A 72,089-nucleotide genomic window follows, 5' to 3' on the forward strand; every position below is an offset into this window, starting at 1 on the left:
ACCTCTCACCCGCCCCCACGTTCCTGCTCTGCTTGGTTTTACTATTGAAGAAAAAAACCAATGCATTGAAACCTAATTCAATATGTGGATAAAAGCTGCATGAACTTTTCTGACCCGAGTGTCTAATAAATCATTGTCTCGGTAAAGAGCAGATGACTTAACCTGGGAGATGGGAAGGTGGGGAGCAAGTCAAGGATATAGAGTACTTTCACAGTTTATTCAGACTTTATGCTGATTAAGGCCATCTAGTTCCATCTAGAGGTCAAGTGTCCAGCTGCCACTTCACCATCGTGTAGCAATTCAGCTCCTGCAATAGCCCTTCTACCAAAACACACTGCTATGGATTGGTCCCTTAAAATGAATTACATCCTGCAGAGTGGATGCTGGTCTGCAGCTACCATGAGGGAGAAATCCTTGTCACTAGGTTTCTTGATTTGCACACCAGAGGAAAATGTTTTATTTTATGCAGTAAACAGTTTCTTGTAAATTATTAGTTAATATGTTTTAGAAAGGTGCAGCTGATTATAGATATGTCTTTCTGCAGAAAATAAGGTCACCACTCTCATTACACTGCTATTAATGGAGTTTTGACTCAGCTGTTGTCAGCAGTTGATTCCAGATAGGTTCAAAACTATCTTTGCCTCATTGTTAGTGCTCAAGATAATCAATCAATAGGAGCAGCTTTATGAACAGCTAAGATAGCAGTTTATGTAAACATTGTAAGACACAGAAGACTATGGTCATAGAAAAATGTCTCTGACCAGTCTCTGTGCCAGTACTTTGGGGTATTTGTAAGGGTGTTTCTTTTTAAGATGACAAATGAAGTGGACAGGTAAGAAGCTTTCCTCTTGGTGTACCTATGCATAATCTATTTAAGTCCAGTCTCTGCATTTTCCAGAGGACATGAGGATGAGGGTGTTTTGCTGACTCAGAAGAAATTATTCTGTTATGCATTATGTGTTACAGAAAGGTAGGTGAAAGGGGTTGAAAGATAAAAGAGACAGTAATGAAGTTGCAAAGGGAAAAATGCAGAGGGGATATATTTTCCCCTTCCTTCACAGTATTATAACAGAAGGACAGATAATAGTCCCAGCTAAAGGATGTAGAACATGGAAAAAATCATCACAGCCAGGTCTGAGGAAAAGGTAATAAATACAAGCTTGAAAACACCCAGTAAAGAAAAGGGCAAATTTCTTTTTGAATTGTAGTATATGGTCCACTGGGGTTTTCTTCTTTATTTTTTTTTTCCTTGAGCTTATGAATGGTATGATAAATGTGATATCTAGTGAAACATCAAGCAAAGTTTAACCAATTTTCCTTTTCTCTGCTTTTATCTTGGTAGAAGCAATTATTTTTAAAAGGCTTCAAACTTCTGTTTTGTAAGACTTGTTTGCATAAGTTCAGCAAAACATTTTATAAAGAGCTAAGCATGACTGAAGTCCTTTGTAGAAAGCTAGATGCACTTCATGAAAACCAGTGAATTGTGATGATTGTGCCCTCACCAGTGACTCCAAGCAAGATAATACAGTTTTACCTGTTTTATCAGATTTGTACTTGTGTTAGTGATTTAATAGGTGATTTGTTTTCTCTGTTGGTATTGAACCAGTGCTATAGTTTAGTAAAGGAGCATCATGTTGCCAGTCATGCTGTGTTTCACAAGATGTAAATCTGAGGTCTGTCTCTTGCTGTTGTTAAGGATACTACAGCGTGGCTTTTTCCTTGAGTAAAAAATGGGCAGTGTTCATACTGGGACCAAGCTCAAGCATCACACCTGCTAAAGGTAATGAGAGCTGTGATGAACTTCTGCAGGTGCAAGTTTCCTGCATGAAGTTTCTGTGGTTTCAACTAAAGATGGAAAGCTTCTTGAGTTAGGATCCAGTTCAGCTCAGTTCCTAACTGCACAGGACCTGATACATAGATACGAAGCCTTCGACTGTTGGAAGGTAATTCTACATATACTAATAAATGAGGACCATGTGTTCACAAGCCTTCACCTTATCTCTGTCCTAGATAAGTTTTCACTGTATGTTGCAGGCTGGTCTTTCAATGCCTTTCACAGATATGCATCTACTGGAAATTCTCAGATTCCACTGGAACAGGATAGGTTGGATGCATAATAATCAATACACGGGAACCGAAGATGTTTTTGCAGACTCTACAATGGATAATCTTTAGGAGCTTTCTTTTAATATTAGTTACATAAATTAATTACATAAAATTAGTTACAAAAATGTACAAATACAGTCTTTAAAGTTATTTTCATCGGTGTTAATCAAATTAGCATTTCTTTCCAACTGTGTCTTTATTTTGGAGAGGGAGAATTGCAATAAATACAGAAAAATCAGCATTTAGCAGTTGTCATAGATTTTATGCAGAAGTCAATTGCATGCTACATTGATTACTGAGAGCACAAAACCCTAGACAAAGTAGGTAAGATGGAAATACTACATTAATATTTCTTATGACATTGCTTTTTTCCCCAGATAATTTTAATGAAATATGATCATTTGGTTCCTTATTTTTCTATTATTTCTTTCTTGAACTGTTCATGGTGGCTTTTCTTTCAGGAGAAGCTTAATGTCAACAGTATGGGGCACCAGGTGATAATATTTGACTTTTCTCTCATAAGAGGACTGTGGGAAACTCGAGTTAAGAAGAACAAAGAACGTCAGAGAAAAGAGAAGGAAAGATTAGAAAAAAGCTCGTTGGAGAAGTAAGTCAACTTTCCTGCTGTTCATTTTAACTAGGCATATACTAAGCATTATCAGATGATTCGAATCTTATATTTTTGGGTTTAATTTCAACAATTTCACACCTCCTTTCCTCAGATGATTGTAAGAAAAATGCAGTAGATATTGTGCTTCTGTTTCATTAGAGTCCCTACTCTTTCTTATATAAACTATGATTTACTAAGGCTGTATTTTATTGTCTACTGTGTAGACTTAATTTGGAGAAAAAAATATCATATTTTGTACATTTTTATTGCTTATATGCTATATAAAAGTATGACTACTGTAGAATTAATGAAAAATGCTCATAAAATTTAGTACTAAAAATACTTTAAGCCTTTTTGTTGAGTTGACAGGAGAAACATCAATGGGCATATACAATTCCTTCAGAATAGGAAAGAGAGGATAGAATAAAAGAATTATTATAGGATTTTTTTTCTTATTAAAATATTAAAGAAAGCTTTGATTGCAATGTTTACATCCACTAATCATGTTATTTTTTTAATATTTAATTTATGGTTTCTTTAAGGAATATTTTAGTTTCTCTATGTTTGTTCCCATTAGAGACAGTGAAATATTATACTGTGCTGGCAATGTTGGAAACATGGATTTATCATTTTCCCTTCTGAGAAGAGAACAAAGCAATAAAAATAACTTCCTGCTTTAAAAATAAAATGCACAGGGTTAAACACTGCCCTTGTTTAAAAGCATTATTGCATTCGACCTTTGTATGGTGTTTTGGCTGTCTCAGGAGACATCCACTCGTTGATTCTCACTGTCAGTGCAGCTACACTGACAACAGAGCAACTGCACTAAGAGAAGACCAGGGTAATACAAATAGTGACTGCCCTTTCTGCAGACCTTTATCTTCAAAACTTGGTTCACCTGTCCCTACACCAAAGCATACATTAAAAACAAGGGAAAATTGAGCTTGTCCTTCAGATTAAAGGGTAAGCTTTCTTTTCAGTATGAGCTGAGGGACAGAAAAATTTTACTGTTGTGAGGGTTTTTTTATGATGGAAAAAAAAAGTGAAAGGATATAAGATGAAATCTGATCAAATCTTATTTTGTCTCGGATGCAACATTGAAAATGGCTTTGCCCAGTTCTAATGCAGATAAAGCACACAGCTCTCTACTGGTGTCTATGTCCACTAGTGGCTCTTGTGATGTCAGTGCAACCTTCTTCATAAAAAGAATATTATGACTAGGAAGCTACACCTGTAGGTTCTGAGTGTCAGTATCCCTTTGACATGTTTTGCTTTGGTTTTCTGGGTGCAGAAGATAACTTTTGAGTTCACTAGTACAAAAGCAAACTAGAAATGCCAGGCTTTGGCAGTTTTATGGACACAGACCTTGTATGGTCTATGTAGATAATTCCAGCTCCCATGTTTTTTTGTCAGTAGCATATGTTAAGCATTATTTCTTACTGTGACTTGAGTTTTCCATAAAAACAATACATTCTCCATGCCATTTCTGCCTGTGGTTATTTGTCTGTATCTACTCCTCCAGCTGAAAAAGTGGAGCTTGACCACTTCTTTTTTTTTTTTTTTTCCACTAATGAGGTGCAAAGTAGTTCTGTTATTTTCCTGTGCCAACTTAAGATGGTAAATTTGGGATATGACCCAGAGAAAGAAAAAGTTCCAAGTACAATTTCAGCATTCACGAAGGAATTTTATTTTCTTCTTTTAGCTTGCAATTTGCATACAGTACTTTGTCTTGTACATCTTCGTGTAATCAGACTGCTTTCTAGGTAGTCTTATTTCTTTTACTGCTCCTGGAAAAAAGGAGAGAACACATCCAACTTTGTTTCCTGAATGTGAGTGATCAGTATTTCACCCACTGAAATGGATGGCAAAGGTTCAGGTTAATTCTTATAATGCAGGCCCCATAGAATGGAAAAAGCTGGCAGAATAATGATTGAAGTAATAAAAATATTGGTAAGAAAATGCAAAATTCAGTTAAAAGAAAGATTCTCTTTGTTTTATGAGGTGTGTAGTGACCCCCTGGCCTTTAGGTCCTAAAGGTCAGGTCACAGATTATTTCTTCTGTGCTTTTCAGTGCTCCCAAATGTTAGGCCAAAAATACATGAGATTTTGCTTGTTGTTATTGCAAAAGGATAGATAAAATTGTAATTGCAATTAAATGCTTAATAGGAATAATGTTTTCCTGTAGAATACATTTCATTATTTAGGAAGATCTGTGACCAATTTTTGGTATTTTACTCAGAGATTAAAATTTTACCACAGTCAGATAGGTCCACTGAAATCAGTGCTAGTAAAAAACTATTTTGGAATGTCTTGTGACCCAAAATGGTAATTCCAAGATGACATGCAAAGAAGGAAGTTTCCTGAGCTGAGGTCTGCATTCTAGCATTTAACAGTCTAGATATTTATCTTTGCCAGCAGTCAGAGTGAATTCCCAAGTAGGGCTGGAATTAATAGAGTTTCTCTACAAATATACTTGTATAACAGATGAGCTTGGAATCTGTCTTGCTGAGGCTGCTTTTATTTTCATAAAAAACCCCAAACCCCAAACAAACAAAATCCACTTTTTCTCAAGGAGGTTACAGCTCACTAATGCCCTTGAGATTCTGCAGTTCCTTATCAACTGTGTTGCTCTGTAAAACGACCTGATACTATGTAGTGAAATGTAGTATGTATTATTTGAGAGAAAAACTCCCAATTAGCCTCTAGGGAAGTTTGCTCATCCTGGGGTAAGGTAATTTAGTTCACTCAGGGTCAGTAAGCAATCACATATTAGGTATTTCTCTTTGTGACTGAAGATTTTCTAATACGAAGACCTCGAAAATAATTGCAAAACTTGAACTGTGAATTAATGGTAAAGTCTTGTAAAGTTTTTAGGAATTTAGGTCTAGTGCAGATGTTTAAGCAGCTGATCAATGAAAGCTGATTCTTGAGAAAAAGAATATTCTGAAAGGCTCATATCTGTCTTTGAGATATGGGAATCAGAACACATTGTGTGGAGTCTTGTTTCCTGTTTGGATCTGTGGGACTCCGGAAGTACAACAGTTTAAGGGACTCCTGCTTCTGAGGGACATCTATAAACCTGCAACTGAGTACAAAAGAGAAAGATACAGTACAGTGAGGTACAAAGGTAATTTCATTTTACATTATGTCCTTAATCACACTGGACAAGCCCATTCTAAGTCTCCCACAGGATATAAGAGATGGACTCTTACAAACAATGTGCATTGTTCTGTGGTTACCTACATGGTTATGAAAGTCCATATTATAGAAAGAAATTTGTGTTTATAGCACTGTTTTATATTTAATCTTCTATATTCTGTTAGGGGTGAGCAATCTCCTATGCTGCTCTGAAATCTGGAATGATGTCAAACTAACTTGATGTGGTATGATGGCTTTCCTTATAAATTTTCCTTTCTACTATTTTTGTTATTTCAGAAAGGGAATGAAAGTGAAAAGCAGGTAGAAACTGGTGGCTGACTAAACATTCAAGTGAGGAAATGCCAGAGATGTTTGCCCAGATTAGCCATATAAATCTTTGCAGTGAAATGGCAGACACTGGCTTGTCTAACAACCAAACTTGCAGCAAAGATAACAGTTTGTTCAACTATCTCTTCCAGTGTGTCTCTTCTCCAGAATTTTCCTCTCTAGGTCTAGCTAGCTAGCTAAATATGCATGTGTTACTTTTCTTAGAAATCACTTCATGAATGTTGAAAGTCAAAAGAAAACTTTCATTCTATAGGCAGACAATTACTTTTTTCCCTGAGAGGTTATGTGTTTCTTTAATAAAATAGATTTGTCTCTATCTTTCTGATGAACTTCAGTGCCATAACTCTATTTGTACTTGAACTAAGATTTTATTTGCGATGTTTATCTTTATTCTCCCACTCAATACCCAATTCAGAATTTTTCTAAACAAGACTAAAACTCAAACTGGGAGGCCTTAGCCCCAGACACAAATTATAGGCAACAAGTTGGGAATAGATCTGCAGTTCTAATAACCACTTAAGTTATTTGGCTTCATTCTTAGGCACTTGTACATACAGACCTTGCATCTAATGTACTGCATGCAAATGGGTTTAAAGATAAAAGCCATTGTTGAGTCACAATTCTTTACAACTCATGGAAGAGTGTGGCAGAGGGACTGAAATTAAATTAATCCAATGGAATCTGAAGAAAATATTACTCATCCATCAAGAATATTAGTCTGTGCTGAGCTTCAGTTCTACTGTCATGCTCTTATAAATATTCTGTAAAAATATTTAATGATCCTGTGTGGCTGGTGATTCTGACCAAGAGTACTAAACTAGTGTCACCATGTAATGTCCTGGTTATTTTATCCATCCTGATTTAGAGGAAACAATGCCATTTAATGAAACTCCCTTTCTTTACCTAAGAAGCATAGCTTTTCCTCAAGGACAATGAAATAGTGTTTGGGAAATGATTACCTGAAGACAAGTTTAGCTTTAACCAAAGTGGAAATACTTGCTGATCCTCTTTCATATAAAATCATAAAATTGTAGAATAGTTTGGATTGGAAGGAATCCTAAAGCTAATCCAGTTCCAATTCCCCTGCCATAGGCAGGGACACCAGCTTGCTAAAAACCCCTCCCAACCTGACTCTGAACACAGACAAGGTTGGGACAGCCACAGCTTCCCTCGGCAACCTGTTCCAGTGCTTCACGACCCTCACATTCTTTATGCTTTCCTAGTATCTAATCTAAATCTACCTTCTGCCAGTTTAAAGCCATTTCCCCTTGTCCTATATCTATATGCTCTTTTAAAAGTTCCTCTCCAGGTTTCTTGTAGACCTGATTTAGCTATTGGAAGCTGCTCTAAGGTCTCTTGTGAGCCTTCTTTTCTGCAGGCTGAACAATCCCAACTCTCTCAGCCTGTCTCTGTAGGAGAGGTGCTTCACAGGATAAGTGTTGCATGCCTTCTGACCATCTTCATGGCCCTCCTCTGGACTTGCTTGAGCTGGTCCACATCTCTTTTGTGCTGGGAGCACCAGAGCAGAGTAAAGGGGAGGAAACACCTCCCTTGACCTGTTGGCCACACTTCTCTTAATACAGCCAAGAACATTTGTACAACCTTAGCCACCCTATGATCTGATAAGGATTTGTGACTTTGTTTTTCTGGCCTGTGAGCACACATTGCTGGTTCATGTTGAGTTTGTCAGACAGCACCCCCAGATTCCTCCCATCAGGGCTGCTATGAATCCATTTTTTGCTCAATCTGTAGTTTTGCTTGGGATTGCCCTGGCCTATGCGAATGACCTGTATAGTGTGTTGTCCTGAAAGGTTACTGATAAATAGCAATGTATTGGGAAATGTCTTGCCAGAATTAACTTTTTTTTCCATACAGTTTATAGTCTGCTTTGGTAAGAGGTGTGTTTTTGTGTTACAGATATAAAGGTATGAACCATAATTTTTTTTTTTGGACAAATATTAGCAGCATGAAATCAGCCTTTTTAAAATTAGTTGGTTTATTTGCATGATTGAAGTAAAATACTGGAATCCTAGATATCACCTGGCTCCTATGTCCAGAATTTCTTTTTTTTTTTTTCTGTTCATACTCCCTGATAATTAGGCTTTACTTGACTAATACCCACTTTCTGAATATTCAAAATGGTAGCTGTTTCTTTAATCTGACTGCAACTTTGTGATAAGTCTCTAGAGGAAGACAAAATATTTTATTGATGAATAGTAACAAAAAGACATAAACTTTAGGAGGGTTGTGATCTTGTAACCAACTCATTTGTCTGTCATATGTGAAAACATGTTCCTGGAATATCAGGAGATTTAAAAAAGCTAAGACCAGAAATTTTATTTCTCTGAAAGTATATTAACATATTTAAAGGCTGATTTTATTTGTGTGGACATTTTTTTTTTCTGTTTGCCATGTTATTTTAGGTGGCTTTTGTATTTTTACAGAAAATTTGTGAAATAGCCTCTAGGTTTGACAAATGTGGTGGTAATTCTATTTTATTTGAAGGTTGTCACCAGAGGCAGACTTAAAATGGTCTTTATTTTATTTAAAGATCTTTAAAAGTACCTTCACCTCAAGTTTTTGACAATGATAGAACTGAATAGATCCCTTTGATGTCAACTGTAACCTGCAAATTACAGCTTTGCAACCTTTGCTTAATGATTATGTACTGGCTTGATCTAAGCCACATCTTCACACCAGAAAGGCTCATGTTGACCCATTTAGCTAGTGTGCACCATAAGGGTACAATTGTTAGGACCTCTGCCATTGGGATATAACCATATTTTCGTTCTGAGATGTACTGTATAAAATTATGCATTTTTGTTGCTTAATTGTTAATTCACTTTTCATCTGTTCAAAATGTGCTTTATATACTACTTAGCCTCATGACCATAAGCTTTCTTTTAAAGCTAAACAGAGCATGTTGCTTTACACGAGTAAAGATGAAATTTTACATAAGACTTCCAAATCAGTGCATGATGTCCATGTTGAATTCCTAAACAGATTTAATTTTTAACACCTGTTTTTCTTCTGAGGTCAATATTTCACTGACTGATTTGGTTAACAGCAGTTTTTGCTATGTGCATTTTATTTTATTTTATTTAGCTGACAATGTGTCATGACCTCCTGAGATTTGTATTTTGTATGTGTCAGAGGGCAGTTTATTATTTCATCTTTAATGTAGCTCTCTTCTTGCTGATTTTATATGCCTTGTGTGAGAGTAACAATTTAGATCTGAGCCCTCTGCTCTTGTGTTCCAGGGGTCTACCTGATAGAGCACTAAGGTGTAGTAGAACAGTTCAGAACCTTTTTTATCACGAGCTAGACTTTTTGAGCTCTTTTTTTCTGTTTGTTAAATTTCTAACCTCTGTAGAATTTATACTGTGGGGAACAAGTCGGTCATCTTGTGTATGTGAGTGAAGAACAATGAATACAAGAAAAGCATCTTGGGAACAAGCTTTTTTAGTGTATTGAATTATGCACTGAGATAAAATCTTTATTGCTTTACTACAAAACCCCAAGAATTCCATGGAAATGAGAGGGCAGGAATGCAGAATTAAGCTTCACAGAGGGACAGTAAAGCCATATGTGGAGGATTGAAGGAGGATGTGAGATACAACAGAACAGCAGTGCTACGTAAAGATAGGATTATTTTGAAGATTAAAAAAAAGTAATGCCAGAGTTTTGGTGTTTTTCAGCTCCTGACTTTTAATAGTTCACATCTTTTTTGTTTATTTCTTGAGGATTCAATGAACTTTCCCCACACCCTCCCTGCACACTTCACCTCCCACCCACCTCAAACAGGAATACAGAGCTTTCATAGCTAATTAGGTACACTTACTGGTAGATGAGTTTTGGAAAAAAGATGAGTAAGGTGGTCTGGGCCTACTTATTTTTCTTACAGTATATGAAAGTACTGTTTTCTGGCTTTTCATAGTGATCTATTACTCTTGAGTTGTCTGCCCTCTGTTGTGCTGGTGGCTTCTGGAGTTCAAATGACAGATTGAATAAGAAAGATCAGCACTAAAAAATGAATTGTCTTATGTGTCAAAGCCTCTGAAAGAGGTGTTTCAACTTTAATGTCTGGTTATATGCAAAATTCTGTAACCCGACTGCTTTCAGACTGTAATTGGAGGGGATACCCTTTAGTAGGTCTGCCTAGTGCAATCAAGTTCTTGTGTGTCTCACCCTGTAGCCAGAAGTATCAGATGCAGCAGATTGTGAAGGATCACAAAATGGCCTAAAGAGCCGAGTCTTCTCTAACTTATTTTCTTTGTCTTTGTTATATAAAGTTGATTCAGAAAAAAAATTTGAGATGTTGTGGATTGGTGATGCACTATTCTGTGACTGCAGCTTCCATACCCGTCTAAGGACTCACTGAGCTGAATGTGTTGCTGGAAGTGTTTTCTGTCTATCTAGTCTTCCTTCCTAACTCATTAAAAATATCACAGCTTACTGCAGTATAAAGCAGTTCACAATTAGACACTGAGAGAGATGGTGAGATTTACTTCAAATATCTTTTTTTTTTTTTTTTTAATTCTCAAGCCTCCTCTATTGACAATAAATAGCAGAAAGTCTTCCAGATGCTTACTTGTAAAGAACGTACTGATCTCTGTAATGAAAAATGAAGCCAAGGATGAGTAACTTTTCTTCAGCTCTCAATAACTTCTTTGACTATTCTTTCATTGCTTCTTTCCTACCTTGATAAGTAATTGCTCCCACTGCTTCTCTGAGAGCTTTTCTGCTTCTGATGTGTTAGAAATCCTTTTCCTATTAATTTGTACACCTGCAGTAAGTAACTTCACTTGTTTTGTTGTGATTTTATATCTAATTTTTGTACTGTCTTCTCATTTTTTCACTGGAACATAAACATTAATTTATCTTTTTTTTTTCCATGTGTTTTGGAAATGAGGGGAGAAAAAGATCCTTAGAGTGTCTTTGTTTCTATGTACTTACTCTGAGGATGAGCTGCCTTTATGCAGTCTGTCCACACTTTATCCAGCGAGCTGCACTTTTAAACAACTTCACTGTTCTATGTAGCTCATCCTCTGAAATATTTCTAGGGTTTTTTTCTATATTTTCTCTCTATAAAAATGTTGCATGGGAATACATTGAACTATTATTACAGAAGGGTCTTTATGTAGTTCTCTGATGACCCATGCATAGTGTGCTTCTCTTTGCAACTGAATCAGGTCCTCTTGTGGTCTCTCAGGCTAGCTGCTCTGATAAACACTCATATGTAGTTTTCAAAAGTGTGCATTGTCTGCCAATATGCTGTGTGTATGCTGATAGCTGAAATCTCCTGCTGTTGCTGTGCTTTCTGCTTCCAAGCCTCTCTAACATACCCTAAGGTTTTAGTAAGTGCCACTATTTGTGCTGGGCAGTTTACAGCTGTCTCCATAATACCTTTCCTATTTAGTCATGCAGTTTTGAACCCGAAAGATTTATTTTGATAGCATTGAGTCAAATCTGACTTTTAAACTATGCAGTCATATTCCCATAAATATACACTGCTTTGCAGTTTCTATACAGTATCTTTCTATGAGTGTCCAAAAATTGTATATTTTCAACAAGTCTGGAAGATGTTTCCTATATCTCAGTTTGTAATTGATTTCTTGTATGTGAGTTAAAATGAGACATTCAGTTTCATGAGCTAATTTTTTAGCATTTTAGAGAAAGTCTCATGCTTAGCTGGGGATATGTTACAGGTTTTGTTACTCTGTACTTGAACTTTGTAATCTTAAACGTGATTCTCTTTGTAGGACATAGCATTTTTCACTTTTTCTAGGGGCCACATTATCCTGAATTTTGTGCCCTTCTTCACCTGTCAGTTTTCTTCAAGTCTTTAGCTTAAAATTTCTGTGTGGAGATCAAATAAGTGAATCATATGTATCACAAGAATCTATCATTCAAAGCATGACATCAAATTTATGAGACAAGAGGCTTTACAAATTTTTATTTTGGTACAAGGAAGGCATGCTTCAGTTAACCAACCTGTTTCTTAATTGACTAAGCTGAAATAAATGTTTCCTAAATTAAAGCACGTGCTTCTGGCAGTGCTTAATTATAGAAAATTGAGTTTGCACCTGAAGTTATATAGGTAAAAGTTTGCCCTGGAGGTGAGCCTAAAGTTACAGTGAAATTGAATATGAAATCTGTTGGCATGTCATAACTTTGACCTTTACCTTCACTCTCTAAGATGATATTGGAAGATAACGTTTAAAAAATAAGAATAGATCATTATACTTGAACAAGAAATGTCAGGGAAAAGGGACTATTTCTAACTTCTTACTCATTTTTGTTTATACATATAACTCATTCTGTGAGAATGTGTTTCCTACCCTATTGAAATAAAGAACATCATTTATGCTGTTTTCTGTGACAGTGTATTCAGACTCCAGACTCCATTTTTCTTTTATTCTCTGGTAGTCACTGTTTTTGTCTCTGTTTTATAGTCAGTAAATGAAATCCTGCTCACCAGAAATCTGTATTAAATCTAGAAATCTAAAAATGATTCTAGGACTCTACGAATGCCTTCTTTTTTTTTTTTTTTTTTTTTAAATAGTGAATACGTTAGGTTCATTATTATATTTTATTAAATACTTGTGCAAACAAAGACCAAATATGAAGACTTATCTCCCATATTGGTTCAGTCGATTTACATAACCCTTTTGGCTCCATTTCAGGATAAAGCAGGAATGGAATTTCATATTAGAGTGCCGGAAGAAAGGTATTCCTCAATCAAAATACCTCAAGAATGGCTTTGTAGACACTGATAAGAAGATTCTGGACACTTATGAAAAGACACCTCAGCTGCAGAAGAAGCGTGTTTTGTCAGATGAAGCAAATAAGGAAAAAAACAAGTTTATTTTTCACCTTTCTGGAGAACAGTGGACGGTAAATATACTGGAAAAATGTGTTTCTATTGTTAAACAGTTTGGGTAGCTTAGGACTGCAACTTTTCATCTCCCAAAACTTTTTCTTCCTGCCAATGCAAATGAAATGGATGCTTTTTCCACAGTATTAGAAGTGACAAAATCATTTCCTGTTTTACCCTGAACTAGTGGTGTGGTTTTCAAATATGATTCTTTTAAATTCTCTCCTGATACATGTAGTTTAGCCCCCTCAAATATTTTGGCATAAACAATCATATTGCAGTAAGGTACCTTTCTCTGAAATTCCCCAATGGTTGGAAAGAGATGAAAAGATTCTCTGTCTTTATTAGCTCGTTCATATCTAGTCTACTACTCAGGGATCTGTCTTCTTGCTCTAATAGTGTGGTAATATTTTTCTCAAGATCTGTTCAAATCAAAACTAATATTAACATTAATTCACAGTTCTCTTGCTGGAAAAAAAAGCACTTTTCACCTCTAGGTGTGTTTGATGTTAAATAACAGTTTGGAATTAAACTCTGAATTAGAGTTTTTATGACAGTCAGTGGAAGCTGGATTAGAGTTGGTCTGAATTTTCTAAAGTTGCTAAAGTTTTGATTGAAATGTATTTTGAATACACATTACTTAATGAGAAAGTGAAATTAGAATTTTGATTTTTTGCATAGCTTATAATTTTGAAATACATTTTTTAGATTTTGATTACTAAAAATACAATTTAAAAGTTATTTAATTAAAAAAATATTTTGATTGACCTGAAATGTAAGTTTGTCCCAGACTTGAACTTGAATACAAAGGTACTTTTCAGCTTTCATGTTTTTCTGGCTTTAGCTTTTTTCTGAATAAACATAAAATGGATGAAATTTCTGCAAAATAGAAAACCCTGGTTCCATTCAGCTCTAGTAAGGAGACTATTTTTTTCTACTGATGCAAATTATTTATTTAGTAGGGTTGGTTGCTGCAAAGTTGTTGCTTTTTAGCTTGCTGTCCAGCTCTAGCCTGGTTAAAATGAGCTTCCTGTTTTAACAAGATACTGCAACATAGTTCAGGTATCTTCAGACAAAGACAAAATCAAAGCTGCTTTATTTAGAGAAGACCAATGCTCCTTCAAAATAAGAGAACATTGTCAGTCTCTAGCAGCTAAAAATTATTTAAAAAATGTGAAAATCCTCAAAGTTCTGAAAGAACTTGTTGCAGATTTTTTTTTTTTAAATATGTTGTATAAGTCATACCACTTTGTCGTTTTTACTCTCAACTTCTGCTTCTAAATAGAAGACAGAATCAGACATGGCATTAATTTCTCCTATCACTCTCACAAAATTGCACTTAGGCAAACGTGCAGACTATACAACAAAAGCTCCACAGGCTGGCAATTTGCATGTGAAAAGATCTGTGGGTTGGTGACAGTTTTCCCGGAGAAGCTGGGATGTCATGTAGGTGGGAGATGTGGCATCAATTGTGACATAGTTCCTGTAATGTTTTTTGCACACAAATACATCTCTGAGTTCAAAGATTGAATGATTAAGCACTCAGACACTAGGAGAAGTCACAGGAGGGATTGTCTGTGCAGGTTTACATAACCAGCTTGGTTTGCTGTTGGCTGTATACTTACTGCTGGCAGCAGCAAACTGCACAGTTCTGTGAGTGTCCATTTGGGAACTAGCTGCAGAATCCTCTCTTCCACTTGCTTTTAGCTGATAAGTGTTTCTATTATGTTTCCCCTTTCTTCTCATCACTGAAGCAGTAATATATCCTCTAGACAGTTGATAGCTAAATCTGAGTAGGTTGCTAGTATGACTTACAGATTTAATTTTGAGAACTGGGATTGCTTCTGGGCTGTACCAGTTCTCTTTCTGGACTCTGTAAAGCTAAGTCTCACAGAAGAGTAATCCCCAGCACAGAGATTTTTCAAGATTGAAGCAAGTGGCTTTACCACATCCTTTCCACAGGTCTCAGTTTAAGAGCTCTCACTTGAAACTTCAGCAGCAAATGAACTGAGTCCACAAATCAACTTCTATCAACTAATGGTGTTATTTGCAATATTTCAATAAATTAAAATAGTAGCTTGTGTTGGCCACTGATCACTGCCCAGGCTTTCTAGATTTTCAAAGTGTAGATATGTTATAAAGATGCTACTGTTCCATGCTCAATATCCATATGGCATAAGAGTGAATCTGGCTCAGTTATTCTGCCTTGTTGAGTATGAGGTTAAAAATAAGTTTTGTAAACCACTCTGTCATAGACTGGGATAGCCTGGACAATTATTTTGAAAATTACCTGGATAGTGCTCTTCTGAAAATCATCTTGGGTCTCCTTCAGAGAACCTTTATAAGGCAGAATATAGGAGCAGATCACACATTTTCAATTCCTGATAGAATTCCTTCCTTTAGCACCTCAGCACCAGTTTTTTTCCCCACCTCTCAGATGTCATTGAAAAGATAATGTATTTTCATTAGGTGGAGACCCACTGTTCCTTGTACTTGTAAAGTAATTACTCTAACATATCTGAGGAAAGATAAAGCTCATACAGTGAATATTAGGTTAGACAAATAGGCACAGAGTACTAGCTAAAGAGATTAAGGCTTGATTTTATAGAATATGAATTCTGAGGAATTGTATTTTGTTTATGTAGATCCATAATTCATTGTGGGTCATTAATTCTTACTAGTTATCATTAAATTTTAGGCTAACCTTTTGAGATGTGCAGATTGAGCCTCTAGACATCTCAAGTCACAACTGTTTTCTAGCAGTATTGTCACACTAAACTTAATGGAAATCTTCTGAACCACAGTGCTCTGATTATCAAGCATTAGTATCAAGAATTTTTATACTTGAAGAATATATAATCAGTGAGTTCCTCTGAATCTGAAAATCCTCTTGTAACTTGGGTATTGGTTTGGCCGTGCCTATTCAGTGTGGTTAGCTACTGGCTATAGGCAGTGTTTGATAACTGCAGTGATGAGATTTACCTATGTCTGTAAAAGCTTCACCTGGAAAAGGCTGTGTGACAATATCCTTAAGGTTAAGTGGTTCTTGACTCTTTTTCTGCATACCAATCGTATATATATGATTCAAGACATGGATCTGTTGGATGGATACAGAATTTGCTGTACGGCCATATTCAGAGAGTTGTGGTCAATGGTTCAATGTCCACATGGAGACCAGTAATGACTGGTGTCCCTCAGGGATCAGTGTTGGAACTGATCCTGCTGCATATCTTTGTTGGTTATGTGGGCTGTGGGATTGAGTGTTCCTTCAGCAAGTTTGCTAACGACTGTGTGGTGCAGTCGACAGACTGGAGGGAAGGGATGCCATTCAGAGGGGCCTTGACACACCTGAGAGGTGGCCAGTACCAACCTCATGAAATCCAACAATGCCAAGTGCAAGGTCCTGGCCCTCGGCTGGGGCAGTCCCAGGCAAAGCTACAGGTTGGGTGGAGATTGGATTGAGAGCAGCCCTGCTGGGAGAGACCTGGGGGAGTTGATTGATGGGAAACTGAGCATGAACCAGCTTAGTGGGCACTCACAGCCCAGAAAGCCAACCTTATACTGGACTGCACCAAAAAGGAGCATGGCCAGGAGCTCAAGGGAGATAAATATCCCCCTCTACATCACTCCTGTGAGACCCTACCTAGACTACTGTGTACAGTTCTGGTGTTCCCAACTGTCCTATTACTGCCACCACCAGTAACAATAATGATAAGGGAAATAAAAAGGGAAGAGAATACAACCGCTCACCACCCACCAACCGATACCCAGCCTGACCTGAGCAGCAATCTAGCCTTCCAAGTAACTGCACCCAGTTTATATACTGGGCATCATGTGCTGTGGTATGGAATACTTCTTTAATGAGTTTGGGTCAGGTGTCCTGTCTCTGCTTCATCCCAGCTTCCCCTCCTCCCTGGCAGAGCATGAGACTCAGAAAGTCCTTGGTCAGAGTAAACATTACTGAGCACCAACTAAAAACATCAGTGTTATCAGCGCTGTTATCAGGTTGAAAGTCAAAACCACAGCACTGCACCACTTACTAAGAAGGAGAAAAATGACTGCTGCTGCTGAACCCAGGACACCCACACATGAAAGACACAAAACTGTTGGAGCAAGTCCAGAGGAGGACCACGAGGATGATCAGGGGACTGGATCACCTCCCATATGAAGAGAAGCTGAGAAAGTTGGGGCTGTTTAGCCTGGAGAAGAGAAAGCTGCGTGGAGACATCATAGGAGCCTTCCAGTATCTGAAGGGAGCCCACAAGGAAGCCTGAGAAGGACTCTTTATCAGGGGTGATGGTGATAGGAAAAGTGGTAAGGGATTTAAACTTAACCAGGGGAGAGTTAGCTTAGGTATAAGGAAGAAGTTTTTTACTGTGAAGATGGGGAGACACTGGAAAAGGTTGCCCAGGGATGCTGTGAGTGCTCTGTCCATGACAGTGTTCCCAAGGCCAGGTTGAATAGAGCCTTGAGCAACCTGGTCTAGTGGAAGGTGTCCCTGACCATGGCAGGGTGGTTGGCACTAGATGATTTTAAGGTCCTTTCCAACCCTAACCATTCTATGATCCTGTAATTCTAAGTGTTTACATCCCTATGTGGTGCTTTTTTTGTCCCAGCTGCAAACAGCAATGAATTAATATTTATATTTAGGAAAGAAAAGGTCTTATAAAAACAAATGGCTAGCTTCTCTCATAATCTGATGGTGTGAATGAAATCACATAGCCTTTTCTCTTTATAAAAAATGAGCAGAACCCTATTGTATTTCCCCAGCAGCAAGTATTTTCAGAACACTTGGGACTTGATGGCACAAGAATAGCGTATTGTGACACAAATTTTTTGATGATTCCAAAGTATATTTCAGAAAAACTTTATATTTATCTGTCTTCAGACAAACTCACCATGAGAAGGAGCTGTATGAGAACGTTGGACTCTTGTGTTGTGTGTTTGAATCAGTTGCCTAGAGAAAGTGATGGAGAGTTGATGAAACACTTAAATGAGGTGTAAACAAGTATCTACTGAATTAAATCTGTTCTTCAGAGAAATAGCATTGCTATTAGGGAAGAATGAAAACTGTGGCAAAATAATGTCATGAATATTCACATGAATTTTTCAATGGATCCACTTTAAGTCTGTTTTCCCCTCTGAGATTGTTTACTTTCTGCTTCTAACTAATGAATATTTAATCTCTAGTGGATCAGTGAATTTGAAATGATTTTCACAAAATATTGAAGAAAACCAATTTTTTGAATTTCTGATATCAATATTGGCAAAGGAAAGGTGATGTTCACTCTAACAGAGAGCAGGACTGTTCTTGGCTGTGCTGCTTAACTAAGGAAAGGATCTAGATGTATACCTAATTTAATCAACTTTAATGTCAAATGTGCAGAAGTAAGTGAATGAAAAGTGGTAAAATTTTTTACTGTTATATCATTAGTTTCTCACATATAATTTCTTTGCAGAAAAATGCAGCAAATAAATTACTACATTTGTGTTTGTTCTCCCAGATTTATCATATAACATAACGTGTATATTCACAAAGAACAGAGAATTTACATTTGTTATTCCCTTGTCACTGTTAGTGACAGCAAGGTATTTATATGACACAAAGGGTCAAATAAAATTGCTGCATTGAATGGACAGAGAAAATATCTGATGTGCTTATTTAATATCTAGAGACTTTTTCCCCTCAGAAGAATAAAATTCCTGATCTAGCCATGTAATACAGGTGGCTCTGTGACACTCTAGTTTTGGAACTAGCTCCAAACTTTCTCGAAAATGAAGGAGATTTAGAGTCAATGTTTTGGTTTGGCCCATGACAGATAAAACCACAGAGCTGGAAAAGAAACAGAATTGAAAACTGTCAGATCTTTGAGGACAGTTTTAGTTCAAGCTGGTGTCTAGCAGGTACATTCTGTTCTAATTAGAAACAGTATAATCAGCAGCCATAGTAGGTTTGCTATTTACTTCCTTTTATTTTCTCTCCCAAAAATCAAAGGAGTTAGAGGTATTGTTTTGTTGTTAAAGGCAAAAGACTGGCTATCCTCCAAGTGTCAGTCTTCATGGAACAATTTATCAGCAGTCTGCCAGCTTTAGTGTGGCAGCAGAAGATTACAAAGGAACACAAGGGAATTGGAGGGTAAAACAAACACAAAGCTTGTGCAAATTTCAGTTCCCATCCCTATCTATCTAGTTTGTAAATGAATTAAAATATCACATCAACTTATGTTTCAGCAACAAAACCAAAATGTATTGTAAGATAATGCTAAACCCCCCCACATTACAGTGAAGTATTTGTAAACTTACATTTGCAAATTGTAAATATTTTTATAAGCTATAAAGAAATAATCTCATTAAAGTATAGTACATCAGAGAAATCAGAAGAATAGAACCTCCCTCCATTCTTCTGAAGTTATGTATGTGTTTGTTTCAGTTGCTGCACAAGAGTATCTTGGTACTTTAAACTACTCTTACTACAGAAATAAAGATTTTTTTTTTTTTTTGCATTAGTAATCAAGAACTTCTAAAGTATTTTGGCTTAATTTTTCTAAAATTGTGAAGGGGATTGATCTTAATCTGAGATAGTACTTCATGTATTGCACTGTTTTCGATATATCAAGGAAAAAATTGTGGGATATCACCTCTGGACTGGGAAAACAGCAAAGCTCTTGGCTTCACCAGGCCAAGCATCTATCCCCCTTTGCTCCCTGCAGTATAGGTCAGTGAGGAGCTGGAGATGGTCTGTTGTGACAGCAAGGTGCAGACAACCAGCAGGTCAGTAGAAAAACAAAGACAGACTTGGACTGTGGAGAAATAGAGTGATAAATGGCATGTGTTACCCAGACAGCTCTTTTCTCTCCAGTATGACTACTCTTCCTCTGCTTTCTCTGTGGATCAGGGTTCTTCCATACAGTGGCATCTATGACACTTCAGCTAAATGCTATCCCCTATATGCTACATTCTCAATTCTGTACATGTGAGAAAGACAGTGCTAACTGAATTTGCAGTTGGTATTTATTCTTTTATTTTTCTGCAGATTTCTGAAGATGGAAGAGTGGAAACCCACTTCAGAAAGCTGGAGAGATTTCTCCTTATCAGCCCTAAGGCATTTTATTTCTTAAATGTCATAAACTGGCAAATATAGAAGATGGATCACAATGCAATATATACAGAGTGATAAAATGAAGCAAGAAATTAAATGATCCATATCAAATATTGAAGGGCAAGTAGCAAGATAGAACTATGTATACAGGCTAAGTGTCTGCATGTGGAAATCGAAACAGAACTAGTATTAGAGGCAGCAATAGCCAGTTGGATGCTTTAATTTAGTTAAGAATTAAGTATCAGTATTTCTAGCTCAGAAGTTCAGAACTAATAAAAAAACTATTAAAATGCATAACTCTTGATAATGTCTTGGGCAATCTATGAAATACATAAGGAAAAAAAAAAGGTGGGCAAAGTTATTTGTATAAAACCCAGTTATTCCTTTATACATGTATAAACCATGTATTCTTTATACATAGGAAAAAATTTGGAAGTTATAAAGGAATTAAAGGCTGAAACTCTTACATCTCTTTTTATGGAATTCAGTTAGTGATAGCACCATGCCCCGATTATTTATTCCAGACGTTTCCGATGTACAGTGATTTAAAATCCAGGACAAACTGGTAAATTGTGTGCTGCTTTAGAAAGAGGAGTTTAAATGGTTTGACCTTTGACTTTATGAATTGATTATTGTCTGTTTCTTATTCAAGGAATTTGATAACATAATTCAAAGAAAGATGTGTGCATCTGAACTGAATACCAATTGACTAAAGCAATTTTCTAAGAATTAAAGGCTTTACAATTTTAAGTTTCAGTAACTGTTATACATTGGAGATTTTGGACGATAACTCAGAAGCAATTTTTTTTTTCCTGTGTATCTGGAACAATACTAGAAATGTTAAAGAAACAGATTCTGCATGACTAAAGCAAGAATTAAGTGCAACTGTGGACTGATTTAAAAATTGAATATTTTAATTCTTCCTAAAAAATTTAGTAAGAAATTGTCAAACATTGCTGAAATAACTTCAGAAATAAAGTCACTTATTTAAAAATACCACTTTGAAAAAGTGGTATATGTGTGTCCTATGTGAAACATTTCTGTTCATTGGACTGTGTTCTACCTTGGCAAAAAAAAATGTGAAACATTGGCAGGTATTAAGAACATAGACACACTTTTTTTTACGCCCTATTTAAATATTCTTTATACATCCATTTTTCTGTTCTGTGTTGCATTTTACTACATCTTGATGTGTGAATCAAAGCACTGAAATGTGTTCTAAAAAAAAAGCCCTCCAGCTGGACAAAGAGATAGTATGGGAGATACTAACCAGATTGAGTACTTCAGATAAGTTTCAGTTTTACAGAAAAAAGGTTGCATCAGGAGCTAAAAATGAACATGTGGTGACATGCAGCTGCAATGTTTTTCAAAAGCAAACTGCTCTTATGAGTGTTTGGCAAACTGTTGTTCTACACCAACATAATTAAGGCAAAGTGTTGACATTTGGCTGTGGAATTTTGCCACCTGTATTTAGAAACATGGTAGAACAAAGTTCTAACTTAATGTTTTTAATTTACCTGTTCTTACTTAATTTACAGGAATTTCCAGATTCTCTGAAAGAACAGATCTACCTGAAAGAGTGGCATGTGTACAATACGTTGATACAAACCATTCCAGCCTACATTGCATTATTTCAAGAACTGAGAGTACTGGAGTTGTCAAAAAATCGAATCAACCATCTCCCAGTGGAAATTGGTAAGTTGGCTGAAGATATTCAGCAAGTTATACTTATGCCATTTAACTATATTTCAGGGAAAAGAGTTTATGTGGATATTCTTTCTCATTCACTGATAATTGTCTTCTCTTGTTTCCAGTGAACAGTCACCTCAAAATTTCTACAGCTCTCTGGTTGTAATTATATTTCTGAAATTGTAGGCAATACCATGTGCGTAGTATGGCTCAAACATGGTGAAAAAATGTACTTTTTTGTTATCTGACTGTAAGGCAGATATTGCTCATATTCAAGTAGACGGAGAGTTCTTCCTGAGAGCAGGTGGTGTTCTATGTTCCTTACAAATTAAGAAAAATAGAAATATTATAGAATTGTAAACCTCAAACAAGATGAATTGAAATATAGGATTGTAGTAAAAAGGAATTTGAATTTTATAATGAGTTCAGTAAAAAACATTGCTGTAACTGGTGGTACCTTTAAGAACTGAAAATCTGGGTCCACTATGAGGCCCCTGTAGTTGAGCCCATATACCTGGGTGTCCCAATACTTCAGACTTTGTTTTTAAATGCAGTAGTCCTAAGCTTTCCACGATTGGTGTTTTTTATGTACAATAACAGCTGACTACTTAGACATTAATACTAAAATGTCCACCTCCATAGTTATCATAGGGTTAGCTAAGAAAAAGGAAGAGAGAGAGCATCCAGAAACACAAAAGCCAGTGCTAGACTTTTGCTACTCTTTTCTACTCTTTTTCTACTCTATTAGTAGAGTAACACTCATGCTTTTGATTTATTTACTAGCATTATATTTTACACAGAAGATTTCCCACTGACATTGAGATATATTTTATAGTTTCAACCTGGCAGCTAAATACACTAACAAATCATAAACAAGAGACAAACAGGAGATGATGGACATAAAATAAACACTAACTGTTTTGTCATCACTTTGACCATAGAGCTCAGATGGGTCAGTGAGTTTAATGGACAAACACCTTCTATCAGGTGGTGTGTAGGAAGGTGAAAGGGCTTGTTCTCTTCCAGAGGCTACCCTCAACTACTAAAAGTAAGATTTTAAGGGGTTGCTTAACAATTAGGGCAGGTAAAGACTAAGAAAGTTTTTTCTTTCGTCTTGTAATATTGTGCATCCTTACTGAAAATGATCCCTAACATAAAGTGATTATGAAATGGGTTTCCAGAAAAAAGGAACAAAGCCAGATCATTCTAGCATAACAAATTCTCTGTAGAGGATCCTGTAGACACCATATCAGACCTTTCTCAGGAAACAAGGAAGAAAATGTGAGATGTTTCTAACAGCAATCACTGTTCTTTCAATAGTGTTTAAACGATTGGTAGTGGTAGTTTTACGTCATTACCATTTATTCACTTTCCCTCCAATATGCTCATCTCTCTAGCTTACAAACAAAGTGTTGCTTTCTCCCTTTCAATGCTTTTGTTATGCTTTTTTATGTAAATAAAAAAATTGCCAGTGAATACTAGCCAAATCTTTGCAGTATGTCCTGCCTCAAATACAGTGTTACAACACTCACTGCCCTCCTCTTAAAAGTGAATTCTAGAATCATAGAATAATTAGGGTTACAAAGGACCTTCAGATTATCTAGTTCCAGCCCCCCTGCCATGGGCAGGGACACTTTGCACTGAACTGTGTCACCAAAGGCTCTGTCCAACCTGGCCTTCAACACTGTGAGGGGTGGAACACTCACAACTTCCCTGGGCAACCCATTCCAGTGCATCACCACCCTAACAGTAAAGAACTTCCTCCATATATCCAATCTAAACCTCCCCTGTTTAAGTTTTAACCCGTTACCCCTTGTCCTATCACTACAGTCCCTAAACCAAGAGTCCCTCACAAGCATTCATGTAGGCCCCCTCCAGATACTGGAAGGCTGCTGTGAGGTCTCCATGCAGCCTTCTCCAGGCTAAACAGCCCCAACTTTCTCAGCCTCTCTTCATATGGGAGGTGCTTCAGTCCCCTGATCATCCTTGTGGCCCTCCTCTGGACTTGTTCCAACAGTTCCATGTCCTTTTTATGTTGAGGACACCAGAACTGCATACAATACTACAGGTGAGGTCTCATGAGAGCAGAACAGAGGGGCAGGATCACCTTTGACCTGCTGGTCATGCTAAATCTGATGCAGCCCAGAATACAGTTGGCTTTCTGGCCTGTGAGCGCACACTGACAGCTCATGTTCATTTGCCCATCAACCAACACCCCCAAGTCCATCTCTGCTGGGCTGCTCTGAATCTCTTCTCTATCCAACCTGTATCTGAATTCTTGTTCAGAAATTCCCTTTTCAAGGTACATCAAATGAGTGCAGGCATGATTGTACACACATCTGAAGAAATCTGAATTTAAACCTTTCATTTTAGGAAACTGCATAACCAAATTAACAAATTTGGTTAGCTGTAGATGCTATTTATATACTATTTCTACATCCTAGCAGTAATTCTAGCCTATTCAAAGACACAGATTCACTGATGTAGTTCAGAAAGAAATAATAAAAAAAAGTCCCTCCAAGACTGTTACAACTGAACTGTAGAACACTTTTTTTGACAAAATTGTGTAATGATTTTCAGTCTTAGCGAATATCCTGTGTTGATAGTCTAACCTCCTATTAGTAATGAAATGGACCTGCCGTTGATGTTATGACATAAATTACATAGAAGTTTTACCTCAATTTGCATAATACTCTCTTTGTTGACAAGTAATGTAGTTTGCTTGTAGACGGCTTTGATTTTATTTCATGTATTATATATACATACAATATGTATTAGAAATAATAATTTTAATAAGACATTATTATGAAAGTTCTTGAAGAGTTTGGATGCTGCTTCAAAATGAAAGTTTTCATATTTTAGTTATCTAGCTGCTAAATTATCACAGGGAAAAAAGTGGTGTGGTTTTGGTTTGGGAGCTCTATCTAAGCTAAGGGGACTGGGTGCTATATCAGAGGTAAGGGCTCTGGAAAGGTTAAGTGCTAAGGTATCCATCATTTTGTGTTCTGTTTACAAAACAGCAGCAAGTAGGTAAATATCACAGCTAAAATGTACTTGAGAGTAAATGACAGATGGTTGAAGTTGGCAGTAACATGCGTGTTGTTGAGTCTTTAATCTTCAGACAGAATTGAAGCCAAGTTTATATCAACAAATCATCCAGCAGAAGCTAAACTGGTGAGCCATGTTCAGATTACTTTTGATTCTCACAAGAGGGCTTTAAAAGTGTGAGAGAACAGAGGATGATAACAATATTTTGGTGGAAAAAAGTATTGCTGCAGCAGCAGCCTTTGGACTAAAATATCAGCAGGAACTGAAATCCTGTTTTGCCTGATTTAGAAGGGATTTAGAAGCTGATTTAGAAGCTCCGGATAGAATACAGATTTGAATCCACTCTGAGACATTTCAAATCACACTCTTAGCTATTACCACCTATTCACTTGAACAGATCAAATCTGGATCAGAAGATAGATAAGAATACTTTTGATTTGATTCTTTTTATAGAATAGTAAATATTTCAGTGGAAGCAAGTAAACAAAAATGGAGAAAATGGCAAAATGAACTTGTTGTCTGTCTCAGAGTTGTCAGGTCTGGTTTTCCTAGGAATAACAAAAAAAAAAATAATCATGAGCAGGGGTGTAGCTGTGGGATTTTCTTTGGCAATGGCTTCTGAGTGAGTTTGCAGTTCTGGCTCTGAGTGCACGGCTGCAGTGCAGTTGCTATATATCAATTAATGATAGTACATTAACAATTGCTATAATTGAAAAAAATATCCAGTAGAATATATTCCCCTATTCACACAGGAGGTAGTGAACTGCATTTTCATTAGATCCCAAAGCTTTTGTGCTCAGATGGTATAGAGAGGCTGCATCAGGATTCTTTGTCCCACAAGTTATTCATGAAACGTTTCCAAGAGCTGTTAATAAAATATTTGTACCTCATTATGATTTTTCACTTGCCAAATATTTAAGAGGAAAAATAACTGAGCTTTACAGACATATTTTAATAAGAAATCACAGAGATTTTTTTTACTCCTCCCTACCTCGCAGTATTTCATTTATGCATACTATTAATCCAATTTCCTAGAACTCAGAAGGGAAAACCATCAGTAATAGAGTTTTAAATGACTTCTGGGTACTTAAAATAGCTTTTTTTTCCTATTAATAGTATTTACAGTGTGTTGATGTGTGAGTTTCCAAGAAGAAAATATATATTCTGAGCTTAAATGGAGTCTAATTGCAGATTCATCTTTTATACTTTTAATTTATTTAGTATTGAATGTCATCTGTCCAACAGCTCAGTCTTGTACACTACTGAGGAAAATTTTGGTTTTATTCCCCACTTGAAAGGGAAGTATTAAACACCTGTGTTGCAAGCTGTTTTTAAGAGGATGCCAATTGCTTTAAAGCTGTATGGCTTCTCATACTGGAACAGCTGGAAAGCTCCTCAAAATTTAACCCTTGGTTAGTGCATCACAAAAATACAAAATTGTACTTTTAATTGGAACAACTAGAGAGGAAATAACCTCTATTATTCACCTACTTAAGTATCAAAAATGCGGTTGTACTAAAATGTAATACAATCATACTGCTTTAACAAACTTCAGCATCGCTGGATCTTACAAAGGCCAGTACTTTATTAAGCTGGATTTCTTAAAAGGATTTTAAATAGTACCATTGATACTGAGCTCAGACTGTAATCATTGCCTTGGAAACTGCTAATTACATAAACTGGTTTTACCAAAAGATACCTCTCTACTGGCTGTGATATTGCGCTATGGAAGTACATGATATATAACAATATCAGAACACATTCCTCCTATACAGAGCAGATAGGTATTTGCAAACTCTGTGATTTAGTTCTCCATTTTTCTTGGGTCACAATGGGAATATCAGAGGTTGTGAACATCATTCTGGTTATAATGGAAAAATTTTATCCAAAAAGCATCTTCAGTTTCTAAATTGATCATGACCCATCCCTAGAAGTATTCAAGGCCAGGTTGGATGGGGCTATGTCAACCTTGTCTAGTGGAAGGTATCTCTGCCTGTGGCAGGGGATTTGGAACTAAATGATCTTTAATGTCCCTTCCAACCAAAACCATTCTATGGTTCTATGACTCTCTTGTTCTACTCTTCCTGAACAGTTTAATTCACATTTCTGATACTCAAAAAGTGTTTTCCAGCCTAGAGACTGAGCTTATACTTTACTTTGCCCTTGGCAGATAAACCCTTTTCTAGGCATCCCCAGGGAGATGAGAATCCATATTTCAGCTTATCCTCTCATATGAAAAGAAGGAAGCTACACATTTTTTTACAGAATTTCTGATCTGCCAAAATATCTCAATTTCATCTCACTGCATTTTTTTAAATTAATATTTGTTTCAGCCCTTTCAGCAATCACCCTACATTTTCTTCCTGAAGGTCCATTCAGGCCACAAGAATTTCTTCACATTTTTCTACCTCTATTTTACTATATGAAATCCTTCTTACCCACCCTCACATTGTACTAATACTCTTCTGACCGCTGACTGAGATCCCAAGCTTCATCCTTTTTAGTTTTTGTTCATAATAACCACTTGAATTTTCTCCTAGTATGTTTAAATTTAATCAGTTGAACACATGAAAGCTGGCTAAAGAATGAAATTTTACTAGCCCATGCTTACTGTGCTATAACTTTTATAAGCCCTACTGGCAAAAAAAGGTTTTGCAACATTGTCATGCAAAAGTTGGTCAGGAAGTATTCATCGTTCTTTTCCTTGGATGCTTTGAGCAGAAGGAAAAACCAAATAGATTGATGTTGTAACTGTTACCTGTAAGCTTGAACATCAATGTCTCCTTTCAGATAAATCAAGGCAATGCGACCAGTTCATCAGAGAAGACTGAAATTAGGTGACTATTTGTCTTGGCCTATATGAAACTGCTGCCAGATCATTACAGATCGAGGCAAAAATTTGCTTTGCATTTTACTCTAGTTTATACAAGTGGATCTGCATTAGTATTGAATGGGATTCTTAGATAATAAGGGCTCTACGTGACACAATCTGCATTTTGCCTCTGACACCTTGTTAGGAACACTAATGTAAGCTTGTCTAAAAGTAAAGTTGCATTATCATTATTACTATGCTCATTGCCCATCAGAAATTATAGAGTTTAATTACTGTTTTTTTTTTTTAATACTGAATTAAAAATTTAAACTAGAAGTAAATGCAATCTTAGGCAACAACTATGGCATTACGACTACCACTTAAAACTAAAATATTCTTAATTGTGAAACTGCCAAGGAAGCCATGGATTTCATTACTGCTTTTACTACCTCTCCTTGGAAAACACAGAGATGTTAGCTGTTTAACACCCTAATTTGCATTTTTTATGGAACTGAAAATTCAGTGCCATTAAGCATAGTTAACAATAGTCTTTTAGCGGCAATGATTTTATAATTTCTACTTTTAATAGAGAAGTTGTGCTTCAGTATTATGTGAATTTATAGGTGGCACGTATGGCAGTCAAATCCTGCTTTACATTTGAGTAGCTGTGAAGGGAGTGTCACTTTATCTTTTCCTTCCTAAGGGTGTTTCAATGCTGTATTGCATATTCATTAAGCATGGTGATGAGCGGGTCCCATACAGAAGAGACTGGAGAGCTTCTGCACTAAGAAAGTATAAATAAGTCCCTAAATTCAGGTTACAGGGTAGTGAAATTCTTCATACTGCCATATCACACCTTTCACCCCCACCAGTCCCCCATCTGTTATTGACATAAACTGGGTGAGAATTGTTGAAATCTTATTGACAATACGTATGTTATTCGAAGATTGTTTCAGGACACATTTCAGGATGCTCCCTAGTTTTGCACTATTTCAGCCAAAATACCTAGATTTCAGAATCTTGAATTGTCATGAATGTTGTCTTATAATTGTGTATTTGCTCTCCTTCTAGTTTAACAGGTCTAGGGGAAAAGGAGAGTGGCAGTCTTCTCCATTTGTCTGAGAAAGTAAAATATCTCAGCCTGCAACCTGGATTATCATTCAGGCAACCCACATAACCTGATTCTGTCCCTGTGTAGGTTGTTGCTTGTAAGAATTCTAATCAGTTTTTTAGAGGAAGAAATAATGGAGACGTGGAGCTGAATTAAATCTACATTGAAATTAATGGTTAATAAAAGAAAAGCAAGTTGTGCCCAACTTATTTGGCTTCTACTTTCTTTTGAGTAGACGATTTGCCTTCAAAAGGTAGGTCTTGTCTATTTGGCAACCCATAAAGTATTTGATACAATGAACTACGGAAAATGAATGTTAGAATCTAAAAAAATGGACTTTGATGCAGCAGTTGTGAAAATGAACGAAAGAAAGAGAAGCTATTATTTGGGAGGAATATCACTTGTGGAGTTTCTCAAGAATTAGTCTTGAGTTTGCTTCTTAATTATTTTGAGGAACTAGGCTACTGATATTTTTTGCTGACGCAGTTTGGGTGCTATTGTCACTGAACAAACAGGAGGAAATATGGAAAGCTAGATAAGCAAGTGGACTTCCAGAAAAGTAGACAGATTAAATTCATGATTGCAGAGTTCAAGATCATGTACTCAGGAACTAATAATTTGTGTAGCAAATCATGAGCTCATTGAATGCAAATAATTGAAGAAACAAAATTTCTAATCTAACAGTCACAGATAGTGCAGAGTGATACATACATAAAGCTGTGGTCAACTAGACTCAAGATAAGTTATTTCAGATGGGAACAGATGTAAAAAAAGTCTAGTAGGACCGTTCTAGGAGGGAATTTCTCTTTTGTAAGAAAAGATTAGAAGAATTGCCTATTCAGGCTAGTATAATAAATCCTGATACATCTGTTACCTATGAAAACACAGAGAAGAAAACACCAGGAAATGAAAAAAAAAAACCTATTTAAATATGAAATTGGCAAGTGAATTAATGATTATAAAACTTCTACAAATAAATTTATACTGGCAATCCAAAGACCATTCCAAATCATGAAAGAATGAAATTCTGTAACTTTATTCTTTCATAAGAACAGTGGTTGTAAAAAACAAGCTATTTTTAAGGTAGAATATGATAAATCAAAAAAATGGGATTATGTGAACTGGTGGTGTAAAGATTTTATGCAGGAGGTCTTGGCAAGTCTTGTGTATGTCTAATGGTCCTGGGGGAGAGTGGCATAAATTAATCCACCAGAATGCTCAGAGGTGAAAAAACAGCCATTACACAGAATTGCAAGAGATTGTTCCCTGCAGATCTTGGTGAACTCATCTATGCTATCCTGAGTTTGTTATCAGAATTAAATTCAGTTGTAAGACTTACAGCTTTTTCCAGTAAATTTTGTAATCTTAGCCACCGCAATTACTGGCACTTGATTGCAGATTCCATCTAAAATGTTGTATTAGAGAGAGATTATACATGACAAGAAAAAATATGGTGCATCTTCTACTTACTTGTTTTCTCATAACTGCCAGCTGGGATAAACCATACTATGAACAGTCACACACATGTTAGAAACTGTGAAGGGAGAAAAAAGCTTGAAAAATTGTGGCTTCAGAAGGCAGGAAAGTCATACAGGGAAGCTGTGCTTGTCTCTGTCACTCTGCCCAGAAAAGCTGTTAAATTTTTGTAATTCTTTTTTTGTAAGTAATTCTTCTCCTTGTCTCCCAGTTATGCATGGAGCTGAGTTAGCTAAGAGGGTGAGTAGGATGCCAGTGACACTAGATATCTTGTCTGCATTGGTTCTGCAGCTACTAATGGAACTGAGAAGTAGAAATTTCAGTAACTGAAAAGTCAGAAATACATCTGTTGTGGGTTAACATTCACAGGCAACTAAGACATCTCACGCAGCTTGCTCAGCCCCCTGCAGCTGCTTGTTCAGTCTCCGCAGCAGGATGGGGAGATAATTGGAAGGGCAAAAATGAGAAAACTCGTGCATCAGGATGAAGACAGTTTAATAAGTGAAGAAAAACAAACAAGCAAACAAAAAACCAAGTGATGCAAAAGCAACCACTCACCACAAGCTGACCAGTGCCCAGCTAGTCTTTGAGCAATAGCGACCTTGGAAGATTCCTCCTCATGCCTTCCCTCCCCAGGCTTTTACTGCTGAATGTGGTGTTATATGATACAGTATTCTTTGCTCAATTCAGGTCCAGTGTCTTGGCCCTGTCCCCACTCAGCAACTTGCACATCCCTGTGGCAGAAACAAAAGGCAGACTTCAAGTTGTGTAAACACTGTTCAGCAATAGAAAAGCATTGGTGTGTTATCACCACTGTTTGGTCACAAATCGAAACAGCACTATATGGGCTTCTATGGAGAAAACTGACTCCATTCCAGACAGGCCCAGTACAATATACCATTGCAAAACGAAAACTCAAAATATTCCAGTGCTAATGAGTAAGTGGTTGGGATTTGCTCTCCTTCACTAAGAGATTAATCGGATGAGGAATAAATTTGTAATTCTTTGGTTCTCTATTTTATTTTAACATGTTTTTGCTTCAGTCATTCTTTTGTTGCAATGAGGTGGTAAGTTGATGTTTATGGCACCATAAATACCTTCATCTGTCTAAATCATGATACTAAAATTGGTGAGGCTTCATAACTGGTAGGTTAACTTCTGTTATGTGCTTAAAAATCTGGAAAAAAGGTGGTTCACACAACTACAGCATTAAGTGCCTTCTATTACTTTCCTATACCAGCCTCGTCTTGTGGACAGTAACGGACTGACAAAGCAACACTTGTTTTAGTCTTATAGAGAATTCTGCTTCTGCTATTTTAACTAAAAGAGTAAACATAATGAATAAGAACGGCAAAGTTACCTTCCTGAAAGGACAGCTAAATTTTGAAATACCACCTCAGTTTCTATTTCTGGTAGAGCTAAAACTGGGAAGAAGTTGAATGGAAGCTTTTGTATTTTAATGCCTTGCAATCTATAGAGTTTAATATAACAGAGTTCTTACCAAATAAGGCTTCTCTGTCACCTGCAAGGAAGATTTGAGTGTTCCAACTATCATTTGATGACAATATCATGTCCAAGGAAAACTGTAAAATGCTGTGTGATTTTGTGGCTGCTATTATTGGTCATCAAACTGCATGTCTCTGTCTGACAGTAGCAATTTCTCAGGGAAAAAAATCTGGGGCTTTCAATTCCCTGTTTCTTTACACTCTTTTCCTGTGGAAACACCATCTGGCCTCTTTCCACACATTGTGAAAAGTAAAACAACCTTTGCTTTGGCAAGAATTTAACTAAATGTTAGAGCCTGAGGATAGCACCACTATTATGACACTGTTTTGAGCATTTGAGATGTACTGTAGAGAGATTCTCTTCAGCGTCATCCACATACCATGAAACAGCAGATTATTTTTTAAAATTTGATTATAAATGGAAGACTGATTTAATATAAAATTGTGGAGCTGGTGTATGTTTTGTCTTGGCTTACCAATACATGGTCTGCTCTGAGAACCTATTGGCATAAGATGCTGTTCTCTCCTGATTTCCAGCCGTTGAACTGCATTTAAGTTTCTTAATACTGTTTTTGCTTGTGAATCTCTGGTTAGAGGGGAATATTGCAGGAATATCACTGATTAGAGGTGAATACTGCAGATGATACCAAGCTGAGTGGTGCAGTTCATATGCTTGAGTGAAGGAAGAACATTGACCGGCTTGAGGAATGGGCCCATGTGAAACTCCTGAAAGTCAATAAGGCCAACTCCAAAGTTCTGCACCTCAGTTGGGACTATTTTTAATAACAATACAGGCTGGGGGATGAATGGATTGAGAGCAGCCTCACAAGACGGGATTTGGGTATAGTGGTGGTTGAGAAGTTGGATATGAGCTGTCAATGTAGTCTAGCAGTGCAAGAAGGCCAGCTGTATCCTGGGCTGCAAAAAAAGCAAGTATGACCAGCAGGCTGAAGGAAGTGATTCTCCCATTATACTTCACACCTGCAAGACTCCACGTGGTGTAGTTCATCCCGTTTCTGAAGTACTGGAGTACTGGAGTACTTCAGAAACGGGATGAAGTACTCCATGTACAAGAAAGATATATAGTAAAAGGAAGTACAAGAAACACATAGACCTGTTAGAGTGGGTCTGGACGAGGGCCATGAGAATGGTCAGAGGGCTGGAAAACCTCTCCTGTGAAGAAAATCTGAAAGAGTTGTGGTTGTTAAGCCTGGAGAAAAGAAGGCTTCAGGGAGACCTTATTGCTGTCTTTCAGTCATAAGCAAACTTATGTGAAAGGTGGAGAAAGACTTCTTGTACCAGGACCTGGAGTGACAGGACAAGGGACAATTGTTTTAAACTGAAATAAGATAGATTTAGATTAGACTAACAGAAGAAATGTTTTATGATGAGGGTAGTGAGGTTTCCCAGGGAAGCTGTGGATGCCTCATCATGGGAAGTGTTCAGTCAGGTTCCACAAGGCTTTGGATTAGATCATCTTTGTAAGGTCCCTTCCTACTGAGAACTTTTTGTGAGTCTGTGATTCTATGATCATCCATGTAATACAACAACAGAACTGTCCATAGAATGTAGAATGTTCTCATTTTTTATGTTTGGCCATATTTGTGTTCTGTTCCAGGGACACACAAAGAGTAATTAATTTATTTAAGTATTTAAGGACCCCTTTGCTAATATTCAAATTCCTCACTTTTCCCCCCTTTGACTATGCTCCAGTGTCATGTGTATTTTTCCAGTATAATACATCTTGAATTTTAATGATTTTTCTAAAGTTGTTTTTGTCATCCTATAAATTGAAGAAACAGAAAGTGAAATATGAATAAATGTAACCTAGAATATTATAAGGGCCTTAAGATTAATGCAACAAGGATAAATTTCAATAAAGAATATAATGAAACAAATGCACATGTCCATTATATTTTATATAGTTTTGTAGGAGAAATTCTTCTTAATTAAGAGATTCTGTAAAAAATATTAAAATACTTTCAGTTAGTGCACAAGTTGTCTAAAATAGCTAAACCAAAAGCCAACTTCTCTAGTTTCAGCTGGAGTCAATAGGTATCTTATCTTATGGTAGAATCAAGACCTTTACAAGTGTTTGCTGCCTCCTTTTAAACTCTTGCCAAAACCATTGCAGATTAAAGGAAGTGCATTTGAGTGTTAAATAGCACTATTGTTGCCTCCAGTATTAGTAACCATTGCAGAAACCAGTTAAAAATCTCTTGCTCATCACCAAATTCAGGAGTTTTTTTTTTTTTTTTTTTTTTTTTTTTTTACTGGAGTAAGTATGCCTTTTAGTTTTACTTTCTCCCGTTTAAATTTATTTTTATCTATTTGGTTATTTATTTAAACATGTTGATTTTATTATCTTTCTCTCACAGGCTGCTTAAAAAATCTCAGAGTGCTCAATGTGAGTTTCAATAATTTGAAGTCAGTTCCTCCAGAACTGGGTGACTGTGAGAATCTAGAAAAACTGGATTTGTCTGGAAATATGGAAATAACAGAGCTCCCATTTGAAGTAAGATAATAAACTATGCTTCTTCATTATTTTTAATTCTGATTATAAGGTATTTTATCACAGTCTTAAAATCTTTTCTTATCAGATTAAATCACATTCTTTGAAGTTTTTATCAATCATATTTTCTTAGTAGTCTCACTGAAAATGCCTTAGCAGCAGTTGAATGGGACCAAACTTCTTTATTTTGGTTTTCAATTGACTAAATTTTGCTTGTATTTATTCTGATATATGAAGGAGGACATGACCCCAAAGGGGATTTGGCAAACAGTGATAAGGAGAATGCTGCAAATAGCTATCTTCTGTGAAAGTGAAGTGCATCTTGACAGTCAAATTCACACACTAACTTTCAATTGTTCCCACTGTCTGTTTTCCTTTAGAAAGAGTATGGAGAGTTCTATAAACAACACTTCATGTAACTATGATCAAAAATGTCTATCTGAAAATGGTCCTACATGTGAGACACGCTATGATTATACAATAAAGACTTAGAAAAGGACTCCCAGGCATGCATTGACCTTGTATTTTGTGTTGGGTGCATAACTGCTCTTTGACACACCAGCTTTAAGAGTTATTGTTTGTGGAGAAAGGAAACCATTGGCTGGTACTTAACTACAGCTTCAAATGTCATCCATATTTGCCAGGGTCTTAATATCATGATTTCTGGAGGATGAGTGGGGGGATCTTTAAGAAGGTATGTCGGGGTTTTCTTTAGCTATTCCTCCCTTTTCTCTGAACATCTGTTACTGGTGATCACAGGCAATGATGAAGCAGACTAGTGTGAGATGTGGTTTGGCCATATTTGTGTTCTGTTCCAGGGACACACAAAGAGTAATTAATTTTCCCTTCTGACTTTTCACTTAAGGTAGTTTATCTGAAAATAATTGTTAGGAATGATGTGCAGGAAACAGAAACAAAGGGTGAACATTAACTTCACATCATAAGTGAACACTGCACAGCATGCTAGCAACAGCATGAATAGTGCAAGTCTTCTTTCTCCTTTCTCTCATTTTCCTTCAGACAACAAAGGTAGGGAACAAATCAGCTGAGACTTAACTGGTAAAAGGAACCATAATGGTATCAGAAAAAAATATATCCTGAACAGGCAAAGGAATTAAATATAAGCATCTAGGAAAACTGAATATATTCAATCCTGTGGACTAGAATGATGTATTTAAACCCAGTCATTGGTATGTTAAGATCAACGAGTATTTTTATAGTTGCTTCTAAATGCCTTGTAATGCACAAGCTTTCCAATATCTATGCATGTCGTGATTTAAGTCCAGCTGGTAACTCAGAACCATGCAGATGCTCACTCACCGCCTGCCTTCCCCAGGTGGGATAAGGAGAACAGAAAGAAAATGTAAAACTTGTGGGTTGAGATAAGAACAGTTTAATAACTAGCATACAATATATTACTACTACTACTATGAAGGGGAATAACAAGGGGAGAGAATATAAAACTAAAAGGGGAAAGGAAAAAAAAACAAGACAAGCAGTGATGCACAGTGCAATTGTTCACCGCTAGCTGACCGATACCCAGACTGACCCGAGCAACGATCTGTGCTGTGTAACTCCCCCCAGTTTATATACTGGGCATGACATGCTGTGGTATGGAATAACACTTTGGCTAGTTTGGGTCAGGTGTCTTATATCTGCTTCTTACTGGTGTCTTGTGCCCCTCCTAACTGGCAGAGCGTGAGAGACTGAAAAGTCCTTGATCAGGGTAAGAGCTACTGAGCAAGAACTAAAATGTTGGTATGTTACCAGACTTGTTCTCAGACTAAAGCCAAAACACAGCACTGCACCAGCCACTAAAAAGAAGATTATCCCAGATAAACCAGAACAACGCATTGTGGGCAGCCTTTGCATGTAAACCTATCTGTGCATGGAAGTCTTTCTAGGGCTGAGTCCTAAGGGACCAGCCTTTTCCTTGCAAAGCTCAAAAACATTTCTACTTTTTGACAGTTTCTTCTTCAATGAGATTGAAAGCCACTAAAATTGAGTGTAGGCTCCTGCATAATGGCTTCCTTACAAGCTATGGAGAAAAAACCTGGGGCTGTACAAATGGTGTTATATAACAGCAAAACGTGGAATCATGTCAGCATGGTTTAAAAGGTCAAGAAGAAAAATATTGGTATTGTCTATTGTGTTTCTTCTGTGGAGTCTAGAACTTGATTTATACTTGAAGTGGTCTGGAAGGTGGGCTACACAAATTCTTCTGATTTAGTTTATAAAATTAGTTGACCAGAATCAATATTTCAAAGGCAGCTTTGGAAGCTGAACATACAATAAAACTAACACTTTTGTCAAATGATTAAAATGCTGTAAACTGTTTGGCATTGGATGTACTCAATATGGTTGATGTTATTCATAGCAATTGGATCATTAACATTACTGAAGTAATAGGTGTCTGATATTTGAATCTCAGATGGACAAAGGTGATAGTCACTAACAGGTAACTAATGAATTAAAATATTGAATTAGTCTGGAAAGTCTAAAAAAGGAAAACAGAAAGACACTGTGAAGTGTTACAGTCAGGTAATCTTGTCTAATAGCAGAAATGCCCACGCAGCTGCTCACTTCTTCCCCCTCTTCAGCATGATATCAGGAGAAAATAGGATAAAAAAGCTCATGGCTCAGGTTTGTTTACCATTTAATGTTGTGGCCAAGACAGACTGTAGTTGGTGAAGACTAATTTAATATTTGCCAATATGTATATAGGTAGTGAGAGACAAAGGCTTTAAAACATCTTTTCTCATCTTCTCAATGTCACTCATTCAGATTCCCCTCCCAGACCTGAGCAGTGCAGGGAGGTGGCGGGTGTTATAGCTAGTGCACAGTGGTTTCTAGCTGCTTCTCCTTCCTCCTCATGCTTTTTGTCTCCTTCAGTGTGGGCTGCCCATGGTCTGCACTTTCTTCAGGAATATCTATCTGCAGCAGCTGTGGGTCTTCCACGAGCTCTGATGTGGAGATCCTCACGATGGAGCACCTTCTCCGGCTCTGACCTTAATATTCCCCTTGTTTGTTTTCATTTTTATTTTCTCTCTCTTTCGCTGCCTTTTTTTCAGTTTCTATGAATGTATTTTTAGAGTGTCATCACATGCTTAGCTGCGGAGCTTAGGTGTGTCCTGTGGGGGGTCCACTGAAGTCAGCTTGAACTGTGTCCATCTTGGGGCAGCCCCTGGTGTTTTCCCAGACAGACTACCCTTTCAGCCCCCATACTGCCAAAACCTTGCTATGGGCATCCAGTACAAGTATTTGTGACCCCAAGTTAGAATGATTAGATCAAATGATACCTAATGAAGTTGGGGCTAACAGCTGTTAATACACTGGCATATTCATATGGGTTGGTCATCATTGTCTTCCGTGGTATGAGTACTGGGAACTGGAGACTGTAAGTGAACAAGGATGTGCAGGCTGTGATCTGGTAGGTGAATGGGTTCACTTTACAACATTAAGAAAAGTTGCCCTACACACAGAATAAGATAGAGGCTCCTGTTTATCATCTTTTAGAAAGTTCAATTTTTATTTGACTTTCAAATCCTTAAAAGTTTTTCTGGGAAAACTACAGAAATACATGAGAATAGCAACAGTATTCTCTAATGTAAAACTTACCCAAAAGAAATAAAGGCAAACTTCAGCCCAGCTGAGGTGACCAAAATCTAGTTTTACCTTGGTTTTGTACATGGAATAATGGCCAAGGAGATACTGATAGCATACATGAAAATGAATTCAAAGAGATTGATAACATGCCTGTAATTCAGTCAAGAATTTTTGTCAGACACATAAAAGTTTATGAGATCATCAGAACTCAGAGACTGAGTTCTCATTTTTATTATCTTCATCTTAAATTTATTTATCTTCAGTAATCAGTCTCCCTGTTCCCTTTCTATCCATTTTCTTTATGACAAGGGCAAAAAATAGAACAGTCTTGAAGTTTTTAGTCCATTTGATCATTCAGATTCTTGCTTTCCTAGGAAAACAGTTCAGTTTTGGTTTTTGGGGATAATTTTTTTTTGTTGTTGTTGTTTTTTGTTATTGTTTAGTAGACACAAAATCTTACATGATGAGCTATTTTAGGGGGAGAAATCTCAATAAGATAGATCATATAATACATGACTGTAGCTGCTACCCAGAAGTCATAGAATCATAGAATAGTTAGGGTTGGAAAGGACCTTAAGATCATCAAGTTCCAATCCCCCTGCCATGGGCAGGGATATCTCATAATAAATCATGCCATGCAAAGCTTTGTCCAACCTAGCCTTGAACACCACCAGGCATGGACCATTCACAACCTCCCTGGGCAACACATTCCAGTGCCTCACCACCCTCACAGTAAAGAACTTCCTCCTTATATCCAATCTAAACTTCCCCTGTTTAAGTTTCAACCCATTACCCCTTGTCCTGTCAATACAGTCCCTAATAAATAGTCCCTCCCCAGCATCCTCATAAGCCCCCTTCAGATACTGGAAGGCTGCTATGAGGTCTCCACGCAGCCTTCTCTTCTCCAGGCTGAACAGCCCCAACTTTCTCATCCTGTCTTCATACAGGAGGTGCTCCAGTCCCCTGATCATCCTTGTGGCCCTCCTCTGCACTTGTTCCAGCAGTTCCATGTCCTTTTTATGCTGAGGACACCAGAACTGCACACAATACTCCAGATGAGGTCTTGTGAGAGCAGAGTAGAGGTGCAGGATCACCTCCTTCGACCTGCTGGTCACACTCCTTTTGATGCACCCTGAATACAGTTGGCTTTCTGGGCTGTAAGCGCACACTGAAGAGGCTCATGTTCATTTCCCCACTGACCAACACCCCAAGTCCTTCTCCATAGGGCTGCTCTGAATCTTTTCTCTGCCCAACCTGTAGCTGTGCCGGGGATTGCTCTGACCCAGGTGCAGGACCTTGCACTTGGCATGGTTAGACTTCATGAGGTTGGCATCAGCCCATCTCACAAGCATGTCAAGGTCCCTCTGGATGGCATTCCTTTCCTCCAGCATATCAACCAAACCACACAGCTTGCTGTCATTCACAAACTTGCTGAGGGTGCACTCAATCCCACTGTCCATGTCACCAACAAAGATGTTGAACAAGACCGGTCCCAACACCAGTTTCTGAGGGACACCTCTCGTTACTGGTCTCCAGCTGGCCACGGAGCCATTAACAACAACTCTGCATGCGGCCATCCAGCCAGTTCTTTATCCACCGAGTGGTCCACCTATCAAATTGATGTCTCTCCAATTTATAGATAAGGATGTCGTGTGGGACAGTGTCGAACGCTTTGCACAAGTCCAGATAGATGACATCAACTGCTCTACGCCTCTCCATCATTTCTGTAGCCCCATCATAGAAAGCCACCAAATTGGTCAGGCAGGATTTCCCCTTAGTGAAACTATGCTGGCTGTCACCAAGCACCTTGGTTTTTTTCATGTGCCCTAGCATGCCTTCCAAGAGAATCTGCCCCCAGATTTTGCCAGGCACAGAGGTGAGACTGACTGCTCTGTAGTTCCCTGGATTATCCATTTCCACTTCTTGAAAATGGGGGCTATGTTTCCCTTTTTCCAGGCATTGGGAACTTCACCTGACTGCCATGATTTTTCAAATATGATGGCCAGTGGCTTAGCAACTTCATTCACCAGCTCCTTCAGGATCCGTGGATGGATTTCATCAGGTCCTAGGGATTCGTGTACATTCAGGTTTTTATGATGGTCTCAAACCAGATCCTCTCCTACAGTGGGTCCAAGTTCTTCATTCTCACAACGTGGTAGTGGGTGAACATAAGTTATTAAACAAAACCATACAGTGTCACCAAAACACATTTTGAATTGAAGTCCTTAATTTGTGAAGTCAGCTACCATATATGTGTATAAATTTTTAATGGCATATCAGTTGTTTCTGTGCCTGAATTTGTCAAGTTAGCCACATAAGAAATTCACAGACTGTTGTCTGTTAAGTCTGTTAATTTGTTTTGTAAACAGGGAAAATTCAGGAAAGAGTAGATGTTAAGCTTGGTCTCCTACTATTTTTCAGATAAACTACAGTTGTTAAGGAGGTTTCCAGCATGTATACTGACTATACTTCTTGCCTTTTTAATCTACCAATTTAATTCTTCAATGCAGGTTTTTTAAATTGAGGTATGCTATGACTGAGATGCTCTAGCACAGCTGAAACCTCGTGTATCTTCATTCTCTGTTAATAGATTTAATATCTGGTACTGATACATTCACATTTTTCAGTGTCTGGAGTAAAAAAACCCACCTCAAACCAGAGCATTCTGCTTGGCCCAGTGCAGCCTATAAATTGGCTGTATTAGCCTACTAGGAACATGTATGTCCAGTACCCAGACTTTTGTAGTATTTCTATTTGGGTGTGCTTTGATGCCATGCTTTGAGTAACATGCCTCATGCAATAGCCTCAGGAACCAAGCATACTACTCGCTTGTCTGCTTCTTGTAGAAAACTCTTTCTCTGTTTTCAGAGGCCACTTCTAACACTCTGTAAATTATCTCACTGAATCTTAAAATGAGATAATCTGATGCTCCATTATGAAAATGGAGAGTGTGCTATCATCTTTTGCTTGCACAAGGCTTAGGATTTCACACCATTCCATACTACGCTTAAGGAAGAGCAAGCTAGTTCAGTGTTTTTTTTTCCCAATTTATTTTTCTCTCTTCTTCTGTTTGATGTCTAACATTTTGTATTCTAAAACCTTCTGTTTGACTTCAGTATTAGATTAGTGTTAGTTGCAAAGTCCTTTGGAAGAAAGGGTTTATGGATCTGCAGTTCAATTCAAATCTATTTTGGCCATATTTATAAATTAGGAATGTCTTCAGACATGAGTGGAAATATAAACTGAAATCAAATGTAAATGTTAGAAAAGGCAGCCTTGAATGTTTCCAGGGATGGGGCATCTACCACCTCTCTGGGAAACCTGTTCCAGTGTTTCACCACACAAGTCAGAAAAATTGTCTTCCTTATGCCTAGTTTGAATCTATGCTCTTTTAGTTTACAACCATCACCCCTTGTCCTGTCACTGCTGACCCTACTAAAAACTCTATCCTAATTTTTTTATAAGCTCCTTTTAAGTACTGAAAGGTCACAATAAGGTCTCTCTGGAGCCTTCTTTTCTCCAGGCTAAACAACCCCAAGTATCTCAGCCTGTCTTCATAGATGAGGTGTTCCATCCCTCTGGTCATTTTTGTGGCCCTCTTCTGGACCTGCTCCAACAGGTCCATTTGTTTCCTGAGCTGAATGCAGTACTGCAGGTGGGATCTCACTACAGTGGAGCAGAGGGGCAGAATCACCTGCCTTGACCTGCTAGAAACAACTCTTTTGGTGCAACCCAGCACAGAGCTGTTTTCTGGGCTACAAGTGCACACCACTGTCTCAGGTTCAGTAACCCCAAGCCCTTCTTCTCAAGGCTCTTGTCAATCTTTTATCCCCCAGCCTGCATTGTTCTCAGACTGAAGCCGAAACACAGCACTGCACCAGCTACTGGCAAGAAAATTAACTCTATCCCAGCTGAAACGAGGACAATGCATTCTGGGCAGCTTTTGCATATAAATCTAAATATTCCTGAGCCATATCCTTCAGTACTGTGAACTCCCATTAGTGCATGATCAATGCAGCCCAGGCTACTTCTAATTAGCTCGTCTGTGTGACCAACAGGTCCAGTAACGCACCCCCTCTGTTAAGGCTGTCTAGAGTTACAGGAGTTATAGCTGCTGCTGATTTTATGCTTTGTTTACCTGTAAACTATAGTTATAATTAGCTGTTTCTTGCATCTTTCAACAATGCTAACATGTGAGACCCTGAAAAAAAAGCTGATGTGATTAGACATTCATTAAACACTAACATTAGTCACCTAAGGTTTTTAAATACAGCAGTATCCAGGACAGACACAAATTACTTTTTATACTTCAATACAACTTCAAAAGATACCTTAAATGAGGTTTAACAGCTGGAAAGTTTTTGGTCTCTTTTGGTCTGGAAACAGGACATTCTGTTTCTCTGAGTCCTATTCAGCAAAGCAAAACATTTAGCAGAAAGAGCAGAGGTACAAGCTCTATGCAAGTGTGGGAAGACTTCAGATAAGTTCCCACTGGGCAGAGAACAAATACATATCACATTTGCATATTTTAATATAAAAAAATGTCTCTGGTACCCACATACAATGGATTGATGATAGTCAAAAGGGAGTTGAAGGTAAAGGGAGAAAAAACCTCGTTGTTTGTTATTCCATAAAGTGCAGCTACTGAATGGTATTATTTATTCTGTAAGAATAAAGTTGGAAAGTCTAATCGAAGTTAGTGCGTTTAATTTATTACTTAATGTATTCCTATCAGTTGTTAACTAATTTTATGTAGTTAAATGTTTTATTAACTCTTCATAGCTGTAAATAATACTTGGTGAATCTGACTTTTCATTTGTCATCACTGATCGGTGGAAAAGGCATAAAGACAAGAGCCAGCCCTAACAGTTGAAAGCAGATATCTTTGCATTTTTTGTCTCATATAGGACTCAGTCAGGTAAGATTTCCACCCTACTAGTTCTGGACAAAAAGACTGTAGGTTTTTACCCAACATGAAGTGGAAGTGATGCTGGAGAAGCTAAGGGAATTCAATGGAGGATATGGCCCAATGGTTTTTGATTTTTTCATTGAAGGGACACCAGCTCACAAGCCTTGGCCTCTGTCACGCTTGTGAACTGCAGGCCAAAGGACGATGAGTTTCAGGTAAAGAAATTAATGGCTGGGTAACTCAGAACAAATATGAAAAAATAACCCTGTTGTCTCTTCATCTGCTGTTTAGACAATTCAACTAATTCACTGTTGTAGCTTTTTGTACAGCTAGTTATTGCTGATTTTAGAAGGATGGATAATTTTACAAACAATAAAACCACAAGTTACAATCATTATGGTAAGGTTAAAATAACTTTATGCATTATGATGTAAACACAGCTTTGCAGGATTAAGATTTCCTAGGCCTCTCTAATCTTCTACTTCACAAAATTCATGCTGATATTAGTATCTCTTCCTATCTATTTTTAATTGACATATGTTTTGTTTGCTTTGCCATCACCTGTATTACCTAGCAAAATGAGTCAGTTGCTTTCTGGTCTAATCTGAAGTGATACTATTAATCCTAGTCTGCTAAATTCCTTGACACAAAACTTGAGACTCCATGCAACAATTTACATGGCCAATGCTGATGCTGGGTGCGTGTGTGGCCAGTGTTTGCCTATATCCAGAGTCTGTGTGAAGAATGTGTATGACTATGTGGCAGAACTTCCTATGACTGTCTTATGTGATACATGATTATATGGTTATATGACTGGTGAGTGTATGCACTACTAGGCTGCTTCTGAGGGCTATGACTTCTATCTTCAGTCCTGTCAGGCAGTGTACACTGGCTGCCAAGCTGTCCTGAGGCTCCTACTTTGTCTCATCTTGAAATACAGAGCTGGTCAGTTAAAAGTCATCTGACTTGTGCGATTGGGGTATCAGAGGGGCTGCAATGAATTAGAAGATACATGTGTCAGGGTCACATGTAAGCATTGTCATGTCATGATTTGCTGTTCTTTTCTGCTTTTGTTATTGGTGTTTGGTTTGTTTTCTCTTTTAATGCACTCCTCTCAGGGCAAGGAGATGGTTAACAAGAGGTCAGGCTACCCAAAGCTGCTTTTAATATAGTTGAAATACATTCCATTCGCAGAAGCTGGCTCCAAGTTTTCAGGTTACAAATAGAGAATGCTCTTTGAAATGCTGGCTAGAGGCAATAAAAGGTGACTAGACTCAAGGACCTAATGTGATTATGCAGAATTGTAGAATGCTGGAGTACATATTTTTAGAAAAATGAAGAGTAAAAGATATAGAGCATCCTAAATCCCCATTACTTTCATTTCTACAATCAAAGAAAGTCTTGATAGGTGCCTGAGACTTTTCATAATACATAACTGGAGGGGTCCTTAGTATCTTAAGATCAGGAAACCTGTGTTATACATTCAGCGAAGTATTATTTTACCTCATTAAGTGACTTGTCACTATATTCCTGTTCCTTTCTCCCATTTGCTTGATGTGGGTATTAATGATATCAAAACTGCTCAGCAGAGATCTTTCAACATCTGTTCTTACAGTATGGCATCACAGAGCTTCATTTTCAGCTCTATGTTCTGTGGTAATAGTGAAGTTAGTATTGCAATACACAGAATCACAGAATCCCAAGGGTTGGAAGGGAGCTCGAAAGATCATCTAGTCCAACGCCCCTGCTAAAGAAACCCAGCTCCCTCAGCCTCTCCTCATAACGGAGGTGTTCAACTCCTTTAATCATCTTTGTGGCTCTGCGCTGGACTCTTTCAAGCAATTCCCTGTCCTTCTTGAACTGAGGGGCCCAGAACTGGATGCACTATTCCAGATGCGGCCTCACCAAGGCAGAGTAGAGGGGGAGGAGAACCTCTCTTGCCCTACTAACCACACCCTTTCTAATGCATCCTAGGATGCCATTTGCCTTCTTGGCCACAAGGGCACATTGCTGGCTCATGGTCATCCTCCTATCCAGCAGGACCACCAGATCCCTTTCGCCTTCCTACTTTCCAGCAGGTCAACCCCCAACCTGTACTGGTACATGGGGTTGTTCTTCCACCAGCTGCAAATCTGCTTTCCAAAGTATTCAATATTTAGAAGATTTCCCCTTTGAAATCTCAATAAGCAAGCTGAATATGGTATTCAGTATTATTCTGTAGAATATCATTGAGATGTTTGTGCCATATTCCAATGTTGAAAAAATCTTGGACTGTGACATAGACATAAAGGTTTTCATTATTTGTGTAAATGTCGGCTTCCTTTGGATTCTACAAAGTTCTTACACTGAAAACCATGTTGCTCTTGCAAACCTTATAGACTAATTGTGTAGAAAATTAATTTTATTGGGAAATGCAGTGTTTTTTTGTTATGTTGATCTTGCATTGAGAAAGAAGAAGGCACCATGAATTTATTGTTTCTTGTTCAGCTGTCTGAATGTTTACAGTCTTTCTTAATTTTGATTTAGGTCTTTCAGAACTGCTGCAAAACAAAAACAAAAAAACAAAACAAAACAAAAAAACGCTTTACATTATGTAATAACTGTTACTCACTTCTGGATCTCATCTATTATATTCTTCCTTGAAAAAAAATGACAAGAAATATGGTGCTTTGCATGTAGGTGTACAATTGTTTTATTCATTGGCAAGTAACTTGGGGGTTAATTATTATGTATCTCCTTACAGATACAGCTATTTATTTGCTTTTTTGACCACTATTGCATATTCAACACAGGAGTTTCACTGAGTTATATTCAGTTATGTTTTTCATCTTTCAATCTTTCCCAGGTTTCAGTCAGTTTAAGAAATGTGTGTAGTTTACTGTTCTTGTATTAGCTTGTAGTTCTCTGTTTTAGATTTTATTTGCAATTGTAAAAATCTTGACAGTTTTAAATGCATGCTGTCAACAATAAATGTTATCCCTTCTAAGTATTTGTTCAGTAGGCATAGTTTCCTTTGTTATATTTATATGTACTCAAAGCATTACACAGGTACTTGTAAACTGCTGTGTTCACAGAAAATATCATCTGTCATTGTACATGCCAAGTGCAAGGTCCTACAGCTGGGTGAGAGCAATCCCTGACACAGCTACAGGTTGGGCAGAGAAAAGATTCAGAGCAGCCCTATGGAGAAGGACTTGGGGCTCTTGGTCGATGAGAAAATGAACATGAGCCAGCTTCAGTGTGTGCTTACAGCCCAGAAAGCCAACTGTATTCGGGGTGCATCAAAAGGAGTGTGACCAGCAGGTCGAAGGAGGTGATCCTGCCCCTCTACTCTGCTCTCACAAGACCTCATCTGGAGTATTGTGTGCAGTTCTGGTGTCCTCAGCATAAAAAGGACATGGAACTGCTGGAACAAGTGCAGAGGAGGGCCACGAGGATGATCAGGGGACTGGAGCACCTCCTGTATGAAGACAGGATGAGAAAGTTGGGGCTGTTCAACTTGGAGAAGAGAAGGCTGCGTGGAGACCTCATAGCAGCCTTCCAGTATCTGAAGGGGGCTTATGAGGATGCTGGGGAGGGACTATTCATTAGGGACTGTATTGACAGGACAAGGGGTAATGGGTTGAAACTTAAACAGGGGAAGTTTAGATTGGGTATAAGGAGGAAGTTCTTTACTGTGAGGGTGGTGAGGCACTGGAATGTGTTGCCCAGGGAGGTTGTGAATGGTCCATGCCTGGTGGTGTTCAAGGCTAGGTTGGACAAAGCTTTGCATGGCATGATTTATTATGAGATATCCCTGCCCATGGCAGGGGGATTGGAACTTGATGATCTTAAGGTCCTTTCCAACCCTAACTTTTCTGTGATTCTATGATTCTGTTACACACTAGTATGCATGAGTTTTTTGTTGTTTAGTATTAGAAAATTACTAGGGAAATGTATGTCTCCAGCAACAATGTGTAGCTAACCAAAGCTGAATTGCTTGGACACAATCAGAAGCAAACTGGGCAGTAAAACACTTGTTTGGAAGTTGTCCAATTCGACATAGGGCTTAGATGAAAAAGTGTAAAATGTATCTGAGCTTATACTGCTTCAGTACTGTGCAACTTGATTCTAAACAATTTATCTTCTGAGTAACTATACTGGGACAGGTTAGATGACTGATTTTGTTAGACATCCTTTCTTTGTTGTGTAAGAGGCACAGAGTAATATTTAGCAATCCAAGAAATTTTATGGACCGAGCCTTCAATTGTATTTGTGCCTACCTCTTCCTGGGTTTCTCTGAGTTGATGAAAGAGTTCTTGACATAATTTAGAACAAGAAACTTGTGTAAAATACAGGAGCATCTTGGTTACACTTTGGACCTATCCAGATATTTTCTATATGGACAATATTTTTCTTTTAAAGATCATTTCAACAATGATTCATTAGTGTATAAGTTAAAAAACAAACAAACAAACAAGCAAACAAAAAAAAAAACCCAAAAAAAAACCCCAAACCAGAAATGAGACTTTAGAGAATTCCAGTAAAAAGCAGATGCTCTCATCCATGTGGCAGTAATAAACATCATGTGTCTGGGTGGTATTACTGGAGGGCTGCAACATGTTCAGTGCCTGTGTCAGATCCATATGAAGGAAATTCTTCCTGTCTTGAAAGCCCAGCTTCATTACATATGTTTAAATCATAATAAAGATTACATTATTTGAATAGTACTGCTTCATTTGCTGTTGCATCTCAGGGCAGAAATGAAAAAAAATATTTTGGCTTTGTCTCTGTTCTATTGTGAAAGTGAGTAGCTTTGGTCATCTTGCTCTGAAGGAACAAAATATACGTTAAAATGGTCCTTTGACATATTTAAAGGGTACTTCCTATCCAAACATTCTGTAGAGGTCAGTTAATGCCTTTATGCTACTGACATTGATGCTGTTTCTTTTCTAATGGCTTTAATTAAAACATATGGAGAGTATGCATGCCAAGTGAGATGCTGAATCCATTTGAGTTGATGAGAAACCTTTAATTGACTTCTGGTAGGGACTAGTTTTCCTTTCTAATGTGTGTCCTTAATTTAGAAGTTTTGTAGACTTGAAGAAAAGATGACTTTATGATAGCAAAGTGCAGTAATATATGCAGACTGTGTGTAGCTCCAGCAGTAATACTATGAAAATTTAATGTTACTAATCAACACAAACTCTTATTTTTTTTTGTTTTTTGAGACAGCAGGCTTGTTTTGGCCTCAGTCCAGAAAATCATTAATTTGGTACTTAATTTCATGCATATGACTCATCTAGTGGCTCGGCACAACTCTTAAACACATGATTCACATTCTTAGGGATTTTAACTGTATGAAAATAGTCTGCTCTTACTGCTATCTGGTTCTTCAATGACCTATGAATAATGAATACTTGATATTTTTGTGAATACTGCATATGCAGCCAGCATTCTCATTCTTTGCAGACAGAAAGGTTTGTGTATCAAAACACCTGCTTTAATAGAAAGCAAAGTCTCTTTGTTAACTTTTTATTCTTACATCACCATAGCTATAATTACCCTATTAGATTTTAAACAGTAGGTGTTTAAATGATGGTAATGCTCCAGTGATGTAGGAGATAATGCTAAACTTTAGCATCAGAAAACCAGCATGTATTTGTGGATTAACTCTGCAAAAGATGTAGGATTTTAGCATTGCAAAATCAGAATAATTCTGTTTGGGTGAACACTGGCTATTACATATATTTTTGTATTTAGCTTGTTTAAGTACCAAAAGAAGTGTTATTTGAAGTTATGCTTTTTTATGCTTCAGAGGGTTTTGTGAATAAGTGCGCTGTTACTAAGGGTTGGAGTTGACTGTTAAACACCTTGGCTTCCTCAAGTTTAAGAGTCCAGTCTGGAAGTCTGATAGTGGACTAGAATACAAGTATACAAGTAGATCTTCAAGAAAGATATCTTCTGCCTCTAAAGATGCTCTTATACTATTTCTTTAATTGGGGCTTTACTCCAGGAGTGTCAATGAGATTATAGAATAGTTTATACTTACAAATTGGTGAAAGAAAAGCTAGAGATTTGTTTTGAATGCATGAGATCTAGGTGAGCAAGTGAGCAATTAGCACTTAGTGTGCTCCTTTGCTATGTATACTGTAATGGTTTCAGCAAGCTAATGACATGCTGAGTACAGCTCTGTTTGATTTGGGAGACAAGGTATGTGATAATGTGATCCTACTGTGCAGTGGTATAAATTTTCTTTGAATTTATTGAGTCTGGAATTTATGGACACAAGCACGTTTGTAATGCATTAGACATTTCCTGGTTAAGCCTTTGTATGACTTGTCATATATTAACTCTGATGGAATGCTGTTTCTGTCACAGAATGTAACTGAAAAATACAGTATTTTTGTTGTAAGGCTTGATGTGACTTTACACCTTTTCATTTGTTGGTGTTAAGTAGTAGGTAACACACGATAAACTTGCATGTAACCTTATCAGTAAAATCCTTTCATGACAAAAAGCAGAACAGAAATAAAAGCACATCCATAAATGACATAACTTGTTCAGCCCAAGACATGGTCTCCTTTTCTTTCCACTGAAGGTTTAGCTGTTAGAGTGAAAGGGAAGCAGTTTAATTCCACAAGGTTCTCTGGATTATTTCTGTGAACAAAATTATTAAGCAAAATGGCGCAATTTGTCAAATAAAAATAACAAGTGTGATTAAACATAAGAATGACAAGTCCAGGTAGCTACACTATTAAATATAGCTATTTTTGAAAACGATGTTTCCATAAAAACTATATACTGATTGATTCAAGGTCACATAATAGAACAAAATAAAAATAATTGAAAAAAAATTATAATGTAAAAATGATAAGGGAGCCATGTTTGTTTGAAAACTAAACATTATAAAAGGTGCAAAAATCCATCAGTCCTTCAAGAAGATATAAAAGACAGAGGATTTTCTTTAAAAAATATAACAATATTTTCCAGTCATTGTATATCATAGGTGTTTGTAGTTGTTGTATCAGAGACAGATTAAATAAAAACTCCATTATGTTTCAACATGCTATGAACAGGTTTTGCTAAATACTACCCTAAAATTAAAAATACTAAGGGCTTGCAGCTTATAAAATATAATCATGGCTGCATATATTCTGCTGCATGCTGAACCAAACTTTATAACAAAGGAGTCCATGGCCTGATATTTTGTTACACTTTTATGGGAGGACAAACTCCTGAGAAATTAAGGTTTCCATCTAATCGAGCACAAAACCAATCTGCTTTCGAGACCAGATGAAAAATGTCAGAAAAATTTCATAAAAATAATATTGCTATGTTAATGCTACTTTTAATTTTTAATGCAATAAAGCACTTTCAGAAAAACATATAAAACTAGCTTCTGCTGTTGAAGAAATATTATTTTACCACCTAATGTTACTACATTGAGCATGACAGGGATGGCATGTGAAAGCAATGTATTTAGGAATCTGTGTGAACAGTGATGTGAGTTGATTTTAAAGTAATCTGCCGTTTTGTGTTTAGGGACTGTGGCTTTCCTTCTCTGGGAATGGTTTCAGAACACTTTGGGTGGAATATAAATCTGTGGGACATTGTTTTATACCTGTGCCTACTAAATTCCTTCTGGGGAGAGCAAATTTTTCTAAATGCAGATAAACATGAAATATCGGCTTGGGATTTGGAATTGTGACAAAATTTGAAAACACAAAGTAAATGCAGTGTAAAGGTAGTGTTAATTATTTTCTTCATTCTTTTGTTGCTACCATCTGAAAGTGTCACTCTGCTTTTTTTTTCTTGTTTAAATGAAGGTTCTGTTTTGTTGGAAAAAAGGTTCAGTCTCTGGGAAATTTACAGTGTGAGTGAGTACTCATTGCTGGTAGTCAGTCCTCAAAGCAACAGAATAATTTTGAAGTGAGAAGTGTCAGGAAAAGATGTGTGCTTGGCTGCTCTGAATCATGAGGGAAGCATTTCCATGGTAATGCCTCTCCAAGACTGTTCTAATGCAGTGGTGGGCAGATTTTGAAATTACATCTTTGACTTGAGAAACTCTGAATATCTACTCTGTTTTTGAAAGGTAAATTTAATTGTGTAGTCAATTGTGATATGATAACGTCAGTACATGTCCTTGAAAAGATTTCTCCAAATTTTAAGGTTATACAACAATATGAGGTTGTATCTAGAAAAACAAAACAAAGACCAAAACCAAACAACTGAACCAAACAAAAAACCTCACACTCCACTAGCAAACAAACAAACAACAAAAAGAAAAACCACTGCCAAAAAGTACCACATCAAACTGGCTCTGACATAGCACCAGTTTGTGAATATGAGCATCTTCAATGGCAGAGATCAAATTAAGATAAAAGTCTGACAATACTGCAGTAAGAATTTTGGCCATAAAATAGAACAAAACATAAGTAGCTTGTTATTATTTAATAATGAAAAAAATCTCTCTCAAGGATTCAGAATATATCTTGTTGCTTTCTACTTCTTTCATTCTTACGCTGTTGCTTGCATTTTGCTCACTTTGGAAGCAGAAAATATATTTGGTTTGGGGTTTTTGGCTGCTAATTATTTTCTACACTCTAAGAAACCTTCAGGCAAAGACCAATGAAATTTTTTTGCTACTTTCTCTTTTGGATCTACAGAGCTAGATTGGGATGGTGACATATGATTAGGAGCTCAGCAACGTAATTTCCATTCTAAAGTACTTTTTTTCATTAACATTTATACTCCTTTGACATTCACTTTAGCTAGATGCATGGTTTTATGAACACTGATAATGTGAATAATCGATTCATTACACAGAGGGGTTTATTTAACACATTTATTTCTTTAACAGGTATATTTTACATTTGTGCTTAACCTTCATTGTGCTAAAGGTTTATTACCTAAAAAAGTAATACCTTTGAAAAGCATAAAATAATAAGCTCTAGTGCACCTTATTTAGTTTTCAGTGTGGATGATGTATTTTTAAAGATCTTTGAAAAATATTTGACTAAATTTTCTGTTTGCTTAAATTGACAGCTTAATTTTCTAAGGATCTCCTAGCAATACATTCTCAGTGCATAACAGAGTTATAACAAAGGAAATTATGATGGTTTTGTGAGAGATATAAAATCTCTGATTTTGAGAATGGTAACTTTTCATCTAACAATAATCAAAACTGTATTTTGTCACTTAAGAGCTTACTTCATATGTAAGCAAGGAAAGAACCCAGTCATTATTTAGATCCAGCCTTGATATCATCTGAAGCTTCATTTGATACCATGACAGTGTTAGAAAGGTGATGAACATTTTGGGAGATTATAGTTATTTCTGATTTTTTTTTTTCTTTGTATAAAATGATGAGTAAGAGATAAGACTGGCAAAAAGTTGAATAATCATGCAGTTCTTATTTTTCCAAGTGCCTTGAGAAAAACAGGAACTTTTCATGAATGAAATGTCACCTGCACTGTGCAAAATGTAACTAAAATAAAGTGCCACTTCTTTCTAGCTAAGTAATCTGAAACAAGTCACAGTTGTGGATGTGTCAGCAAACAAGTTCCATTCTATTCCAATTTGCGTACTTCGGATGTCTAATTTGCAGTGGTTGGATATTAGCAGCAACAACCTGAAAGACCTCCCGGAAGACATAGACAGGTAGTTTATGTTTTTAATTTATTGGAAGGCTTGTGAACTATGAAGCAAACCTAGAAAGTAACAAGCTTCTAAGGGACACCATTAATGAAAAATTACATGAAAAAGTCTCATTTGGAAAGGCATCACACAGTTTTACATGTAAGCTTTACCATTATTATTGATGGAATAGGTCAGATAATAGAAACTGCATTTTCTAGCTCATTGATGGCAGATTGCACAGTCAGTGCCTCTACTTTTCAGTTAACTAATTAGATTTTCTGCTGCATTCATGATAGCATTGTTCTTTAGGAAGTTCATGGAGCATACTGTCTCAGTTCCAGCAAAGGGGACTCACCATATGGAGTTGGCAGCAGTATCACTCTGGAGGGTAAACAGGGTGGAGGGAAAGATAAACTAAAGCATATTTAAAGAATTTGATAAACTTTGGCAGTAAAGCAGAAAAATATTAGTAAGATAGAAAAAACCCACTGACAATTTTCCCCTCCTACTCTGAAGTATATATTCATGTCACACAAATACTTATGTTCTCAACTTTGAGATCCACTGGAGATATTTTCAAAAAAATCATGCTGATCCCCTTAATGGGATTTACTAGTCTGAGAAAGCACTTATTCCTGGGCCTATGTATTCACTCTTGAGTCCTGCTGTAATCTGGTTTACAGAATGTTACATAACCATACGTAAAGAAACTACAGATTAACTAAAGTTTACATTTAAAAAATATGGGTTAGTTGTTGAGGTGGGAATAGAGATCCTTGAGGTAGAAGAAATTTCACACAAAATTTATTAAACCTTAACTTTTGTTGCTGGTCAAAAAGACATTTCTGGGACATTGTGTAATCACAGATTTTTCTGACAGCAGGGCCTGTAATGGTTTGTATTGGTAATTCAGATGCTCTAACCACAACAGTATACAACTGCCGTTTGTTTTCCAGACCTGAACAGATATTTGATTAATTTGAAAGAGTTTCTAATAAGATTTTTATTTTATGGAAGGATACTCACTAAACTTAAGGGTCATTTACCCCCTGTAACCCATATATATATTCTGTCTCCAAAATGCTCCCTTCTACATTCATCTTCTCTGTTTTTGTACAACGGTGTTTAAGGAATGGGCTTTTCCTGTCAAATCAGACAAACTTGTTTCATCAGTTTGCTATGGTTTTTGTCTTCTATCTACTCCAAGGCATAAATGCTCAGTCACAGATTGCTATTGCATTAGGAAAAGAGCTAGGGTAAGTGAAGAAAAACAAGATAAATGTGCTCCTTTACAAAACATTGTAGTTAAATTGATTTCAATGGGAAAACTTGCAAGAGCCATATGACCAGGAGCTGGTCTTTCTCTTGCTCCCCACAGTATTAATTACTAGTGAAAAACAATTGAATGTATCGAGCATAAATGTATTTACTTCATAGAATCCAGCATATGAGCAAAGGTGTGAGCTGGTGACCCATATTTTTCATCAGTTCCAGGATACACATAGTGAGCCTATATCTATTCTGTCAACATGTGTATGAAAGCACAGTAATTTTTGTAATATTTTATCTGGGGCATGCTTCTGAGTACTTTTCAGAGGTATGCTATTAATATCTACAATATTGAACCATGACTGGAAATTTCCATTAAGGTTAGTTGGTGACAATTTGTGGAAGTGTGGTATAAGTAATTTTTGAGAAGCCAAAGATGGTGCATGTTCTTCTTTTGTACATGTTTAATTCTGTGTTGCTATCTTGGATAGATATTCCTGTCTGAAATAAATATTTTGTTATCTTCATCTTTCACATTTTTACAGGTTAGATCAACTTCAGACACTTCTCCTACAGAAAAACAAGTTGACTTATCTTCCACGGGCTCTTGTCAATATGCCAAAGCTCAGTTTACTGGTTGTCAGTGGTGATGACCTGGTTGAGATACCCACTGCTGTCTGTGAGTCAACCACAGGTTTAAAGTAAGTAAAAGAGAGAAAGTATATTCTTAAGAACATAAGGTAGGTGCATTCAGCAGAAATATTTTCATAAGCATCAGTTTCTACCACACCTGCTGGTCAAATTAGGACTCAATTTATATCAGAGCCATTAAGGAGGCACTAGAAAGCTTGGAAAATGCAGAGGAACATGTCCCTGATGATGGGATCTCAACTCTTTAGCTCAGATTATCCTTGTGTAAATCCCATGGAGCAGAGGGCATTCCTGCATAGTGCTGGGAGAGCTGCTTTGCTTGTTCAACCATGAAAGTGCCTGCCATAGTTCCTGAGCACACTCTGGCCTGGCAACATGACTTCGCACATGCTGAGGCTCAGCGCTGAGCCCAGCATGCTGTGCTGTGCCATGTTGAGCTCCCTGACCTAGCATGCGGTTGATGACAAGAAAATCCACCTGCTCTTAGGAGAGAGAAATGAAGCTACAAGTCCAGAAAGATTTAAGGGCTTGGGCAGGGGGGATCAAGCCTTTTTAAGTGCTGTGTGATCAGAATAGACAGAAGCAGTGATAATAAAAGGTCAGATACAGGCAGATTTAGAGGCACTGGGAAAAGACTTACCTATTTGAATGGATGCCAGGGAGATCCTTGTAACAATGGGGTTTGAGGGGACACTCCAGGCTTAGATTTTCATCTTCCACTTCCCCACACTGTGCATCTGTATGCCTAAATTGCTATTCCTGTGTAGACATGGTTGTAGTAGCTCTAACTCTGGAGTCTCATAGTCATGGGCCAGAACAGGACCAGGAAACTGACACTTTGCTGTTGATAAGCTCAGTGCTGTCAAAAGTATGCTTCTGGGAGTTAAAAGTCTAAATAGTGTCACGTGAGTTTAGTAGTTCATATATTCTTTGTTGTGAAGCAGCACCTTGTTGGTGCATGCAGGATAAGTCTAAAAGGCCTTTTAGTCTGCAGTTACAATGATCTTGCATTTCTACAGTCAATATTCAGGTGTTTGATTATGAAACCATTTGAGACGCCATACTGGGTCTGACTAGGATGGAGTTAACTTTCACCATAGTAGTCCTCATAGTGCTGTATTTATATTTGTATCTAGAATGGTGTTGATAACACACCGAGGTTTTTTGCTACTGTTGTCCAGGGCTCCCACATAAAGGCTGCCTCTTCAAACCCCCCTCAAAAGCCAGTGTGTTGAGGATGAGCAAGAAGTTGTGAGGGGACACAGCTGGGACAGCTGACTCAAACTGGCCAAATGGATATTCCATACTGTATGGTGTCATGCTCAGCAATAAAATCAAGAGAAAGCTTTGGAATGCAAACACCTTAATAAGGTTATTATATACTGCTACCCATACTGAGTGCCTGGTTCCCAGGAAAGGGCTGGACATTGCCTGTTGATAAGTAGAGAATAAAGAGAATGATTTTTAAAATTTTATTAATATTTATTTTCTTTTGTTTTTCTTTTGTGCATCACTTTTTTTTTCTACATTAAGTTGTCTTTATCTCAACCTATGACTTCTTCATCTTATATTCTCCCCTATCCTGCTGTGGGGAGGGAGTGACAGGGCTGCGTGGTAGGAACCTGGCAGCCAAGATCAACAGACCACAGACTCACAACAATTCATGCGTGTTTGAAAAGCTGTATAATTTGTTGGACCATTTGTTCTTTAGAAAGTAAAATTTCTTAGATTTTTTTACTTATTGAGTGGGAAAAACATCAGAGGTTTTCAAAATGTTACAGACTTAATTTGCACCTTATTTTAGATGTTAATGTAACCATCTAGTTTCTCATCTGCAATGTGTAACTTTAGGAAATTTGCAAATATGACACAATGCGTAACCAGTCATGCATTGTAAAAGAGAATTAACATAACAACTACCAAAAAATAGACATACATATTGTCAGGGAAGTAATACTGGCAAAATTCCAGATTACAGGCAGTTATTATGGAGTTCTCACTGTTCGGTAACAGTTGTGAAATTACCATGTAGTCCGTTGTAAGTTTAATAATGAAGAAATATACCTCTTAATACAAAGAATGATTTATGCAGATAGGAAAAAAAAAGAGAGAGATAAATCTTGTAAATTTTATATAGAAAGTGGAGTATAGAAAATGTGCTATTTGAAATTTTTACTTCTGACAATAAGTGGATCCTAATGATTCCACAATGCAAAACTGGGCAAATGTTCTTTACTTTTCTCTTTCTGGCTGTAGCAGCAACTTCTAAAATGTCATTCATGTAGGCCAGTGAAGTTCAGAAGCCTGATGCATATATTCTTTTGTTAATCTCTCTCTAGATTTGTAAGTCTCAAAGACAGCCCAGTTGAAACTATTGTATGTGAAGACACTGAAGAAATTGTAGAAAGTGAACGTGAACGGGAGCAATTTGAGAAAGAGTTTATGAAAGCATACATTGAAGACCTAAAAGAAAGGGGTATGTATTAACTTGCAGTAAACTTCCTATTATCTTGGATATAAATGCAGAAATACAATAGAAACATTAACTTTTAAGAGAACAAGCAATATATCCTTAAACTGTAATTGCCTCTTACAGTAAATAAGACTAAAAGTGAAAGTGTCAAATGTGTTTTGTTTAAATTTTGGGCCCTCACTAACACACTTGATATTGAACAAATGCATACAAAATTAATGGTGTGTTTGCACATGCATTAATTCAATGACTATGTATGCAACTATTATCCTTATTCTCCAGATTTGCTCACCTCACTGGGGATTAGTATTAGCTACTGAATTCCTGCAAAAAAGTGCTTCTTCTCCTCAAAAAGAAACACAACATATATATGAAATACTCTTTGCATTGATAGAACATTTTTAATAATGTACCTGTATAGAATGTACTTATTGTTTGACCACATTTTTTTAATTGCATATCACCTGAAAAATCTACATTACTTTATTTTGCTGTTCTGTTTTAGACTTACTGTAATTAAGTAACTGGAAATCTCTTTTTTTTTCGTTTAGTAAAACTTGTTAAGAAACAAAGGGAAAATTTCCTGTGAGTCAACATACCATAGAGGGTTTAAATCCCTTTGAGAGTTTGTGTGTGAAATGAATTTTTATGGAATGAATCCTATTGCATCTTTTCATTCTTTGCATTTCATGAATTGTAGGTGGTCTGTAGAGCAGTCTTACAAGACCTGGAAAAAAGAAATGTAAAGGAATGTGGCTGCAGAATAATTTTCATGTTATGATACTGGACTTCTATTTTTTAATGTTCATAAGATGCACACTGGAGTATGCAAGCTGCTTACTTCTAAACTGGCAGCCAAGCTTCCTGAAACCTTCATTTGATCCTGTCAGGCATAGGCCAGCTTTATACTCATCTGGGGAAAAGCAGCTCAGGGATAGATGTTTCTGCCTTCCTAGACAAAACTTATCTCCAAGCTTTAAGGTTGGATCAGAAATCACTCTTGTATTTCCTGCTTCTGTGCTACAGATTATGCCAATCCCAGCCTTTAAAAAGCAGATTGGAGAAGGAAGAGTTTCTGTATAATATGAGCTAGCAGAATTTCTGAAAGATAGCAGAGAAATCACTTGTAGAAAACTTTTGAAATAAAACCAGACCTAGCTGTTTCTAGCTAAGGGCTCAATTTATTTGTGCTGGATTACACAGCTAAAGTCTGAGCTGTATTTTTTTTTCTCTTTTCACAGATTCTGCTCCTTCCTACACTACAAAAGTATTATTCAGTCTTCAGCTCTGAAGAACAGAAATCTCTAAATCAGTAGTGGACATCAGAATAACTCTATTACTATCAATCTTAATAGAAAACACTGGAAATCACAGATGGCCAGAAGCACTTCAAAATCACCAGGATTTTTTTTTATTTCCTAGTATAGTTGCTCCCAGTAACTGTGGATAAAACAAAGAGCAGTAGAGCCTTCATAGGATGCTGTTCCACCTTTTAAATCAACAAATTTATTTTCTAGTCCACAGCAGCAGCCACTAATTTACATATAGACCTACTGAAAGTAAATATTCACTGTAATAAAATATACACAGGCATAGATACCCTCAGGTTGAATACACTATATTATGTAGTTAAAGCAGTGAAACATGAATCACCATCTTAAAAAGAGATTTTATTTTATAAGAGGCAAAGGATTAATATAGAAAACGAATGTGATCTGTTTTTCTCTTAAGACCAAATAACTCACATAGTGCTTTACAATATTTAAAGTGCAAACACATATATAGTTGTTTGCATTTACTTTCTGTTCTTCAAGGAAATTTTCCTTCTTGGGATTTTCAGTTTAGGTAAAATTCAACAATTTTATAAATAGAAACTGAAGCAATTCAGATGCTTTTTTTTTCAAGCATATTATAAGCTTTTAATCTGTTTTCAAGTTCAAGTACCAACATGACTGAAACTGTGCAAAGCAGTCTTATAGCAGTGTATAAAATAAGATTTTAAAGAGTAAGCAGTATGAAAAATACTATCAACAAAATAATACTAAAGGTCTTGTACTAATGGTTTCGGGTTACAGGATTTTATGGATATTTATTGACATTTTCCAAGTTGTATGAGTTTGCTGCATAAGAAGTTTTGTTGCTTTCTATTTACTAACCCATTTATATATCACTATGTATGTATAGGTACACAGAGTCTCAGGAATCTAATTTTGCTTTTTCTTTTTTTGCTTAATAAATCAATACTTTTTGATCTAAAAAGACTTTGAACTTTGAGTATTAAGACTCAAATTAAACTCAAATTTGAAAATGTAAATAAAACTAAACTTATGAGTGTAATTAGAGAAAATTATGTTTATGTCTTGCTTTTTTCTTATAGAAAAGCTATGTCCAGTTTTGTGCAGTAGTGTCATTTAAGTCAGTCATATTTAAAAAGCAAAGGATGTGCTCCTTAAGACTTCTATATCAAAAAAATACTGCTTTTGTTGTTTTCCTTCTTTTTTAACTTTTTAGCATTAATTCTTTTGAAAGAAAAGAATTTGTAAATACTAAGTGTGTTATTTATTCCCATCACAAACTTCTGCTGTTAGATTGCTAATCAAAATTAAACTCTGTCAAGTTGGTCTTTAGGTGTTAATTCTGCTTTTAAACAAGACCTGAAGCAAAGAGAAAGTTTAAAAAAATTCCAAGTGGGCTTATAGAAATCAGTCTTTCTGAAACTACCTTACCAAACTTTCTTTCAGTGAAATTATAAAATTTGTTGATTAGGCATTAATACTGATGTAATAAACTTCCTTAAGACATCTGATTTGGCATTGCTTGAAATTCTGCTTCTAGAATTCTCTTGTAGTCTAATATACCTGAAAATCAGAAATGTAAATCATAGCTGTAGTGTTTATAGAATTTTGATGTCCATTATGGGAGTTGTAACTTTAAGAAAAAAAACAGGGGTGTAAACGGAATTAACAAAACAAAGATTCTGTTGTCAGAATTTTTGAATAAAATTACAGAGTGATTTTGCATGGAAGTGGTCTTCAATGAGCAAGTAGCCCAACCCCTCTGCCACAGGTGGGGACATCTTTCACTAGATTAGATTTTTCAAAACCTTGTCTAACCTGAACTTGAGTACTTCTCATGATGGGGCATCCACAGATTCCAGTGTCTCACCACCCTTATTGCAGAGAATTTCTTCCTTATATCCAATATAAATCTAAACCCTATTTAAGTTTAAACTATTGTAATGGTAAAGGCCCTGGTAAAAGATCTTTCTCCCTCTTTCTTGTAGTTACCTTTTATATATTGAAAAGCTGCAATAACATCTCCCTGTAGTCTTCTCCCACATCTCAGCCTCTCTCCATAGGCGAGGTGTTTCAGCTCTCTGACCATTTTTGTGGCCTTCTTCTGGACCTGGGCTAACAGGCCCCCAGATCTGAATGGAGCACTCAAGGTGATGATCTCATGAGATCAGAGTAGAAGAGAATCACTCCCTTTGACCTGCTGGCCAGGCTCCTTTTGGTGTAGGGTATGATTGTCTTTCTGGGCTGTAAGTGCACACTGCCAGCTCATGTCCAATTTTTCATCCACCTGTATCCTCAAATGCTTCCCTGCAGGGCTAAGAGCTTTTATTCCTAGTATTTGTAGAACTTTACTTCCTAAAATCTTATACACAGAAAGAAAGGATATTTTTTTTTGTCACAGAATTTGTCAAACACCTCTTTTTAAGGGGAAAATGGTGTACATGAACAACTGTTTCCATTATGCCTAAGATATCCAGTGGGTAATGTCAGCTATAACTGAAAGTTCTAATTTCAGCATAACTGCATCTGAATTCTACTTCTGTGTCCTATACAGCAAAAATACTGCCAGAATATACTTATCTCATGCAGTTAATGTAATTTTATTATCATCATCCATTGCAGTACAAAACCTGCGTGTCAAAAGACACCCCATTTTGAACCTGATAAAAACTGACTGGTTTTCTACTCAACTTGGTTTGCTAGTAATTGTACTTTAAACCATTATCTTTTACTAAAAAATATGATTCTAGAGAATTCTGTTATTTGTATGTGGCATTCTTGCTTTTTCAATTTTGAAAGTTTATAGTCTTATGAGTGAAAGAAACTTTGCGTACTAAAGACAATTTACATTATTTTCAAGCTTCTGATGTCAGATACTTAGATACCTAAAGGAAAGCAATGTGCATTTATTTCTGAGCTGCAATACCAACATGCATGTGTTGTGTACAGCATTTTTGTTGGCTGTGACTAGCTGCCAAATACTACACTTCCTAAAACTCAATACTTTCTTTCTGCTTCAAAAGTAGTTGCTATTCAAAAGCAGTAAAACTGGGAACAATTGTGATATGTGTTGTAAAACATTCAGTGGCTCAATGTGCATTGTTTTAGCTATGTTTTTAAGTACAGCAAAATACAAGCTTGGGAGATAAACTTCTAATGAAAGCAAATAGCCTGAAATTTAATTAATGAGTACATAGGAATAACATAGTCTTTTAGCAGATATTAGTTTAAAAATACAGTAAAAACTGGATAGTATATACTTTTTTGCCTTGAACATTTACACACTATTGAAACTGTTTTACCTTGCTTATTTTCTGCAATGAAAGCACAGAGCGAAATGACGAACAGGGAATGGTCTTTTCTGATGTTATGATTTGATTTTAGTAGTAGTCTTTGAAGGACATCTGCACAGATTATCTCATGTTTCATAGAGGATGGGAAAACATTGCAAACTAGGTTTTTCTCTAATTTTGAGGTTTCATTTGAACTAGATACTAAATAGTAAATGAAACTGTATCTAAGCATAACACTGATTATTTATCTTTTGGATAATCATTCTATATGTGTCTCCTCTCTTTTCAGTACTTGAATCTGCTACTTGGGTTGATTCTAGCTCTGACTATAGTCTGTCCTACAGCTTACTCTCTTCTTCACTTCACTGGTCCATTAACAGCTATGAGTGTTGCTTAGTATAAATAGGGGATCTACATGGTGTTTTCATTATACATTGTCGACATTAATATTGAAAGGATCATTACTATCTCTTATGTCTCCCTGGAACCTTCTGATTTCTTTATGCCAGCAGCAATGTAACTACTCAGGATTTCACAAAATCTTAGTAGAGATGCATTTTATATCTAAAAAGCAATTACATATTGCCTCTGCTATGTTCAAAGCTTCTATTTTCCACCAGTGCTTCCAGGCTTTTCCTAAAATCAACAGTGACATTTATAAAGTAATTAGATTAGATGTCAAAATATGGCGAACAGCTTTGTAATGAAGGGTAACTTAGAGAACTAAAAATCGGTTTTAGGCTATACATGAGCAGTGTTTGCATCCAGATTTATGCATACAGCATTGCATTTTCTTTTTCATTTGTTACATGGATCCAGACAAGTTGAGGCTGAGTCAGCCTTTGGCCCTGTGTATTATAAAATCACATTAAACAATATGTTTAGAAAAAAACAATGTGTTACACTGTAGGGCCTTAAACTGATAAATACATCGGGTGCTCATCTGACCTGCTGAAGCTGCTGTCTCTTCCTGCCATGTGACAGGTATTTTTTGTGTACAGTTATTGCAGTGTTTTGCACAGAGGAACACCTCAACGTATTTCTTTCAGAATTCTTACAGGTTTATGGATGACACAAAAGATGAGTCAATGTTCATTCTTACTCTGTGTCTGATGGTTTAAAAACCTGCAATGATGAGTCACCTGTGGTATCCGTATAACTTTCTGCCTGATAATAAGTCCCTCCCATATTTGTTGAGGTGCTGAAAGGTTCCCAGGAAAGTAGAGCAGGTCAACTGTCTGCTCTAAGTGTATTCAGAGAAGGTGAGCTAAGTAGTTAGACATTGGCAACTGCAGTAACCATGAGCAGTAACACTTGATACAACCAGGTAGCTAATGGAGATGGAGCTTTTTTTTAATTTTATTTTTTTAAATGTAAATCTGGTTTTGTTTTACATTTTAGGAAGGTCTATATCACCAGAGTTCCTTTCTCTATAGGTATTGGAACTGTACATCAAAGCACATGTTGGCATTGTAAGGTGGTACACTATTTCAGGAATGAAGGTTTGAAGAAAGCAATAATATTTTACTTGCAGTGAAGCGACCATTAACAATGTTGTGATATGGCTAAAAATTATTAGGATGTATTTACTTTTATGCTCCAAGTAGACTTTGCATATGTTAGAAGGTCATGCTATAGGAAAGCTTCTGCCCAAAACCAGTCCTTTAGTACCTTTTCCTTTTATTTTGGACTAGTGTTAAGTTGTACTGTATTAAGTCGAACTACCTGGAGCTTTCAGGTTCAGGGTAAATGGGAAAAGACTTCAGGACTCTGCTTCATCACTCTTTCCTTCTCCTGCTCTTTCTTTTACTCTCTTACTTATCTAATAATTAAAAATCAGGAGTTCATATTGGAAACCACTCCTACAAAATAAAAAAAATAAATAAAAAAGGCTTGTAATTTTCAAGAGCTTGTTGTCTATCTGGTACTGACAATCAGCTGATAAAATGGGTTGTCCTTTAATCAGTTGCAGTAATTAGCATTTGGCACATGCTATGTGTTGGCATGCTGGCTAGAAATTCTTAATAGAGAAATCCTATCTCCTGGCTCAAGGGATTTATTTATAAACTTTTTCACTTCTGCTTGTCTGTTACTTAATGATATTAAATCAACAGTCTGATATTTGTTACTTAACTATTCCTTTGTTTCTTAAAACATGTTGCATGTTTCCCCACAGGACATATCTCAAACTAACTGTAGGGCTCCTACTCCACCTGAAATCTCACAGCTGTTGGACAGGTTTGTTTCCCTCAAAGCTGAGAAGGAGGCAGATGTGCTTTCAAGCAGAGCAATCAGGACAGCTAACTGAACCATGCAGGATAACCTGGAGGAAGTGGCAAGTGGTAGACAGCAGCTTTCTGCTGTAGGGGATTAAGGCACTCGCCTCACGACATGACCTGATGTTCAAAGAATTTTCCTGCTTACTGGGGGCATGGATCCGTGCTGGATGAGGGCATGGATCCATCCAGGATGTTGTGGAGAAACTGATAAAGCGTGTGCCACCCTCTATTACCTCTTGTTCTTCTCCCATGTGGGCATGAGTGATACTACCAGGGACAATCTCAAAAGTATAAAAAGCATCTACAGAGTTCTGGGGGAGACAGTCATGCTTATGGGTTCCAGGCAGTGTTCCTTTCAATCCTCCTGCTAAGGGGAAAGAGTAGACTACATGTTAACAATTGGTTGTAAAGCTGCAGTTGCTGTCTGGGTTTGGTTTCTATAATCATGGGACCCTGGAGAAGTGCCTAAATGTAAATGTCTAATCTTCAAGAAGGGCAAGAGGAGGACCCAGGGAACTATAGAATAGTCAGCCTCATCTTGATCCTTGGAAAGCTGATCGAACAGCTCATCCTGGAAAACGTTTCTTAGCACATTAAATACTAGAAAATCAAAAGCAGCTGTCAGCATAGTTTCACCAAGAGGAAATCATGCTTGACCAACTTGATAAACTTTTATATTGACATGACTGACCTGGTGGATGACAGGAGAAGGGTGGATGTTATTTACCTGAATTTCAGGAAGGCCTTTGACATTGTCTCCTGTAAGATCATCACAGAGGAGCTGCTGATGTATGGGCTTGATGAAGAAGCAGTGAAGTGCTTTGAAAATTGCTTGAATGGCCATGCCAAGAGGGTGATGATCAGTGGCACAAAGTCTAATTGGAGGCCAGTAACAAGCCATGTGCCCCAGGGAGCAATATGGGGTCTGATCCTGTTTAACATCTTAATTAATGATTTGGATGGTGGGGTAGATTGTATCCTCAGCAAGTTTGCTGATGACACAAAACTGTGAAGAGTAGCTGATACACTACAGGGTTGTGCTGCCATCCAGAAGGACTTTGATAGGCTGGAGAAACAAGCTGGAGAAATGGACTGGAGGAAATGAACCTAATGATTTTCAATGAGGGTAAGTATAAGGGGAGGTAATCCTTCCACCCTCCTTAGCACTGGTGAGGTCACCCCTGAAGTACTGTCTCCAAGAGAGGATGTGCTGGAAATAATGATTAGGGGACTGGAGCTTCTCACATAGGAGGAAAAGCTGAGAGAGAGGGGACTGTTCAGCCTCGACAAGAAAAGTCTTAGGGTAATCTTACAAATCTACATGTGAAGGTGGGTGTATGTGAAGAAAATGGAGCCAGGTTTCTTTCAGTGGTGCCCAGTGGTAGGACAAGAGGCAGTGGACACAAACTGAAACACAGGAGGTTTTTCCTGAACATTAAGAAACACACTGTAAGGGAGTGCTGGCACATGTTGCCCAGGGAGGTGGTAGAGTCTCCATCTTGGAAGATATTCAAAAGCTTTCTGGATACAGTCCAGGCAGGGTGATCTACTTTGGATGACCCTGCCTGAGCACAGGTGTTGGATCAAGTGATGCCTTAAGATTCCTTCCATCTTCAACCGTTCTGTAATACAGGGACAGGTGTCCTGAATACTGCTTGGTTTCATGTGGCTAATTCCAACTGTAATGTTTCAGCACTATTGAAAGTTTATTTGTATGGCCTGGGTGCGGGTTCAGTGTGGCAGATTTAGTGGGAAGAGTGCTATCTGCTGTATTATCAACTCTGGCACCTGAGTATAAATCCTAACTGGATATTTCTATAATTCAGTAGTGTTCCTGAGAAATAAACTGAAATAATATCTTAAGTAATGCATGAATGCTACCCAAAATTCATCACCATTTGCAGATATTACAAGCTACTTCAATAAAAAAAGCAATTTGCTTTGTGCTAGAACTGGTTCCCTCTACACCTGCTGAAAGCAATATCACTGTACTGTGCATCAGATCTTTCAATTAATACATGTGAGTACCATAAGGAAATTCAGCAGGAGTTAGCAATGATACTGTCATTTTTCACCCTTGCAGGAATTTTTCAGGCTTCCGTGGTGTACCTATTGATGCTGCATGGTAAGAAGGCCTAAATAGCAAGGATTTCTTGTTAAAAAATGACCTCTGGACTACATCTTCTTTGCTATTAGCATAACTGCTGGAAACTGCACAATACGTCGCCCAATGTCCTGTGTTTTACAGTGTTCCCTTCTTTGTGGTCAGCACTATAGGGCTTTCCAGCAAAGGCAGTGAAAAAGGACAATTGATTTGGTGTGCTTGGATGTTACAGCCTTTGTTAGACCTTGCTGCTTTTGATATTCAAGAAAAAAAAAGGCAGAAAAAGCAGCTTCTTCTCTGTGTTTAAAATGCAATCTAAGATACGGGAAGCACTGACAGGCTCAGGTCAGTAAGTAAAGTAATTTTAAATATAAAAGAGTAAGTGAAAGGGAGAACAATTTATAGGAAAACTCTGAAGTCACTAATAAGATATTGTAGTCAGAATTTAACAGTCATTTATTTTCATGGTAGTGTCAGCATAATTAGTTCTACATATTGCTTTCTGCCCCCTTCGGGAACTGATGTGAGTTGATTTTTTTGTAGGTTATTTTTAATTCAGATCAGTTCCTCAGTGTGTTTGACTGTATCTATATCACAAAGGGACTGAGGAAAACATTCCCTCTGAAAAGAAACTCCAGCACTACCTCTGAAATAAATGTTCACTTAGCTACAGCCTGTCCACACTAGCAATCAGGTTATGAAGGAGTTATAGGTTATGTAGTTAGACTGGCTCCTGATGTTTTGTGATCTATTTAAGATCAATGTAGCAAATACATATGAGAAATGCCACTATGAACTATCAGAACAGCAGCTGTAATTGGCATCTTTGGATGGATTGGCATCATTGGAATAGGAATGAGAACTCTGGAAAACAAAATGTCAGTCACATCTGTGGTACTTAAAATATTGCATTTTACATGTAGTCTTCTAGGAATTGTACTCTGCCCCTCATGATCTTTGCTGTTCCTAATTCTATAAGCTTTCATATCTGGTTGATTATTCTACTTCTTTTCCTCAAAAGCTAGCAATGAATTCTTTATGACCTATTTAAAACTCTTTATAGACATAAAAATGCAAGAAAGGAAGAAAACCCAAGGCAGACTAACCACTGTCTTAGTAATGAAATCTTTGTACAATATTCACTGATCATTTCTAAACTTGTTTTGAAGGGAGATAAACATTTCTGGAGCAGTTTTCTAGCAGAATTTTTAATATAGTCAAAACTGAATATCTAGATTATACATGGGGAAGACTGGTGAATATTCATGTGTCCTCAACATTTGTTTTGATAAGCCCAAGGCTTTAATTTTGAGTACAACATTAGGGGTCCACTGATTAGAAGGAAACACTGATGTGTATGCACTTACAACTCATGGTTCAAGGTTTTACTGTGATCCAAAGTGCAAGGATTACTTTTTTTAAAGAAGCTCCAGTTTTATTGCATTTATTTTTTCTATTTTATTTTCTAAATCTCTAGGAGACAAGATGAGGTATTTGCACAACAAATGATAAGATTCGTGGGGGAAGCCTGGGGGTTTGGGAAAGCGAAAGTCCAAAAAGGTTACAAAACTTGTGTTTCTCTTGGTGTTTCTGAATGAAATGAGTAGCTTTCTATTGTCTGGAAGACATGACTGTACACTTCAGTATTTTGAAAGGCTTATAATTTATAATGGTACATTACATAAGTCTGAGCCTTCAAAGTTTTCATTCATTTTACAGGCAGCTGTTAAGTACCTGTAAGTGTTAGAAACTGATTATTTTTCCAGCTCTTCAGCTTCATGTCTTGTGTATGTCATTCCAAATGTAAGCACAACTTTTATTTTTCTAACCTACTGACAGCAGTAGTTTTTATGGAAACTAAACTGACAGAACCAAAGCAACAGTTTAATGGAGGAAAGATGAGCTACTGTGTTTTGAAACTATGTTGGCTATTTCAGCCAAGGTTTGTCATTATCAAACACCTTCATCAGGTATGTTTTTATCCTTGTTTACCTTTTTGGCATGCCTCATCCTACATTAACCCTTACTATCTTTTTCCTTGCATATTATGTTGCCTTAAAATACACCTGAACTTCAGGAAAAGAATACTTTTTTATTTCTTGAGTTGGTTAATATTTTTAATCTCTAATCTGCAACATCATCTGCATTTCAAAAACAATCTGAGATAAAGCTATTTGTTAAAGAACTCCCTGGACAAATGTTTGTGTTTATTCTGACCAAAAGGATCATCCTGGAAGCCTGTGTTCAAATTCAACAACAGCTGTGCAAAATGTAGTATTTAGCCAACTGATTAGAATTTGATTTTTATCTGGCTATTTCTATAGGTAAAATTTCAGCTTGTGTTGGCAAATACCAAGGACTGACTAGCACGCAGAAGCACTGCAATGCAGCAGCAGTAGCGGCTGTGGGACCTGTGAATTTTTGAGAAGGATACTGGACAAGGTACTGTGTTTCACAGTCACATTGTTTTTTTCTTTTTTTTGCAAAAAAAGCTGCCTGCCATCTGCTCTAGGCATGGTAACTTAATCTCTACACTGAACACAAAAGGCTTTCATTAATTTACCGTTTACTAGTTATATATGTATAAAAAACCATGCCTCCAAACTTGTATGGGCTCTGCTTCCTGAGGTTTCAGACAGAATTTTAACCCACAAGAGTTAGTTTCTCCTTCTCATTTGTGTCAAGATACAAATTAGCCAGCTAACTTTCTACAACTCTTTATATTGAGAAGTAATACGGTTTGGGCAGCAAGAACAAAATTTATCCTGAGTCTTTGTGGCCCCATCTCTGTGGGAAAGAGATTTCCTTTTCCATTTTAATTTTACTGCAGACTGTAGCTGTACATAGAAAACATGGAACTATGTCTGTTGGTAAAAATTTCCATGCGTTAGTGCAGCTCTTCCATTTTTTCTAGTCTGAATATGGCATTTACCACTGAAGGCATGTCACACACAGATAACAGAGTGAGGATTGCAGAGTGAGGCTCAGTACCATTTCCAGCTCAGCCTGATGCAGACTGCTCCTGGTCTGTAGGAGACATGGAGGGAAGATAGAAGCCGAATGTAAGGGCAGGTAGTAACACAAGTGGTGTGTATAGATGGCTTCTGTGATGATGAAAAATCTAGCTGTTCTCCTGTCTCCTGCCTAACAGCAGAGCACTGAGGAAAGGAAAGCTGAGTGCAGGGGAGACTTCTTTTCTGGTCTGGTTCAGAGATTCCTAAATGTGACTTTTTTGGGCACCACAAGTGGTGTGAACAAAGATGAGGCTTGTGAGAGACAGAGCTGATGGCTACTGCCACGTGTAGGTGCCAGGTAGCAGCCTCCAGCCTGTTTCCCCAATTCCAAATCTATACTTTGATCTGTCTCCTGCCCCATCATGGCAGGCTGGCTACTTGTCCTTAGCCACCTTCCCACATTCACAAAGCAGAACTCCAGCCACCTACTAACCCTAAAATCTCCTACTTTGTCTTTATTTTTTGTGGCTCTGTAACATGCACTTCTAGTAGCTCAGGCTATGATGAGCAGGATGCTGGCACCTCAGTCCTATAGCATTTCATGTCCTTTCCTTGCCTGGCTGGAGAATAGATGTGGACTCAGGACTGGCATGCAGCTACTGTAAGTGGCTTGTACAGCACAAATACTAGGTGTGTCATCATCTGCTTTATCCTTGCGATTTGTGTTATGGCCTAGATGTATACAAATACAGGTTGCATACTTATTCTTTATTTCACAGCTGCTTTAGAGATGCTTATTGTTAGAAATCACATTTCATAAGTAAACCATAGAATACAGTGGTTTTCCTCCCCAAGATTACTGCTACTGTAATATCTAGCTCTGTAATTTAAAGCCTTGTCATACTCTAGATGGAGAAAGCCTTATTTATTAGAAGGGAAGCTATCTGGCATTGGGGTGATTACTCTGATTACATATAATTCATGCCTTGGAAATTAGTGGCACTTTGCCAATGGAGAAAGGCTCTCAAGATCTACTTTGACTTCTGAAGTTATAGCAAAATTTTCAAGAAATTACATACTCTCATATACATTCATTTCTTTTGCATTAACAAGCCTTAGGCTAGACACTTGTCTGCATTTTAATGTCTGTCAGATTAGTTTAGTTAAAGAAAATAGCATGAATTTTATGTTGAATAATTTTTTTTTAAATCAAGCGTTTGTAGTAGAGCTGTTGAAGGAAGAAGACTATGGCAGTGAGTACAATGTAGCAATTAAACTGATTGAAAGGGATTATTTGGCAACATATAGAGGTTTAACATATCTATATGAAGCTTTTATCACTGTGGAACACACTATCAAGTGCACTGTGGGTAGATAAGTAGGTTTTTGTTTTTTTGTTTTTTTTTTTTTTTTCCCCCAGGATTTTTATATAGAATGAAAAAATTAAAAAATAAGTGTAAATTCAGAATATAATGGTCACGTTGCATGCAACCAATCAGATGATTTTGAACAGTTCTGGAGATGGACAAATATTTAGCTTTCTCTCTAACTTGAATATTTGTTGTTTCCAGATCAATGGAGTAATGTCTTCAGATTCATAAAATATGAATATCCTGCAGACTTGAGGTTCTTCTTGGGTTCATAGTGACTGTAATTCACAATTAAGTACCCTGTGACTGATTTCTAGTCAAACTATCTTACAGATCCCACTGGCCCACAGATGGGTGTCCTCTGTGTTTTCTTGCTTCTGTTCAGTGTCTGACATTATTTTGCTAGAATATCAGAAATACCACTGTTGGTGACTTTTCTCTCATGATATTTTTGAAGGTTGCTGATTTAACTCAAAGCTGAGACTTGTTTCTGAAAATGCAATCATCTTCTGGTCCCTCTTCATCTTGCCTAATGATGTGAAAACTTTTGCAGAAGTCCTAGCATGATAGCAAAAAGACAGGGAAGTTCTTTGTGCTAATTACTGTAGCTTTCATGTGACACAGGATGTACCCTAACTGATGTTACAAGTGTATAAATTTCACAAGATTATCATATAGATTTTATTGATGGTTTTAAAAAAATTAGATGAACGTTTTGTTTCAATCATGCCTTTTAGACCAGATCTATTTTCATTTTGCTAAATCTACAGATGTTTTCAGCATATTTTGGCTGCTTTAAAAATTTATTACTTTTTCTTGACATTTCTGATTTTGAAAATTTAGTTCTTCCTTACAGGAATAAATTATAATTAGGTATTATGAATAGATAATATATTAATATATTTTGGAAAAAGTTCTGCAGACTTCAAAAGAAAGCAGTCAAAGAAGTAGATAACGGGATAGTGTCAGAAAAAATGCTGTCATTATCTGAAGTCAGCAGTGGCTGTTTTCTTCTTAGGCTGGCTATTGGCAGAGTTTTCTTTTCTGTGTTTTTGTAAACAAACATGGGTGTTAATGCTAAATGCTAAAAGATCTTTTTCCTGAGAAAAAAAAAAAACCAAAACCCTGTCCTCTGAGATGTATTCCAGACTTACAAACCATTAAGAGAATGTGCTGATAAAGTCTGAACATGATTCTCCACATCCTTAAATGTATTTCTAGACTTGATTTCTTGGTCTTATCTGAGTATTGAACAAACTGACTGCTTATTGAGCATTGTGAAAGATTTGCCACTCACAGCACCTTTGACATTGCATAAATTGCACTCAAAATACTTATAAAATTGTCCAGTCTCATAGTTTTTTATATTCTGTAATTGTTATGCTGACATACCACTATACATATTTCTTAAAAACATTTTACTGTGGTTGCTGCGGGAAGATTGATGTGTCATATTGTAAAAATTGCTTTGTCAGCCTGCCTTCTGATGGATATAACTTTTTTTTTTTCAAAATTGGTGCATGCATGTTTTCCTTGGCCAAGCAGAATATGAACTACCAGAACATCTTGGTGCATTAAAAAATCCAGCAGACACAAAGTCTGTGTTTTTAATATTTTCCTCTCCCCTTCTGCAGTTTTTGGCAAATGTTGTGAAATTTATTCTTTAATATTCACCTACTGTGCTCCTTATTGTTAGATGTGTTTTCTTGCAGCTGTAACCAATATCTGATTAAAAGCAACTCCTGGTCACACTGTAGTGTATTTTCATAGTGAAGATTTCTCTTTCTTTGCACATATTAACTTTCTAAAATAACTGAGACTGTCCTGTACAAAACCATGTGCATAGAATTTAACTTAACAATAACTTGCTGATGCTGAATATCCATAATTTTGTACACATTTGTAATTACAGAGGAAAATTTCAGAAGTAGAAT

General features: G+C 37.0%; 1 protein-coding gene across 1 annotated transcript; it reads left to right on the forward strand.

Moving 5' to 3' along the window:
- Nucleotides 1-2,588: 2,588 nt before the first annotated feature.
- On the forward strand, nt 2,589-58,234 carry LOC101870067 (leucine-rich repeat-containing protein 2). Its single transcript, XM_005154917.2, has 8 exons — nt 2,589-2,713; nt 12,889-13,099; nt 21,717-21,873; nt 34,198-34,334; nt 52,343-52,488; nt 54,282-54,437; nt 56,727-56,863; nt 58,102-58,234. The coding sequence occupies exons 1-8, from the start codon at nt 2,589-2,591 to the stop codon at nt 58,149-58,151; spliced, it is 1,119 nt and encodes a 372-aa protein (XP_005154974.1). The 3' UTR covers nt 58,152-58,234.
- Nucleotides 58,235-72,089: the final 13,855 nt, after the last annotated feature.

Source organism: Melopsittacus undulatus, chromosome Z (genome assembly GCF_012275295.1).
Source record: "Melopsittacus undulatus isolate bMelUnd1 chromosome Z, bMelUnd1.mat.Z, whole genome shotgun sequence".
NCBI classification, from domain to species: Eukaryota; Metazoa; Chordata; class Aves; order Psittaciformes; family Psittaculidae; genus Melopsittacus; species Melopsittacus undulatus.

Bases quoted from the DNA above. Each gene is read 5' to 3' on its own strand.
- LOC101870067 (XM_005154917.2), top strand. From the start codon at position 2,589: ATGGGGCACCAGGTGATAATATTTGACTTTTCTCTCATAAGAGGACTG. The intron at 34,335-52,342 runs GTAAGATAATAA...ACTTCTTTCTAG, and splicing joins TAACAGAGCTCCCATTTGAA to CTAAGTAATCTGAAACAAGT. The intron at 54,438-56,726 runs GTAAGTAAAAGA...ATCTCTCTCTAG, and splicing joins GAGTCAACCACAGGTTTAAA to ATTTGTAAGTCTCAAAGACA.